The following is a 72089-nucleotide window of genomic DNA, read 5'->3' on the forward strand; positions in this document are numbered from 1 at the left end:
TCTAGATATATCCACCTTTGTATAATTATAACTGTCATGTTTCTAGATATATCCACCTTTGTATAATTATAACTGTCATGTTTCTAGATATATCCACCTTTGTATAATTATAACTGTCATGTTTCTAGATATATCCACCTTTGTATAATTATAACTGTCATGTTTCTAGATATATCCACCTTTGTATAATTATAACTGTCATGTTTCTAGATATATCCACCTTTGTATAATTATAACTGTCATGTTTCTAGATATATCCACCTTTGTATAATTATAACTGTCATGTTTCTAGATATATCCACCTTTGTATAATTATAACTGTCATGTTTCTAGTATATCCACCTTTGTATAATTATAACTGTCATGTTTCTAGATATATCCACCTTTGTATAATTATAACTGTCATGTTTCTAGATATATCCACCTTTGTATAATTATAACTGTCATGTTTCTAGATATATCCACCTTTGTATAATTATAACTGTCATGTTTCTAGACAATGTTTTTCAAATACATATATCCACCTTTGTATAATTATAACTGTCATGCTCCTAGACAATGTTTTTCAAATACATATATCCACCTTTGTATAATTATAACTGTCATGTTTCTAGATATATCCACCATTGTATAATTATAACTGTCATGTTTCTAGATATATCCACCTTTGTATAATTATAACTGTCATGTTTCTAGATATATCCACCTTTGTATATTTATAACTGTCATGTTTCTAGATATATCCACCTTTGTATAATTATAACTGTCATGTTTCTAGTATATCCACCTTTGTATAATTATAACTGTCATGTTTCTAGATATATCCACCTTTGTATAATTATAACTGTCATGTTTCTAGATATATCCACCTTTGTATAATTATAACTGTCATGTTTCTAGATATATCCACCTTTGTATAATTATAACTGTCATGTTTCTAGGCAATGTTTTTCAAATGCATATATCCACCTTTGTATAATTATAACTGTCATGTTTCTAGACAATGTTTTTCAAATACATATATCCACCTTTGTATAATTATAACTGTTATGTTTCTAGATATATCCACCATTGTATTATTATAACGGTCATGTTTCTAGATATATCCACCTTTGTATAATTATAACTATCATGTTTCTAGATATATCCACCTTTGTATAATTATAACTGTCATATTTCTAGATATATCCACCTTTGTATAATTATGACTGTCATGTTTCTAGATATATCCACCTTTGTATAATTATAACTGTCATGTTTCTAGATATATCCACCTTTGTATAATTATAACTGTCATGTTTCTAGATATATCCACCTTTGTATAATTATAACTGTCATGTTTCTAGATATATCCACCTTTGTATAGTTATAACTGTCATGTTTCTAGATATATCCACCTTTGTATAGTTATAACTGTCACGTTTCTAGATATATCCACCTTTGTATAGTTTTAACTGTCATCTTTCTAGATATATCCACCTTTGTATAGTTATAACTGTCATGTTTCTAGATATATCCACCTTTGTATAATTATAACTGTCATGTTTCTAGACATATCCACCTTTGTATAGTTATAACTGTCATGTTTCTAGATATATCCACCTTTGTATAATTATAACTGTCATGTTTCTAGATATATCCACCTTTGTATAATTATAACTGTCATGTTTCTAGATATATCCACCTTTGTATAATTATACCTGTCATGTTTCTAGATATATCCACCTTTGTATAATTATACCTGTCATGTTTCTAGATATATCCACCTTTGTATAATTATAACTGTCATGTTTCTAGATATATCCACCTTTGTATAATTATAACTGTCATGTTTCTAGATATATCCACCTTTGTATAATTATAACTGTCATGTTTCTAGATATATCCACCTTTGTATAATTATAACTGTCATGTTTCTAGATATATCCATCATTGTATAATTATAACTGTCATGTTTCTAGATATATCCACCTTTGTATAATTATAACTGTCATGTTTCTAGATATATCCACCTTTGTATAATTATAACTGTCATGTTTCTAGATATATCCACCTTTGTATAATTATAACTGTCATGTTTCTAGATATATCCATCTTTGTATAATTATAACTGTCATGTTTCTAGATATATCCACCTTTGTATAATTATAACTGTCATGTTTCTAGATATATCCACCTTTGTATAATTATAACTGTCATGTTTCTAGATATATCCACCTTTGTATAATTATAACTGTCATGTTTCTAGATATATCCACCTTTGCATAATTATAACTGTCATGTTTCTAGATATATCCACCTTTGTATAATTATAACTGTCATGTTTCTAGACAATGTTTTTCAAATACATATATCCACCTTTGTATAATTATAATTGTCATGTTTCTAGACAATTTTTTTCAAATACATATATCCACCTTTGTATAATTATAACTGCTATGTTTCTAGACAATGTTTTTCAAATACATATATCCACCTTTATATAATTATAACTGTCATGTTTCTAGACAATGTTTTTCAAATACATATATCCACCTTTGTATAATTATACCTGTCATGTTTCTAGATATATCCACCTTTGTATAATTATAACTGTCATGTTTCTAGATATATCCACCTTTGTATAATTGTAACTGTCATGTTTCTAGATATATCCAACTTTGTATAATTATAACTGTCATGTTTCTAGATATATCCACCTTTGTATAATTATAACTGTCATGTTTCTAGATATATCCACCTTTGTATAATTATAACTGTCATGTTTCTAGATATATCCACCTTTGTATAATTATAACTGTCATGTTTCTTGATGTTAAATAAAAACAATGATAACAACACAGGAGGCTCAGATGCAAAAGTTTACTAGTGTACACCAGGAGGCAAAAAACCATACAAGTACAGAGTTTTGTCTGACATGATGCAGGAGGTACACAATTTTATATAGGTTTAACACTCAAGCTGTGCCCACCTTCCTTGACGTGGTTAGTCACAGGGCACCTACATCGCTATGGTCTACAATATTCTATTCATAAGAAAAAGCTGATGTTATACATTTTAAAAGTTTTCCCATGGGAATAATACAGCCTTGCAAAGCACCTGGTCAGTTATAATGTCTTTCTGTAAATGTTACTCCTTCAAGGTTTCAGGCCTGTTCGAATACAATAGTTAGTTCAATCTTGTAATACACTTCTTTGTTCTTCTTGCAACATTACTTCAGCAGCTGTGTCTTATCTTGGTAACATTCACAAGGCCAATTATCCCAGAGGAAGGAAGAAGATTTTCAATGCTTTATACATTTGATTTCCTGACCCAGCAGATAATCATTAGTGAAAAACATAAGCTTGCTGAGCTGGCTACTGCCAGGGTCAGAGTTCAAATACACTGCAGCTCCAAAGCTTCAAGCAATTACATGTAAAATCATTCTTATTGCCATATTGTAAATAGAATAAAATGCATTATATACTATTTGCTTTTAAACTAGCACTTTATACATGTTCAAATACATATTTTTCTAACATTTTCCTCCCTTTTAATACTTTTTATTCTATTCAGAAATATAAACAATGTTTTATCGTCCCCTAGCCTTCTCCCTTAAGGACTTTCAACTAGGCAAGTCATTTAGTTTATATTTTGGAAAGAGTTTCATTTGGAATTAATAGTTCCAATTCAATGTCTTGGTACAAAGTTTCAGTTACAGATATATCAACAAAATCTTTGACTAATCTTTTCATGCAGGGGATCCCACAACAGACACATGCTCCCAATAGGAGCAGACCAACACAAATAGCAATCAAAATATTCATTAGGATAGAACCCCCACCCACCAAACAGACTCTGGAAAAAGTTCATCAGTGGGTTTGGGCCTGGTTCAGTCATGGCCGATACCTGCTGTATTACCTCTAGGTGGTCATTAATCTCATGTCGATTGTCTGGTATGAACACACAGCATTCTTCTTTGATAAGCGCGTACGTACCACCTCGCTGCTAGGGTGAAGTCAAGAGCCATTCGATTTTGTAGCACAACAGTTCTCATTGCATTCAGTTCATCAGTCACTAGTTCGAGAGCAGAAAAAGTTGCATTACTCATTACTTCGAGAAGTTTTGACAGCTTTCTCAACTCCCAGATCGATTTGACTGCTCCATATGCTGGAAGTAATCCAGCCCAGAATATAACACTGTCACTCAAGTCCATATGAGTCAATTTTTCTTTATCTTTTACGGAATGATGGTCCTTCCAACCAGCTTCAATTTTTCCCACTGGATTTACAGGTTTTCCGATTGGATCTTCAGGTTTTCGGGCTACATCTCTTACCTAGAGATAATTCTGCAGTATGCCTTATGGCCGGAACCAGATAACCCAAAAAACAACTGCCGGACCAATTCTCAGGTAGCCATTTGTATGCCTTTTTCCCCACAAACAAAATAACAGTTTTCTACTTTAGTACTGATGCGGGTTAATTCTGAATGAAACATTTTCTTATCTATAACAGACACTTGTTTATGTAAAACAGGATTTCTCTGCACATCTTTTAATGTTGTTTTCATTGAGCTCAAATATGAATCATACTTTGTATTACAAACAGTGCCTTTATCTTTAGCTTTAATATAGCATTTATAAGATATAGTTATGTTACAGTTACTCCAACCCACTTGGAGTGTATCATTCTTGTAGAAACATACAATTCCCTTCTGTGTAATAGGCAAATACAATGCAATTTTGTCCTGTGATCTTACAGAACCTGTATCAAAAAGTAAATTTTCCCAAGTCTCATTTATCCCCAAGGGGACAGCGGACATCAACAGTCCTCCATATGCTGTTGGTATAGCAGTACAAACCCAGCAATTTGAAATGTTCATAGTCTCTACATATACACGCTTCATAGCTAGGTATGTGTTAAAGTTTGGATGCCAGTCTATAGATAGTTCATCACGTCTCTCCACTTTCACTTGTGTGGTTATATGTAGGAAGAACCACAACAAAAGGAAGGTCATCACAATCATAGTCAATAAATGCATAGACAGCAAGATGATTAAACAACATCTTTGGGGTTGATCTGTGTTTTTACTCATTTTGCTCTTGGCCATCCTGCCTTTGTTGTGTGTCAGTCACAAAATGTTTATCAAGCTGAAAATTCTTTACCGGTTTACAGTGTGTCAGATGGACCCAGGACGACCTCTCAGCAACTTTGACTGCAGTAGGCGTCACCAACAGCACCTGGTACGGTCCTTCCCACTTTGGACTCGCCCGATTCTTCCTCTTCGTGACCTTCAACCACACCCAGAACCCCGGAGTCAGCACTGCTTCCAACGGTCTGGTCTGTCTTTTATCTGAAAAAGAGTTCAACTGCAAAACAGTTTTATTTGTTAACAGTTTCCTCATATAGCTAGCTAATGAGCTGTCAGCCTCTAGTTCTGCAGGCATGAGAGCTTTCCACTGTGGCACATAATATGCCCTTCCAAATATCACTTCAAAGGGGATCAAACCCTTTACATTTGGAACTGTTCTCATGCTCAGCAGTGCCAAAGGCAAACAGCAAATCCAATTCTTCTGTGTCTCGTTTACTAACTTCCTCAACTTGCTTTTTAAAATTCCATTGTACCTTTCCACCAGTCCTGCAGACTGTGGGTGGTAAGCACAATGATTCTTCAAGGAGATCCCAAAGAATCTCCCAAGTTGGTGAATCGTCTGATTAACAAAATGTGTCCCATTGTCACTATAGATTCTTTCCGGTATGCCAAATCTAGAAATTATTTCTTTTATTAGGGCCTTTGCCACTGTTGCTGCATCCGGATTTTTAGTTGGAAAAGCTTCTACCATTTGGAAAACATGTCTATAATTACTAAACAGTATTTTTTCCCTTCACATTTATTCAGTTCTATGAAATACATACAGATAGTATGGAACGGATATGGTGGTATAGGAAAACTCCCTTGCTTGGGTTTGAATGCCCCTTGTGCATGATGTTTGTTACAGATAAGACATGCTGCACAAAATTTTTGTGTAAAGTTTATGAATCCATATGTTTGGAATATTCGATTTACTAACTGTACCATCCCCCCTGTTGAGACATGGCACTGCCCATGGCTCAACAAAGCTGCATATCTAAATAAATTAGACGGCAATATTGTTTTTTTCTCTTTGGAGATATACAGTCCATTTTCGAGGATTGCACCTCGTTTCTCCCATTTCTGTTTCTCTGCTTTCGTAGTTAGTGTCTGCATTGTTTTTAACATTTCTAGATCTAAAATCTCAGAGGGTTGTAATTCCTCAGTTAAAAGTAAAGTTTCTGAGTCTGAGGCTGCTTGCTTTGCAGCTGCATCAGCTTTTGCATTTCCTTTTGAAATTGCATCCTGTTGTTTTGTATGAGCTAAACATTTACAAATGGCTACTTTAGTAGGTAACTGAATGGAATCTAACAAGTTCAAAATAAGTTGCGCATGATTAATCGGTTTACCATTAGATGTTATCATTCCCCTATTTTTCCATTGTTGTGCAAAAACATGCACTGTAGTGAAAGCATACTGACTGTCAGTATATATGTTCACACATTTATCTTTCGCTAGAGTGCAAGCCCGTGTTAAGGGTATCAGTTCTGCTGCTTGAGCAGACAGGTTATGCTGTAAGGGTTGGGCTTCTAAAATCTCTGTATCTGTGACTACTGCATATCCTACTAGATTTTTCCCTGTAGGACCCTTTCTGCATGAGTCATCCACATAAAATGTCACCTCGGCATCATCCAAGGGCATATCAGTGAGGTCTTGTCTGGGCAAAGTTATTTGCTCAATTTCCTGCAGGCAACTGTGCGGTGTGCCATCCACAGGAGTTGGAAGTAACGTTGATGGATTTAATGTTGTACAGCGTTCAATCACCATATGAGGTTGGCTCAGCAGTATGGTCATATATGAAAGATGTCTAGCAGGAGAAAGATATGCTATTTTTTCTTGCAGTAAAATTATCGCGACTGCATGAGGCACTCTCAATGTGAGAGGGTGGAACAACACCACTGAGGCCGAAGCCTGTACTGCCATTGCAGCTGCGACTACTGCTTGCACACAGTGAGGCAACGATCGTGCCACTGGGTCTAACTGTGATGAATAATAAGCTATGGGGCGTTGCTTATCCCCATGCTGTTGCGTCAGAACTGACGTCATGTATCCCTGTTTACAATCTACGGTCTGAAAAAATCTTTTGTGGTAATTCGGAAGTCCTAAAACTAATGATGAAACTATCAATTGTTTTAGTCTGCAGAAAGCTGTTTCCGCTTCAGGTGTCCATTGTAATATATCTTGTGCTGCCGTTGGTGTTTTATATATTAAATCAGCTAGTGGAGCAGATTCTAAAGCATAGTTTGATATCCAGCTTCAACAAAAATTAGTCGTTCCCAAGAAGGACATCATTTCCTTCTTGGTTACTGGTTTAGGTGCCTGTAAAATTGCTGTTTTTCTGTCTTCGTCTAATATTCTACCTTCATTGGATATTACATATCCTAGGTATCTAACTTGTTTTCTCCAAAGTTGTAACTTACTTTTGTTTACTTTGTGTCCTTGTGCTGCTAAAAATTTCAATAATGCTATCGTATCCTCTCTGCATTGATGCTGGGTAGGGGCTGCTAGCAAGATGTCATCTACATAAAGTAGAATCTGACTACCTCCTGGTGGGGTAAACCCTGCCAGGTTGCTTGCCATTTCTTGTGCAAATATCGTTGGACTTTCACAATATCCCTGCGGTAGCCGAGTATAGGTATATCTTTTACCCTGAAATGTAAATGCAAACCAATACTGGCTATCAGGATGTATAGGTATTGAAAAGAAAGCATTGTTTATATCTACCACAGTAAAATATTTTTGTTGTGGCTTCAAATCATTCAACAAAGTGTGTGGGTCTGGCACCGTAGGTGCTCTAGGTATTATTGCATTGTTTACAGCTTGTAAATCCTGTACCATCCGCCATTCCCCATTTGCTTTTTTAACAGGAAATAGAGGGGTGTTACATGGTGAATCAAGAGATTCTACCAGTACTCCTTCCTTGAGTAATGCTGCTATTATAGGCTTGATTCCTTGCTCTGCATCTTTCCTCAAGGGGTATTGTCTTTTCTGTGGTCTAAATGCTGATTTTGGTGTAATAGTTACTGGTCCTGCTGTTTGAATAAGTCCTACATCTGATTTACCTGTTGACCAAAGAATGTTTGGTATGTCACACAAGGCTTTTTCTTCTTCTAATAAGAATGCTAATCAGCTGTCTTCACTAGTTTGTAAGTGTACAGCCGGATGTGTCTGTGTTAACCAATTCATTTTCTGTTTTTGTATTCCCTGTTCTGATAATTCTAAATCAGTTTGTTTTTCCCATCTTGTTACTTTTTCTCCTAAGTCTGCCCATTTCACATCCTTATTCTTTGTCAAGCTGACATGTGGTAGTCTATTAGATTTGTACAGTGTCATGAATTCCTGAGGTAATGAACAGCTTACCACACTGTTTCCCTCAGTATCCCAATACAAGGTTCGTAATACTAATCTGTTAGCAGGATTTTTGAATAACTCTTGCTCATATTCTTTATCAGGTCCTGGCATGCTACAGTAGTATAGAGTACAGTGTAACAAATGCTGTTGGTCAGTGTCAAGGGAGGGGGCCTTACTGATGGCTACATTCATCAGTTCCTCGGTTACTCCCCCTGGACCAGTCGTAACTAGGTCCTGGCTGTACCAGTAAAAAGTTTCACCCTCCGGTCGCACCACAAAAGTATCCATTTGTCTTTGTGCCTCCATACCCTGCATAGTGGGAACCACCGCTATGCCAAATATCTGCATAAGATCTCTTCCCAGTAAGTTTACTGGACATTTTGCAGGAACTACAATTTTACTTTTCTGAGTCATACCTGAAACAGGGTCAGTTATTGCTATATCATGGGAGAGTGGCTGCCTATATAGCTGTCCATTTGCTGCTTTCACTAATATATAATCAGGTGATTCAGAATATTCTGGTAACTTTGAGGGGTGTATCAAAGTTCGTGATGCTCCTGAGTCACACAAGAATTTTGCTTCCCTTCCTTCCACCAGAAGTGTAACTTCCGGTTTTGTGTCTGCCAGATAGAGCTCCAAGCTCAGTAATGCCAAATCTAAAATTTCACTTTCTTCATCCTCTACATCTGCTTGCACTTAATCTGTTCCTTCCACTACATTTACATTTGTCCTTTGTTTGTCCTTTGTTTGTTTGATGATTTCTGACTTTCATCACTATCATATAGTCAGTCCTCATCACCTTTATTTTCTGTAGTCACCTTTTTATTTAGCCTGCAATCCCTTGCTAAATGTCCTTTCTTTCCGCACTTAAAGCACTCACCTTTCTTTTTTCTCTCTTCAAAATCTTCTGACCTTTTGTCAGATTGTCTATTTCCCTGGACATTTTTCTTACCCTTTTTACCTGACTGTACTACAAAGACCTCAGCTCCATCTTCAGCTGTGAAGACTTGTGTCTTCTTTTTCTTTTTACTATTAAAGTGTCTTTCAGCATGTCTAGCATATTCAAGTAAGGCTTGTAGCCTACTTGTTCGATGATCTATCATATGCTTTGTAATAAAGCTACTGATAGGTGCAATGCAACCTTTTAAAAACGCATTTTTCAGTTGCTGTTCATGCGAGGTATCATGTGTCTGATTTTCAGGAATAGCCATACCACTATGGTTATTGAAACATTCCAATAATCTACCATAGTACCCATCTACAGTTTCATTCTCCTGTTGTATGCATTGATTAATGCAAGTCCAATCTGCTCTAGGTTTCCATTTTTCAGAAATTCGGTCTGTAAGACCTTTCACTCTGTTGTCTAGTTCTGCGTCACTATGTGGGAGTGGTTTAAGCTCTGCATTACGAGGATTCCAGGTGTCACAAATCATGTGCCAGTCTGGACCCACAATCTGTCTAACTACCTTTTCTACTTCTTCCCCATTCAAGTGGTAACTTAGTCTCATACCTTGTAAATCTTGTAAAAACTTTGTGTAATTAACTTTTGGATGAGGGATTCCCTCTGTAGCTTTCCGAATATCTTCCGGTGTCCATGGTCTATATACTAGAAGAGTTGGGTCCTGCCCTTCCTGTCCTGCCTGAGGATTTGGTACCTTGATTAGTGGACAGATTTCTTCCTCACTCTCTTCTAGTGTGTTTCTCCCTATTTGATATAAGTCTGTGTCCCTAAGTGTTTTACGTGTCCAGAACCTAGTTTCAATAGGATCTCTAACAAATGGTTTTAGTGTTCTTGTGACTTCAGGATAACGTGGAGGTGGACCAGCTTGTCCTCCTGCTTCATATCCTGAAAAAGGCATCGGAGGAGGTGGAGGAGGAGGGGCCGTTGCTATTACTGTATTATTATCCTCTTTGTCTAAAAATAACGTTTTAGCATTTTTAGTTTTTTGTTCCCTTCGGTTTACTTCCTCAATCCACCTGTGTGCCTGAGGAATGCCTAATCGCTGTTGTTTTTTTGCCTGACCTTCTGCGTCAGATTTAAGCTGTTTTAAAAGTTTAACTAATGAAATCTTATTTAATTTACCGTCAAATCCGTATTTATTAACCCATTTTGTATAATACCTTACATTATCAGCCCGTTGTAATTGCATATATTTTGCGTCTTCAGTTAGGGGCAGATCTCGCGAGTTTTTAGTGCACTGATTTCCCATTCTAAAAGAAAATGTTACGTAACCCTTTTCACCACGTGGTATTTCAGTTCCTTACACAGTTTATCTAGAATAACTGCCTACCTTATTCTGTTTCCCTGATCTCTGACAAAATATACACTAATTTCCTTTTGTCCCTGATCTGTATAACAAATCTCTAACAATGACATTTACTGTAACCTAGTCCCTGATCTAAAACAGAAAAAAGGCAAATATCTTCCTACCTGAGCCTCCTGGGTCAACCAGTTCGAGACCGCTCTTCGGCCGCAGATCAGAAAGTGGCCAGCCTCTCAAAACGACAATTCAGTCGGAGGTCTTTGTGTTTCAAGAAGAACCGTTTCGGTAGCTTCTCCTGCGCAGTATTCGACCACCGGTACACTCTGATCTGTAGCTGTCTGAGGGCTTCCATTTACCGAAGGACCAAACTGTTAAATAAAAACAATGATAACAACACAGGAGGCTCAGATGCAAAAGTTTTACTAGTGTACACCAGGCGGCAAAAAACCATACAAGTACAGAGTTTTGTCTGACATGATGCAGGAAGTACACAATTTTATATAGGTTTAACACTCAAGCTGTGCCCACCTTACTTGACGTGGTTAGTCACAGGGCACCTACATCACTATGGTCTACAATATTCTATTCATAAGAAAAAGCTGATGTTATACATTTTAAAAGTTTTCCCATGGGAATAATACAGCCTTGCAAAGCACCTGGTCAGTTATAATGTCTTTCTGTAAATGTTACTCCTTCAAGGATTCAGGCCTGTTCGAATACAATAGTTAGTTCATTCTTGTAATAAACTTCTTTGTTCTTCTTGCAACATTACTTCAGCAGCTGTGTCTTATCTTGGTAACATTCACAAGGCCAATTATCCCAGAGGAAGGAAGAAGATTTTCAATGCTTTATACATTTGATTTCCTGACCCAGCAGATAATCATTAGTGAAAAACATAAGCTTGCTGAGCTGGCTACTGCCAGGGTCAGAGTTCAAATACACTGCAGCTCCAAAGCTTCAAGCAATTACATGTAAAATCATTCTTATTGCCATATTGTAAATAGAATAAAATGCATTATATACTATTTGCTTTTAAACTAGCACTTTATACATGTTCAAATACATATTTTTCTAACACTAGATATATCCACCTTTGTATAATTATAACTGTCATGTTTCTAGATATATCCACCATTGTATAATTATAACTGTCATGTTTCTAGATATATCCACCTTTGTATAATTATAACTGTCATGTTTCTAGATATATCCACCTTTGTATAATTATAACTGTCATGTTTCTAGATATATCCACCTTTGCATAATTATAACTGTCATGTTTCTAGATATATCCACCTTTGTATAATTATAACTGTCATGTTTCTAGACAATGTTTTTCAAATACATATATCCACCTTTGTATAATTATAACTGTCATGTTTCTAAACAATGTTTTTCAAATACATATATCCACCTTTGTATAATTATAACTGCTATGTTTCTAGACAATGTTTTTCAAATACATATATCCACCTTTGTATAATTATAACTGTCATGTTTCTAGATATATCCACCTTTGTATAATTATAACTGTCATATTTCTAGACAATGTTTTTCAAATACATATATCCACCTTTGCATAATTATAACTGTCATGTTTCTAGATATATCCACCTTTGTATAATTATAACTGTCATGTTTCTAGACAATGGGCCGGATTCACGAAGGCTTACACGGAGTCTAAGAGTAGTGTAAGACTCCATGTAGCCTTTGTGATCCAGGAACAGCCCAAAGTCCGTGTAAGAGTTAGTCTAACACGGCTCTTACACGGAGCGTGGCTAAGCTAATCAGCCCACTTGCATCCGAATAGCATGCAAATGAGGCTGATCAGCGATCCAGGAAGCCCAGAACAGCCCGTGTAAGAGCCGTGTTAGCTGCAGAAATGTACTCAGTTGACAACTGAGTACGTTTCTGCAAACACGGCAATGGAGCCATGTCAGCTCCAAATAAAGGGTGCATATGTCATAGGCAGCATGCCAATGGCCAAATATGTGGCCATTGGCAATGCAACCCCATGCAAAAAAAATAAAAATCAATTTAATTGCCGATGTGTAAACCCAGCGCAGCCCCACGCAAACGGGCTGCGCTGCATAAAACATGAAAACGAAGGTTTTAAACCTACAAATGTAGGTGTTATGAATTATATGGAATGTCAATGGAGGGACCAGCATAGGAAAACCAACATGGCCACCGTGTAGTGGTTGCCAAGGGGGGAAGCCAAGTGTAAGAGATGTAACTAAGCATTAGTAGGCAATCTGATGCAAATTAGGGTAAGGATACTGAATACCACTGTCACATAGCAAATGAGCACAGTCTGAGTAGTGTAAGAGTTACAGAAGGGGGAGGAACAGAGTAGGAGATAGGTGACATCACAGGGGGGAAGGGTAGAAAGGGATAGAACTCATTGGGAGGTAGAGTTACATGACAGATGTCAGAGAGACATCAAGGAGGAGGTGTGCCCCAAGTAAACATGAGAAAGCCAAGAAATGGAAGGTGTACACTGTTGCCTACACCAAAGTTTCTTGCTGGACGCGCACGCAGCGCCGTGAAGCACGAGTAAGGCGGTGTGCGGCGTGTAAGACAGTGTGCTGGCGCAAGACAGTGTGCGCGTGTAAGGCAGACTAAGCATGTGGGAGCGTGTTGGGAGTTGTTTAACACTGCTTGCGCTCCCGTGCACGCGTTTAAAACTGAATAAGCAGATTCTGAACTGTGTAAGTATGTGTGCGCGCGTGTAAGCCACTGTGAGCCTGTTTCTGCTGGTTTGCACACGGCCCCACCCTGAGGAAACAGCAAGGAAAAGGAAACAACAGATGTACTAGGAAGTTAGCAGGGAATACTGCTGGAGCTAGCAGGTGAAAACAATTAGATGCAGGCAATTACACAGGCAGAATACTAGGGCAGCCCAGCACTTAAAACTCTGCAAACAGCAGTGCAGAATGTTTCTCTCAAGAGACACTGCAAGACAGGAGTTCAGTTATCAGAAGTGAAAACTGAAAAGCTGAACTCAGAGCAGAAATGTTAGGGGCTGCCATAGCTGTCATAATGAGACATAGGCGACTTGCTGAGGGTGGTGACAATGCAGATGGTGCCAGACAACCCGCAGTGAGGAGACGGAGAAGAGTGTACAGGCCCAGGGTCACCTACCATGGGTTACATGAGCTGGAGATAGTAGAGCGCTATAGAGTGGACAGAGACCTCCTGCAGCAAATAGTGGAGCTGTGCAGGCCACGCCTCACACACAGAACCAACAGAGGGAACCCATCCCAGTGGAAACCAAGGTATGTGTTGGCCTAAGAATACTAGCAACAGGTACCTTCCAGAGACCAACTGGCGATATGATGGGGATATCACAGGCATCAGCTTCCAGGGTACTGCACCAGTTCCTGGATGCCATGTCAGCACATGTCGGTGATCATGTATACTTCCCCAATGCCCGTGAGGTATTGGCCAGCAACATGCGTCTCTTCCAGCAAATAGCGGAATACCCTGAGGTACTGGGTGCCATAGACTGCACGCACATACGCATCAAAGCACCAGCAGGAGAGCGGGTAGGGCCTACATAAACCGCAAGGGCTTCCCTCCATCAACTGCCAGGTCGCGGTGTGATGCCCAGGGCATAATAATGAATGTGTGTGCCGGCTGTCCTGGGAGCTACCACGATTCCCACATCTGGCATCTGACGCAGCTGTACCAGACATTTGCCAATGGGGACATCCCACACGGACACCTAGACGGCGATGCTGGATATGCACTGGAGCCGTGGCTGATGACACCCATCAGAAATGCACACACACCTGAACAGGAACGCCATAATGAGGCACACGCACAAACACGGAATGTAATAGAGCGTGTGTTTGGGCTGCTCAAGTCACGGTTCCGGTGTCTCGACACATCTGGTGGAGCCTTGCAGTACACACCAACTACATGTACCCAAATTGTCATGGTATGTGCTATGCTACATAATATGATCATGCGAAAACAGCTGCAGCAGGATCACCATAGGGCTGGGCCAAACAGCCCCCCACCATCGCCAAGGCCACCACAGGCACAGCGTGACTCGGAGGAGGAACAACCTGAGCCTGCCCCAGTAGGCAGAAGGAGGCGTGCCCAGTATGCCCTGGCTCTGGCAAAGAGGCAACGATAGCACATACATTGGCTCAGTAGGAACCTTGGGAATGATACCCCTCCGACTCACCATATAGTAACAGGGATGCCTAATGTGACACAACCTGTTCACAAACATGTACAGGTAAGTGTAATATGTGCATCCGACAGAGGCAGCCCTGCAGCACCACCTGAGGCATGAATGCTGTGTGTCAAGTAATGTAACACCAAGTACCATATGCACTCCTGAGGACCCCGTCTAACATCCTACCCTCAACAAGCAGCATGCTACAACAGGACAACGAGATGATGAAGTGCAACAATTACTGGAGTAATGCAGGTAGGCAAAGGGGACGAACTGTGTGCCAGTCTGGGATGACATGCTGAGCATGACATGATGCACCACCTGCCAGGACTGGCATGCACCTATCAGTGCAGGCTGTATGGATACTGGCAAAGGCCGTTGTCATGCACAGTGTGCCCTGAATAGGAAGGTGCAAAACACAAACCTATCTCCATAGGTACCAGAAGGGATAAGAATCAGATAAGGGATAAGGTCAAACAGCAAGATGCATGCAGACTAAGCCCACCCAGTATGGAGAATGTTGATAACTGTGCTGTAACAGAATACCGAGGCAAGGCTCACAACAGCACCCTAACACCACCAGGTCACACCTCAGACTGTGCTGTACATCCTCAACACTTGGAACAAGCTACAAAGGAGGGTGACCATCAACAATGACAAGGATAACAACACCCCATGTTGGTACCACCAGAAAAGCAGCATGGACTAGCCATGCACAAGTAACAGTGGCTAAAACCGCCCACCAGTGTATAGCCTGCCACAGAGTACTGGCCCAACACCAGAAACTGCATTGCCCATGCTGGAATACATGAATATCTCAAGTGCTCAAAACCACATTATAATTGCTGACTGCAAATACCCAGACACATAGACTGGGAGAAGTATACCAGCTGCAACAGTGTAGGACAAAAGGGCATTAAACCACAAACCAAAAGGCCCAGGAACAACGTAGCACACCCACAAGAGGGCAAGCATACTGGATGTGATAATCAGCAACATGGGTGCGGGATGTTAAGATGAGAAGTGTATTGCACATTGGTAACACCAGACCATATAGTAATCACACTGGATATACAAACCCTGACCAGAGTCCCTGTCCGGAAACACAGTGGAAAACATGTGCTAAGCATTATGCACACCTCCAAAATGATGTAGAAGCCATGAAAGTTCACGCGCAGGTGCAAAATATGGGCCACGCCTCAGAACCTGCAAGACAGCCACGCCATGAACACGCCAGGAATGCTTGGATTATGCAGTCCCAAATTAAAACAAGACACAGTGCCTAAATCTGGCATGGTGGACTCCAGCCATAACCAAAACATGCAAGAGAAAGAGGAAGCTACTACATGATAGAGCAAGCATGAACAATGGCGTAATTACTGATCAGTAGTATGGCAATATAATCTGTCCACACATGCAATCCAGTAAGGCCAGGCTCAACAAGTGGAATCTGTGAACCCTGTGCCAATGTTACACCTGCCCCAAGTACACAGACAACCACCAACTCCACCCAAGAAATACAAATATATGTGAGAGATGCAACCATCCATCCAAACCGGAGGCAGAGCTCCCCCAACTCAGTACACCCACAACAAGTCAGTAGGAGAAGGTAACCACACACACCACAAATACATACCCACATAGACCTACCACAACTGCAAACCAAACACATAAACACAGAAAGACATTCCCAGAGGCAGAAATCACACACACAGCACACCAACAGAGGCCAATAAAGCAGACACCCAATGAAACATCCACCAAACATAGCACATGCACAACATAGCACACAAAGCTGGTGTGCCAAACAGTCACAGGCCAGAAGGAGAAACAACATGCCTGATACAGTTGTAATAGGTGACTCCATAGTCAGACACACTGCTGTCCCGCACAGCAGACTGAACAAAGGAAAGGGTACAGTAAGCTGCCTGTAGGCCGCCACAACATGCCACATAACACAAATATGAAGGTCACTCCAAAGCAAACAGAAATATGATGCAGTTATAGTCCATGCTGGTGTGAATGACCCGAGGTGTACTGCCCTAGCCTACATGTAAAGAGACACAGATGAGCTATCTGAATATGTAGTCCAGGCTGGTATGACACTCACCGTTTGCAGCAACTTACCCTTACCAAGAATAATGCCACAGTAGAAACATGGAATGATCAGTCATAGCAAGTAGCACATCTACTGGTGTCAGTCCAAGGGGATCCAATGTCTGTCAGGTTGGGATGTCATGCTTGACAATCCATGCAGCTGCCCTTGGTATGGCCTGCACCCGTTACCCCTGGGCGTCTGAATAGTGGATAAGGCCTTGGCCACCTCCACACAGCCTTTTGTAGGCAAGGCTGAACAGACTGACCCGCCACCCGAGAAAACATAAGTGGGAAGAAACATAAGGGAAATGATGACCGATGCCAGATGTGTACACCCCAATATGCATGCCCCCTAGGCCATCGCCAGAATACAGAACATCGATGTCTGTGCAGTGACAGAAACCTGCTGCAAGGCTCCTGACAGCACACCAGCACTACCAGGTTATACCATGTACCATGTGTCATGGCCCCAAAACCTGGAACACTACATAAAAGGAGGTGAGTAACCATAGGCAGCACAGACACCCAGACGTCCAGGTAACTGACAATGTACAAGGCAGTGGAGTTCACCCACGTGCAACTAACTGTAGGCAAGACTGCTGTGCAGTCTGCAGTATGCTACAGACCGCACTCTCACACACAATAACCCCCCCCCCCCAACCGTCTGGAACACACTGGACAGTATGAATGTCCCACCAAATACCAGACAAGGTACCACGAAATACCACAAAGGTGGTAAACCATAATGTATGGAAGGTGTAACCAGGGACCAAGGGACACAAGTGAACAGTAACCTGTTATGTGACACCCACATTGCCAATGTGGCTAGGAAGACTGTGTACATGTGACACTGTATTAGGAAAGGAGTCACATCTATGGCAACAGAGGCCACTGTGCCCCTATCGTTATCCCAATCACACCGATAATCCAGTACAATGACTCATGTGGGATCTACCTTACCTGACACCTGCAGCAGTTAGGAAGACTGCAAAGCTACCTTACCAAGAGGAGAAAGTGTCATACATATATGTCATATGCTGCTAGGCTGTAGACACCCCAGCTGACTACAGTTGCAGACTGCCCACACAGAGGCATTGCATGCCTGTTGTAGGAGGCCATGCCTAACACAGGAGTGATGGACCTGCCCCACCCCAGACAACACAGATCCATTGGAGCTGCGAGAGTGAGAGATGTCAACCCCAACACATAATGAAATAGGATGTGCTGGTGGGACAGATACATAATCCACAGGTACCTCACACCCTGGACCAGACTCCCACCCCATGTTAGGCAGAGCCCCTCACTGACATTGTTCAACAGGAATCTTGGCAAGTGGATGGATGATTGTAGAGTTACAGTGGGGGTCTTCACTGTGTGATGTCCAGACAGAGGCACAGCTAAGCAAACAATACATGGCCATACTATCCAGATAGCAAGGGGTCTCAAAAGCCACACACACTCTGGCTAGCCTAACAAATGCCCAGGGTGGATAGCCTAGTATGAACCTATGAACCTATGTAGATACAAATTGCACAGGACATGAAGGATAATCCAAGGCTTACACAACTGATGGTAGGAGCCATCTTGTGTATTCACAGATATGGACTGAATCACACAAACACCACAAACACACACACATATTGCCAACATACATCCTGACAGGTGCAGTGCAAACCCACACCCCCATGTATGCAGAATATGTATCCCAGCAGACAGCTGGCTCCCTGACATAGCAGATGCTGAGGTAACAGACAACATCTCCAAAGCAAAACACACAGCAGCAATGGTATGAGATGGTGACCTGGGCGATGTGCAACATGGAGTCTAAGATGAATGGAATGCCACACCACACTACTGCTCAATGCCAGCCGTACCACAGAATATGTACCCAAAGAGCAGTGTACAGCAACAGTGGTCCTTCTCAACAAAGGTGTTGCCTGAGTGGATACTGAACAGTACTACCCCAGAATCCTGAGAAGCCCAGATTGCTCAGCTATGGAAAGGAGCAGTATGTACCACAGAAATATGGATGTCGGGACCTACTGACACGGACCCAACACAGTATGGCCCTCAAGTGCAGATCCTGCCCCTAACCATGTTGGACCCAATTGAAACAGTCATTCAGGTCATTGATGAGGGCAATGTGATCCACACAGTGGATGTGGACCTTGCAAAGGCGTCTATACAATACCCTACATGTTCAGTATAGATAGGCTCACCAGTGTAAATATAAACCCACATGTCAGTAGAGGGGTTGCAAACCAGACCAAGGACAGAACAGACATGGTCAGACCTGCTTCAGCCATGTCAGACTACAAACCAGATATAACTGGCATCCCACAAGGCTTGGACCTGGTATCCCCCTCGTCTGGTATACATGTCCCATAGGTACAGGCAAACATGGAAGGACTGTGTCCTGACATGTTTGCAGAGGACTACAAACCGCTCACCACATATGATCCACCAGCTGACACATGCATCCTACAAAAGGGCCACATACAAACAGACAACTGGTGCCATAGCTATGTCAGCAAGCTAAGTGCAGAAATGTGTATAGTCAACCCCCGTGGATATACAGTAAGTGTCCACCAATTACCACATAGGTGTTAACCCATTATGTAGTTAACATGTAATGAGAGACCTGGGGACACAGGGTGATGGATATCCTGCACTGGACAAACATGTGCTGTAGTGTTTACAGAAACATACCATATACCCACCTAATCATGAAGGATGTCAGATCTACACAAGGTGAGGTCATTGTGGCTCTGCAGTCCTCCTGCATCAGTGGGTCAATCGACTACAATAGCCCCTGTGGGATGTACCTCAGCAGACACCTCCATCAACTGTAAAGTCCCCAACAGTACCACATCAGGAGTATCAATCAGCCTACACACATGCCATGTTCTGCATGTGTTGCTGGCATCAATACAAATGCTGCACATAGTACAATCTGAATGGCAGTGAGCTATGCACATGACAGACCTGAACCCCAGCACTGAGTTACATGGGACAGGCTGTACTGTGTGATCCATAACACAGAAGCCACCCCACCCATGAGTGAACCCTCAGCACAGGCTACCCATAGAGTCACTCATTAATCTTCCACAATAGGAATCCTGATGGGTGGACGGAGATGGTAGGTTCATCCAGGATATCACTGTCATGTCACAGGTAGACAGAGGCACAGTATACCAACCATTACATTGGTCATGGCAAACTCCACTTACAATGTGTGTGGAAGGACAAACACACTCTTCAACTTGCATTAGCCATGGACTAGGGCACAACGGTAGTGTATGCAATTGTACACCTATGTTGTGGGATACACTAACAATGTTGGGCAAGTCTGGTGTAAGTGGTGCATATCAGAACAGAATGCAACATGGTCAGATGTACCCAACTGGCCCCGACCAGGCTGTTGTGCCCATGATCAGAATGTAAAGCAGTGATAGCAGTAAAGCCCAGGTTACTGTCCACCACAGTCAAAGTACTGACAGTACACTATACAGTACTACAGTGTTAGGTCAGTGTTAAAGGATGTTGACGACTGCATGCAAAGTATCCCATGCAAACACTGCAGGCACAGTATAATCCTGTTGTGTTGACACACAAAGCAGTTGTACAGTAACTACACAACATGACACACAACCCACAACCATGAATGGGTGATAGTTTGTGAAGTTCACACACATCCACAAATGTGGTGGGCTGCAGAGTCCAACATATGGAATAATCACACTGGGCATGCTCACACACTTTGACAACATGCCATGGGAAGGCTGAACTGGGCATGCTCACACACTTAGTCCAAATCTTGTTTTAGCAGTGGGACACACGTATCTGGTATTGTCATGTGTTATGCCAGGGTCCAACCACAGCACAGCAGTCTGCCCAGTGCACACAGTGACATGACTACAGAGACATACGTGATATAGTGGATCCCTCCCATATTCAAACAGTTTCCATAGATGCAGAGGTTGTCCATACCAACAGGGAATGCTATGGCAATAAATATATGCAAACAGTCTGTTAGCAACAAATAATGTGCATTTGACAATTAAACATAATGGTGTAGAGGTCAACAATAGGCTGTTTGCCCTAGGGAATGACAGCTTAGCCATAGTGTGCTTGGTGTCCGCTTCCCCACAGGATGCACATTCCCCTTTCCAAACACAGATGATGTCAGCACCCTAGAAGTACAGCAGGAGAAATGTAACTCCCCAGTAATCCGAATAGCGCGCTCCGCTAATGCGTCCGTCTCAAGTGTTATGACATAGTTAGATAGGGGTTCAAATCCTGTATGTGCCCAGTGTGTGTGTGCGTGTGTGCGTCTGTCTGTGTGTGAGGTTGGTCTGTGTGAGGGAAAAGTCCCTTTTGGAAACTGGGTGAACAGACTACAGGATGCCCCTCCCCTTTGCTACACACTGCTGATGTCAGCACCCTATAAGTAGAGCATGAGAAAGGAAAACTCCCAGTAATGCGAATAGCGCGCTCCGCTAATCGTCCGTCTCAAGTGTCATAACATAACTAGGTAGGGGTTTGATTCCTGTGAATGGCAAGTGTGTGTGTTTGTGTGGGGGGGTTAGTGTGTGAGGGAAATGTCCCTTTGGAAACTGGGTGAACAGACTCCAGGATGCCCCACCCCTTTGCTACACACTGCTGATGTCAGCACCCTATAAGTAGAGCATGAGAAAAGAAAACTCCCAGTAATGCGAATAGCGCTCTGCTAATCGTCCGTCTCAAGTGTCATAGCATAACTAGGTAGGGGTTTGATTCCTGTGAATGGCAAGTTTGTGTGTTTGTGTGGGGGTTAGTGTGTGAGGAAAAGTCCCTTTGGAAACTGGGTGAACAGACTACAGAATGCCCCCCTTTGCTACACACTGCTGATGTCAGCACCCTATAAGTAGAGCATGAGAAAGGAAAACTCCCAGTAATGCGAATAGCGCTCTGCTAATGCGTCCGTCTCAAGTGTCATAACATAACTAGGTAGGGGTTTGATTCCTGTGAATGGCAAGTGTGTGTGTTTGTGTGGGGGTTAGTGTGTGAGGAAAAGTCCCTTTTGGAAACTGGGTGAACAGACTACAGGATGCCCCTCCCTTTGCTACACACTGCTGATGTCAGCACCCTATAAGTAGAGCATGAGAAAGGAAAACTCCCAGTAATGCGAATAGCAGCTCTGCTAATCGTCCGTCTCAAGCGTCATAACATAACTAGGTAGGGGTTTGATTCCTGTGAATGGCAAGTGTGTGTGTTTGTGTGGGGGTTAGTGTGTGAGGAAATGTCCCTTTGGAAACTGGGTGAACAGACTACAGGATGCCCCTCCCTTGCTACACACTGCTGATGTCAGCCCTATAAGTAGAGCATGAGAAAAAAACTCCCTGTAATGCAAATAGCCCGCTCTGCTAATGCGTCCGTCTCAAGTGTCATAACATAACTAGGTAGGGTTTGATTCCTGTGAATGGCAAGTGTGTGTGTTTGTGTGCTGGGGTTAGTGTGTCAGGGAAAAGTCCCTTTTGGAAACTGGGTGAACAGACTACAGGATGCCCCTCCCCTTTGCTACACACTGCTGATGTCAGCACCCTATAAGTAGAGCATGAGAAAAGAAAACTCCCAGTAATGCGAATAGCGCGCTCTGCTAATGCGTCCGTCTCAAGTGTCATAACATAACTAGGTAGGGGTTTGATTCCTGTGAATGGCAAGTGTGTGTGTTTGTGTAAGGGGGGTTAGTGTGCAAGGGACGTGTCCCTTTTGGCGAATAGGATAGGACACTACAGGATGCCCATACCCTTTTCTAAATACTGATGATCTCAGCACTCCATAAGTATAGCAGGGGAAGAGAAAACTCCCAGTAATGCAAATAGTGTGCTCAGCTAATGCGCCTGTCTCACGTGTCAGATAGGGGTTTGAATCCTGCAATTGGCAAGTGTGTGTTTCTGGCTGAGGAGGTTAGTGTGTGTGGGGACAATGTCCCTTTTGGTAACTAGGTGAACAGACTACAGTATGCACAGTCCCCTTCTACACACTGTTCAGCAGACGGCCATGGGCCTGGCACAAGTTGTCTGTTGCTCTGATGCCCCTTTGGAAGATGCCTGTGTCAGCTGGGTAGTCGATTATGTTGTCCAGTTTGCAGTCATCTGCATATCTGGACAGCCACAGTTCATCCGTGTTGGCCTGTACCTCCAATAAATATGTACCTAACAAGAGGGTCCCAGGACTGAGCCTTCTGGGACACATCCTGGAACTGTTATGGGTGTTGCATGGCTCCAGCAATGCTAAACATGTGTGTTCTGTTCATGAGCCACTGTGCAATCCATCTAGTGACATACGGGCTCATATTCAGGATGGTGAGCTTGCCTAGAATGCCCAAGTGTGGTATTGTTGCCAAGGCGTTTGCAAGGCCCAGGTAGGCTGTGTGAACCACCTTCCCTCGGCAATGGCCTTGGTGACTGTAGCAAAGGAATCAACCCGGTTACACCGGTAGTGCTGGTGTGCCCCAGTAGCCCTAAACCAGGCATCTGTTACTGCACACATATCGATGTTTCCCCTGCAAAGGAGTGTTTTGGGTGCATGCATGTGGAGGATTAGACATCTGGCGTTGTGCAGCATTGCTCTTAGTGTCTTAACCCTTGTGATACCTATGAAGGTGGGTTTGTCATGTGAGCCCTGCCTAACATAGCCACTATGGGGTAGCAAGAGGCTTTGCCAATATCCGATAGGCCAGGGGTGACAGGTGCAGGCTGTCCCTAGCAAAGCAGGTAGTTCAACAGGAGATGGATGTGCGAAGGTGTAGTGCCTGTGACTACCTAGCAGTAGCATACATGACTGCTCACGTGGACACATGTCAGGCAGGTCATATGCACTGTGTCACAGTCAATGTACATGTAAACAGGTCAAACAGTAGCAACCTCTCAAGTGGGACACGCCATACATACAGTAGGCTACACAGATGGCACTAGGAGTCCACAGAAGCCCTATAACTATGCATTGCAGGTGTGATCGGTATTCCAGGGTAATTGCAAGCAAACATGCATGCAAACAAAGGTACAGTGAACAGTGCTCCATGTACTCCATTGTACAACAAACAAGCTGTACCAGTTCCATAAGGTAACACTGCACATATGCAGGCTATGCACATGTAAATGGAAACACACTGGTCAGATGGCCAGGGTCCAGTCTCAGTGCACACAAGTGTACGGAACATGCATGTACTGTCAGGATGTACAATAACTGGATATAAAGCCATGTGCCCGTACCTGCAGTAATACACATGTCAAATAACAGACACCGATCCTTCTCACAGTGGTGCCATACTTAGTAGGATTTATGCTCCCTGGCTTGCCACCACACTATCCCTGACATGTATGGGGACTCTCCCTCCCGTGACAGTTTGTTATGTGTGTTGGGGCTGTCTAGTATGGTAGGAGGTGTGTGCATGCAGTGCTAGTGTGCACCTATGTGTCCCGTACCACTTGTGTAGTTATGCACACATATCAACGTCCTCACACATCTGCATTGCAGAGTCTAGTGTGGCCAACATGCCACCTGCAATTTACATGTCCATCATTGTGTGCTACTACAGTCATTACCCATCCCCTGTGCTACCTATGTATGTAGGCTGCTGTTGACATCATTACCACTAGTATGCCAACATGTGCAGATGATACACTATGTTACTTACCATGGGTGTAGACAACAGGACATGACAATCACACAAATACTGCATCAGGCATGCTGTGATATACCCACAATGGAATCAGCACACAGTACTGTACAACACATGATACTATTACTACACATCTATGTGGTCACCCTGTGCATCAGTAACATGTTAACCTGTACCTGCACAGTTGTTACAGACTGCAGGAGGTGGCACAGTTTCATCATATGCACAGGGTGTGAACCTGGTATACCTGGGTCAGCCACCCATACCACCAATTGACATGTATGTGTATGTGTGTTGGTGAGGGACAGCAGTAGAAGGTGGGGCAGTGTTGCTGCAGTGTGTGCGTGTATCGTTAGCCCTAGGTGTTGTTATATTGCATGTGTGTATGGATGCACACAGTTCCACCTCATGGCTGCCATTTACTGGTGTTTGTGGACAGCCACAGACTGTACCTGCCAGGCCATACAGATCAGTGTCTCTGGGCACGGACACGGTACCTGTGCCTTGCAGGGGTGCTACGGACCGTATCCGGGACCAACCCAGACTGGGTACTGTCATCGGAAGCAGGTGTTCGCTGACTGGACACAGAGCCCTGTCGCCCTGGCCAGAGCCACGGCGTGGTCTCCTGGGGCGGTCTGATGACAGCACAGAACCAGCATTGCTGGGGCTGCTGCTGGCACTACGGGCGGCACGGCCCTGTTGTCGCCCACGCCGACTGCCAGCTGCTGCTGTTGCTGGCACGCCACGCGTCGACGACGCAACCGCCCACCATCACCCTGGCTCATGGGCATGTAGTTGTTGAGACGGTCTAAGATGTCCCCACAACGTCTGTCTCGGCGTTGGTGAAATCACGGATGGCGGCCGCAATGTCACGCATACCGTCGGTCATGGCTGTCGCGACATGCTGTCAGCTCCCTCAGACCCTGTCTGGTGTACCGTTCCATGCGTGACTGTGCCTGCATGACAGTCCGGAACATAGCTGAGGTTGTAAGTCCTCTGTGGGCATCGTCTGCCAGGGGCAGTACCCATGGATGCTCCCACGAGAACCCTGGACAACTGTCTGTGTGGTACCATGTGTGGGCCATGCCCATGGCTGCTGTGTGGGGAAGCATGTGCCGCAGGTACACTACCCTGGTCGATGCCCACTGTATGCTGTCCATCACCTAGGGACAGTGGTGACAAGGGGTGTAATGGCAGGATAACTGTCGCATGGATGGTGTTGACAGCTGTGTACTGTCAATTGGCTGACCAATGGCGGACCCTGGCATACCGTCCTGTGCCACTACACCAATGTCATCAGTAGCAGTACCCACGGCACCTGACTCAGTTTCCTGCTAGATAACACCAGAGCAGCAACAGAACCTGTGGGTAGGAAACAGGAAACACAGTTTACAATGTCTTCACACTGCCAGCGATGCACACATGCACATGCACAGGTGCACACATGCACACATGCACACATGCACACATGCACAGGAGCACACATGCACACACATGCACACATGCACACATGCACAGGTGCACACATGCACACATGCACATGCACACATGCACACATGCACAGGTGCACATGCACACACATGCACACATGCACAGGTGCACATGCATGCACATGCACACATGCACACATGCACAGGTGCACACATGCACATGCACATGCACACATGCACACATGCACATGTGCACATGCACATGCAGGTGCACACATGCACACATGCACATGCACACATGCACACATGCACAGGTGCACACATGCACACATGCACACATGCACACATGCACACACGCACACACGCACACATGCACACATGCACACACGCACACATGCACACATGCACATGCACACATGCACACATGCACACATGCACAGGTGCACACATGCACACATGCACACATGCACACATGCACAGGTGCACACATGCACACATGCACACATGCACACATGCACACATGCACAGGTGCACACATGCACATGCACACATGCACACATGCACACATGCACACATGCACACATGCACACATGCACATGTGCACACATGCACACATGCACACATAAGCACATGCACACATAAGCACATGCACACATGCACACATGCACACATGCACAGGTGCACACATGCACACATGCACACATGCACACATGCACACATGCACACATGCACAGGTGCACACATGCACACATGCACAGGTGCACACATGCACACATGCACACATGCACACATGCACAGGTGCACACATGCACACATGCACACATGCACACATGCACACATGCACACATGCACAGGTGCACAGGTGCACACATGCACACATGCACATGCACACATGCACACATGCACACATGCACACATGCACAGGTGCACACATGCACACATGCACACATGCACACATGCACACATGCACACTTGCACACTTGCACATGCACACGTGCACACAGTTTCACACAATTGAACAGTACTCAGTATGCGTGATATTGACACACAGACACAGACACACCTACATGCATACAAGGGGCACCACTAAGTGTGCCAAAAGGTACTATTACTAACAACATCTTAACAGGTAAAGTAAATAGACACTCACCAGCATGGATAGGCTGCACTGCAGTGATACCAGAGGGTCCTGCAGACAGGAGGAAACTAATGTTAGTGGGCACAACTGTGCCAATATTACGGAGTATGATACAGGTCAGGTGAACCACAGTCGCCTTTAAACGGTTTGCAGCTAATATTGCGGATATCACACTTGCACATTTAATACTATGGTTGCAGCTACAAACAAAGGACACACCACACACATGCATTAACTACCAGTGTACACAACAGTCAACTACACATGTGACATATTACCTGCACGTTCAGTGTCCTGCTGCTGTGCGTCTCCAGCCTCCATCATGACACATGTCTGCTGCTGTTGGTGTTGCAGGTGGACTGGAGCCACTACACTCAGGAGCAGTCCCTCCAGTCTGGTGAGTGGGGGATGTGTAGCCACCCCACCACCTGTGGCGACCTGTTGCCTGTGGATATCTGATGCACGCTGATGGACATGTCTAATCAAATCACTGCAGTGATGTCATTACCTGCTCATATGTCCTATTATGCATGCCTATATCATTTACCCGCTGGACAAGGTCCTGCCACAGTGCAGCCCTCACCTGTTGATTCTGGCTGGTGCGGGAAAAGAGTGTTGCATAGTCCCGCACCAGGCTCTGGTGTATCTCCTCATCCTCAGCCACGGAGTAGGTTGCATGTCTCGGGTGGGCCATGTACCTGGGAATAAAGATAACATGGTATTAGCAATCTATGTTGGCAGACCTTGGCACACATAATACACATGCTACTTGACTGTCATAATAACACATATCACACATATGTGGCAGCTGTCTGTCTATTGGTGGATACACATGTAGATGGCCAGGTAGCAGTGCTCGCCATCAACTGTTGTACAGTACCTGCCAGGCTACGACGACATACTACTGGACAGCAGCAGTCAGAACACCAATTTCGTGAGGCACCTCCTCACTCTGTGTGTTTGTGTCTAGGTACTGTATGGTACATCGGCGACTACTGTGAGCTGACAACACCCTGCTTGCCCTGGATATACATATCCCACCTCCACCACCAGCACAGATGGCTACAGTGCACAACATTACAGATACAGACGTTACACTTTCTAACACTGATATGGTGTCCTTACAGACCACTGGGCCAGTGTCAGAGACATCAGACAATGCTGACCCCTACACAATTGCTTTCTACAGACATCTCCAAGACCACATGGCTCATGCATTCCCATATATGTCCAGGACACTGTCCACAAAGGGACAGCATCCTGTCCGTCGAACCACAGCCATATACTGATTGTATCACACTTGATGTAAGCTACTACGAGACAGAGCATCAGTCTCTGAAGGGAGGGTATGTCTGAGCAGCACTGGTAAGGATCTATTTCCCATCACACTGACCACATGGGCAATGTTGAGTGGGACATCAAGCGTGATACTGCAGATGACCAGGAGGCCTACCTGACCTATTTAGCGACCTGGTCAGGAACCATCCTCTATGCCCATGGTTAGTACACTACACATATTTCACCTACACCACAGCTAGACCACATTGTGGCGGACAGGGTCAGTGCAGGTGTCACCCCACCCTCCCCCTGTATTAAGGCTTGGGTATCCCTGCTGACCCTAACCTCAAGGCCATCACAGTTATCCAGGTGAGAGACACCCACAGGTGAGCAGACTACACGACATGGACGGACCTGCTGGTATCCCCAGTTGCATGCTACATACCCTCTGACAGGCGCTTAAACACACATATACAGGTGCTATGTTACACTACCTGGACTACAGGGTATGTACCTGTACACTGGAGCACAGCACCAGTGGTTCCACTCCATGCAAGAGGCACCTCACCATACCAATACAATACAACACAATACATGACATTGTAATCCGATACTGTGCAATATGCTAATGCCCCCGTGTCTACAGCAGCGTACTGTTCTGCTAACCTGACAATTGTGACACATGTGGTGTGATGGTACCTGCTGCCGACACACAGTTACACAGGGTGACACATATGGCATATTACCTATCTCAGTGACATGCAGCAGGGGTATGTGTGACATGTACACATGGGGAGTCTCGCATCGTAACACTGTGTGGTGTGTTGCAGGGTGTGTCCTGTCAGTGAGTCTGAACCCGTACCTACACATGTGCACTAAATTGCAGTGGCACAGACGACACACAGCAGACAGGTGGGTCGTGTATGGTGGCCGGTGGTACACTGCCTGTTGGACATCTGTCATGGGTGTGAGCTCCATATGTGCATCTGGGGTGGTAACCTGTAATGTGGTCGGCATACGTGTACTCTATGGTGGTGACAGTCACTGTGCAATGGTACTGTGTTTGGGTGCATTGTCACCGTGTTGTACATGTCACTGTGTCCTTCTACATATCTGTTGCTGTTGTGTGAGGTCCATACCATGGCATACCTTACGTGCTGTGGGGAGTACACTGACCTACATGTCCATGCCTGACTGACCATGTGGGTGGACACATACCATGTGCAGCTGTTCCAGGGATAGTGTGCCACTGTTACTTTCATTGGGGCCACTATTGTACACATGTCTGACCCTGACCACCCCTGACACATGCAGTGGTGGGCGGACACTCATTTATATGGTGGTTACCTGTGTAGGTGGTCTGGACTGTGGTATGATACTCCGGATGTGACACTGCTGTTCACTCCGTGCCTTAGTCCCCAGGCACCAGTTGCAATACATCTGTACACATGTGCCTCACTCCAGCTCTGTATACATCTCTCTCACTCTCTCTATACATATATCTATGTATTAAGATATGTCTATATGTCTATGTCTGTATACATGTACATATGTGTGTATGCATTTGCACAGATATATATATTGCTGTACATATTCTGCTGTAGATGTGGGGGGGGCACAGAGGGGGTGTGTGCGACAGGGGGGGGGGCAGGCTGTGTTGCAGGTCAGCATATACAATCATACCTGTAGGTGGTCAGATCAGTCTGTCTATGTATATGTATCTACATATTTCTACCTCTGCATGTGTGCATTACATAGTTATGTCGCTACAACATTCTATCAGCATCTGTCTATGTGGTCCTACATCTCTCTCTCTATGTATGTATACATATGTGGATATCATATGTACACATGTACATATAGGATATCTACACATACATATGTTGACATGACTACATAGCCATATGTTGGACAGGTATGTCAGCATATATGTCTACCTTACTGTATACACACACTAACATACTGCTAAGCATACATAGCTCTGTAATGTAATTAGTACATGGCAGTACAACCTACAATCAGACGACATATATATGTGCACATAGCTGCTGACACATACAACTGTATGTACAGCCTTCACTGATAGGTGCTGTATATCCCCTGCCCATTACACATCTTCATATACATATGGATACAGCCCAATAACACATATGGAGGGTTCACAGTATGTACACCTTGATAGTATTACTTTACAGTACCTGTGTTAGTCACAGCTGTGTCTGCGTGTCTGTCTCACTGTCCTGCTGCTCCGTTCACTGTTGCAGCTTCCAGGTAGCTGTTGCTGTGATTGCTGTCTGTCTGCTTATTCGCAGTATAGTTCTGGGTGTGGTTGTCCCTTTCACCCTCTCTCTCTCTCTCTCTCTCTCTCTCTCTCTCTCACTCTGTCTCTCTGTCTCTCCAGGTGCAATGTAATTATTGCATGCGTGGACATGGACTGCAGCATACTTTTGTAGGTATCTGCATATGCCCATGTGATGGCCTCTGCACCAATTGTTAGCCAGCATTTGCTAATTGCATGCAGCCTGTTGTGTACTGGTTGCAGTTCTCACTGTGATTGCAGAACTGTGCTATAAAAGGGTGTGTGGAAGGGGCGTAGCCCTTTCAGATGTTAATGGCAGGGACCATGCTGTTATGCTGTGGACAACATTCTGTGAGTGTAAAGGTTGGTATCTCTAATTTTACTCTGTGGGTTGTGGGTTAACATTCCTCCATTCATTTCTCCAGTTTCCTGTACTGACTGTGTATGTACACTAACAACTACTACTATTGTTGATGTGTGTGTGTGTGTGTGTTTTCCTTTCACCTTTGCTTGCATTCTGTTGCTACGTCTTCAATAGTTGCCCTTCACTGTCAGTACTGGTGTGCCTGCTAGGTGTCTTGACTGTTGTGTGCTGCTGTAGCTTTCCTATTTCCCATGTACATTCACACCCTGGAATGCTTGCTATATCTGCTAGGGTGTTACAGCATGCAGTGTGGTCTGGCCATGGTGTGGGCCTTGACATCTATTAGCATATGTGGGTATGCTGCTGAGCAGGCCCCAGAGGCTTTCAGGTTCACCGGTTATGTGCCTCATGGAATGGTACATATCAGTGGTGTGCACCCATTAATATGTCTGGTATGCTGCAGGTGTGACTGTGGGTTAGCATGAGCATAGGTATTACTACACCTTTTCTGCCATGCGAGTGGTGAATACTTTCGGAACCCATAGTTGCCATTGCATGTGTTACACCTTTCTGCCTACTGTTTGTACATTTCACATGTGGTCTGTGGAGCATCCCTGTACGACATTCACTGTTGCTATGTCTAGGGTCTTAGCTATTCAAATATGGTGGTGTTGTACCCGTCATGTGTACAGATATTTGCAGGCTGTCCACATGTCTGCCTCATAATTTGGTCATCATCTCATGCACACCTTTATCTGGCAGGTCATTCTGGCCTCAAGTCGGGATATGGTGACAAACATTCAGGTTCCAGACTGCATACCCTTGCAAACATCCCACAAGGTGTAGACCCTGTTACTTTCTGAACTGTCTGCATTTGTTGTAACTTCATTTGTAATGTGTCCCTGGTTTTGGCCCTTTGCTCCACATATGTTATTACTTGGTCCCAATGTGTTCCTGTAAGGGGTTGTGGGGTATGGGCAGTGCTTATCCTGCTGTGAGTATGTGTGTGTCTTGCAAGGTGCTATGGTGACATTATTACCTACTAGCTTCCAGCTAGCATGGCTGTTTCTGTTCACACACTACTATTATGGAAATCCACCAGTTTTGTTTGTGAGTCTAAATGTCATGCTTTGTGTACTACACAGCTATATTCCCTTTACATTCATTCCTACTGTTAAATGATATATTTACTCTAGCACAGTGTTTCTATGTAAGAGTCATGGCTTAGTGGTAAGTCATGCAGACTATAGTTGCCAAGGTCCAGGGTTCGGGACTCACAGTGGGATTTTATTTTTCTTTTGAACTGAGTACAGGACCTGTCAATCAAAGTGACTAAGGCACTCTTAAGCAGTTGTAACCGGGTTAGCTGGTTTGCTGAGCTCACGATGCGCACTGGCGGTTAGCTCACAACCAAGCGCACACCGCTATTTTCTTTGAAAGAAAAGAAAACGGGGAGACAGGAAAGTGGTGAAAAAGGGTTCACAAAGAGGGTAAGACAGTAGGGAAACAAGCTTGGGATGTGCAGGAGGGATGTAGGTAAGGCCCATAGCTGCCCATTTCTTCAGCAGCAACAGCTGTGCATATGTATGTAATTTGGTGTGACATTTGAAACCTTCCACCACTGAGAGAGGTGTCAGGACAACAATAATACCTGTTGTACAGCCAATTGGAATTGATGGGTTCCATGTCCCGTGGACATGTGTGCGGAATGGGCAGCTATGTATGGGGCGAAATTTTTTTATGGGTACAGAGTGCCCTTTTTTTTTTTTTTTTTTCAGGTGAGAGTGGTATGTCAGGTGAAGGTAGTCGGTACAGCTGGGGAGGTAGGTTGGGTAGGTTAACAGACAAGACAAACAAGACGCATACAGGGCGGTGTATGACACGTGTGGGGGTTACACAAATGACGGGGACGGAGGTTGGGATGTCCAGAGCCCATGAGCCCACAGATGGCAACAGTGGAACTGATATCCCCACCCATAGGCAGTTGCCACTGTTCCTTCACTGCCCAGGACGGGGCTGTGCTGGGGCTGTGTAGGCGGGCAACGGGCAAGCCCGTTAGTTGCGCCACCGTGCCTCGAGCTGGCGTAGGGGCTCGAGGACAGAGTCCCGAATCTCCCTACGCACCACAGTCCGGACGCTACGGAGGGTGAGTGGTGGATCTCCTCCGGCCACACTTGCAGAGGGGGGGCGAGCCCCGTCCCCTGCAGCGCTTCCACCCGCAGGTGGCACAGGGCCACCGGAGGAGGGTCCGGACTCGGCACTAGTGCCAGGTGCACTCGCCAGCTGAGGTGGGAGAGGTGGGTCCGCCGGAACCCGCCTTGCCTGTCGTTCTATGTTTTGCATTATGTCATTACAGTTTGGGTTAGTGACATATAAAAACCATTCACAGTTAGTTTTAACAGCATGCATTAGTATTCCCATTAACCACACACCCAGTTATTCACACCATTGAACAGCATGCAAAGCACATGCATAATTTCAACAGTAATACACAGTCCAACAACATGCAGGGTTGGTTGATGGCAACAGGCCATCAGGTGTGGATGTATGAACGGGCGGATGCATCAACAGACATGCAAATATATATGACCCAACAGGACAGATGTCCAGGCTGGTAATTGTGATTGCACATACCATTTTCCCGTGGAATGGGTTATAGATGGTTAGAGGGTGGGGTAAATCAGACATATTATTAACACCTTCAGATACACCCACATATGCTGTACATTTCTAATAGCTACAGTTATATACACACTACTGTTCTGACTACAGTGTCCTATATATTAACTACCTAACCTTGCAGATGGGACTGTTACTGCAACATAAGTCTACATTTTATTGCTGTTCATACACAAGTCATATCGAAATTTGTGCAGATACATCTCCTGTTGACTGTTAGTTCTATAACTGTGGACAGGTGTGGATGTTTAGAATATCAGACAGTCATCCTATCTGCATATTTCAGACTGGGAGCAGCATATCCAGATTTTGGTGTACACATTCCACATGCAGCAACACTTTGAACAGATGTTTCTGTTTGGTTTTGGGTCTCACATGCATTTAATTATGTCCTGACTGCAGTATACTTTATTCAGAGGTTATTACTACTGTAGTGCTGTATTCCTGACACTTTCTCACACTCTCTCACTTGCTTTCATTTTACTATTCAAACTGGTACTTCTAGGCTTTATTGACATGTTTTAACAGAATTATTGCAGTTTTTTCCAGCACTCTCACTTCTGTCATGTTTCAGGGTTTCCACATGTATTCTCTCACACAGGTGGATTCCTCCTCTTCTGCAGCTATACTCTACCTGCTGCTGCTGTTTGTGTACTAATGTCTTACAGGCAGTGCAGTTTTATTTACAAATATGTGTTGGACAGTCTCATGATTAGTTTCATCTTACAGGCTGGGAACTGTTGTAATCAGGCAATACTTGCATAAACATTCACACTCTGTGAGTTGCAAATTTAATTCCTTCCTGGATACACTGCACTCTTATGCTAACTGTCATACATTTCTACATATTTACAGTTACTAGTTGTGGATTACTGACCTGCCTGGTGGCGCAACCGCACCAGCCTATCAGCATAGGCTCTGCGGTTCGCAGAACGGACACCTGCAGCTGTAATATAAATGAAGTAATATTGGAATACACATCTCCATGATTTCAGGTAGTTTAACTTTCTACAGACATAATTAATTTATACTTACTCAGTGGTGGGGCGTTGGGTGATTGTCGGGCCTCCTGGATCCAACGGTTCAGTTGGTCCTGCTTACGTCTCTTCAGGTCCGCATGGTGGTGACGGACCTGCTCACCTGTCCTAGGAATTCCTGTGGCACTGGTGAGTTCATGAGCCAACTGGTCCCACGCCTCAGCCTTGTACGCTCCCCAAAGGACCTGGCCCTGCATGAGTTGGGCCTCATGGTTATGGACTAGGAGCCAGGCCATGTACCTGGACTCCTCAACACCCCACCTCTGCGCTCGGAAGTGACTACCCTCACCTACACCTGACATTCTAACTGCAGGTCTGTTCTACAATCGTTTATGCTGTGTATTCCCGCCTATGGGGCTTATATAGTCCGCTTTTCCCGCACATATCTGTGATTGGCCAGTTTGGAATTGTATCAACTTCAGTAAACCTGCATTGTCATGCTGTTGTTTGTATTCATTCCTATATATGAGCTGATATTGCATTTCTATGACCTGCTGTCATGGCTTAGTGGTTCTGTACCTTGACTTTGGTGTATAGTATCCTGGGTTCGAACCTGGCCACTGCGTTTTATTTTTCAGGACTGTCTAGACATGTTGAGGGGTGTGTCTGTGTAAAGGCATTTTGGATACGGCTTGCTCAACGCGTTGACCGTCGGTTAGCTCGTTTTGCGGTGCGCACCTCCGCATAACGGGGTACGCCAGTTTAACACTGATTTGGCTATTGGCACGCATATGCCGCTTAGCTCAATTAGGGGCACATATATTTAGCGTGGTAAACCACTGCTCGGCTACAGGCACTCATTTTGCACCAGTTAAACCTATGCTTATCTACGGCCACATAATCTCACTCTGTTGAACTGTAGCTCAGCTATGGGCATATCTGGCAGTTTATATTGATTTTTTGGCTCACATTTATTCAATATAAATAGGCTATTACATTGCATTTTACATATATTCTGGTTTTATGTGTACATATATGTGTCAGAGACTTGTTTCCTGGTTATTTTGAGAAAAAAATAAAATTTGTGTTGTGGGGGCTCGAACCATGAATGCCTGCTCTGCAGCCGGCATCTCTACCGCTTCGCTATTGCTTCCTGGATTATTTTGCATATGTAGTTCTTATATGCTTTCCCACTGACTGCTAACTGTAGCTGCTCTACGGGCACGCCAGCATAAACGAGCGACTCACGGTTAAACATCTTTACAATTTAAAAAAATGACATGTACATTTATATTTCTTTTATGTTTAATAGTCTGTAGGGGCATGTGTTGTGTTGTGTTTATTCACATTTGCGTGGACTCTGTTGTGGGTGTGTACTTTGGACACTTGTTGACTTCTGGGGGCGTGTCCGCTTGCAGGGCTCAGCCTACGGACACGCCCCCTACTGTCTTACACGGCCGTGTTCGACTTGGGTGTGATTCAGCATGCTCTCATGAATATGCAGAGCATGCTGACATCACTCAGTTTAACTGCAGCCTCCGTGTAAGAGTTATAACTCTTACACGGAGGCTTCGTGAATCCTGGGGAATGTTTTTCAAATACATATATCCACCTTTGTATAATTATAACTGTCATGTTTCTAGACAATGTTTTTCAAATACATATATCCACCTTTGTATAATTATAACTGCTATGTTTCTAGACAATGTTTTTCAAATACATATATCCACCTTTGTATAATTATAACTGCTATGTTTCTAGACAATGTTTTTCAAATACATATATCCACCTTTGTATAATTATAACTGTCATGTTTCTAGATATATCCACCTTTGTATAATTATAACTGTCATATTTCTAGACAATGTTTTTCAACATGCAGCTTGCAGATACAGAGACAGAACTTCTGAAAAAAAGTTAGTCCTAGTTTATCTAGAAGATAAGCTCACTTGTCTTAGCTATGAAAGGAAGCATCATGCTTCTTAATATGAATCTATTTAAACACTAGGATATTTTTAGTATGTAGTAGTTTTAGACTGTGTCTAGTACTTAGTTCATCCGTTCAGTAGCTCTACTAGTTCTTGTTTTAATTTGTATGTGTATATGACAATATCACCATTTGTATGACCAAGAAAGCATGAAGTGTATATATGTGTATTGCATTACTCTCTGCATTAGATAATGCTAACAGAAGTCAGATCTGTTGTGGTATAAGAAGAGCAAACACAGCCATTTATAGAAAAGCCATCTGACACCGACGAGGGCCGAGCTTTTTTTTCTTATGAATTGCACAAATGTGTTAAGCAAATTAGTCCTGAGATCAGGTAAACTTTAATTGAAAACGTTCCAACTAGACAGTTGAAATATGAAAGCATTTACTACACAGCTGTGCCTGAGAATGTATAAAGGCCTACTTTGGCAGAAGGATCTCGGAAGCTAAAATATTCCAAAGCATAAATCAGCAAACATAGAGGGCACAGAAAATGTCAGAAGCTTCAACAATGATATCATAACATTTGTAACACATAGAATGAGTTTGACACAAGTTAGAGAATATTGTTTCTAAGACTTAAAAACAGTGATTTAAGTTGAAGCAAACAGAAATGTGAGTTCAGCAAACAAAAACTAGACTACGATGGCTTCATTTTGTTAGGAAAAGATATGGCCCAAATAAAACTGAAGAAATCCAGAATGAATCACCACATAAGGATCCAAGAATCATGGTGGGAGAATGGTTGAACTTACTTCCAAACAAAAGTAAATTTGCCAAAAAAAACCTAAAACAACTTTTGCAAATTTCAGAGCTAAGATTTTTTGGCAGGTTGTAAGCTGATATAGGCCTATATCCACAAGCATATATACACCTATTCCAAGGTTATACAACAGAAGAGAAAAGAGAAGACTCTACTGCTGCTGAAAGTTGTTTCAACACTTTTACTTCGGTCTATTGATATTCATAAAAATAGTTAAGAGTGTCAGCCTCCCAGGATCCAGCAGCCATAAAATGCCCTTTAGGCATGGCAGTTCAAACTTCATTAGCAAATTCCTACAATCACAGAGCAAAGAAAGATACTCATGATAGAATCATAATAAACCACTACATACATTAAGACTGTCTATGTTCTAATCAAGTTAAATAATACTATTCTGGCTGCCTGGTGTAAAGAAATAAAGCACTGACTAAGATCCGGATGACCTGAATTTGACAAAGACAGGTGTGGAAGATGGAAATGATGATCAAATTCTGGTTCTCCTGTATTGAGGATGGGGGTGCAGCTTGTCCTGCTGCTTCTACGGACAACCAGTGGAGGCTGGGAGTTTGCAGCACACAAGGTAGATGCAGCAGCTATCCAGACTCGGTGGGGTAGGTGCACCAAGCTACGTAAACTGTAGTTATGGCTAGTCATGTACAGTACTGCACAAGTATGTAGCCCTTTATTGTGTGTTGCTCTGCTCGGTGTGATAGGAATCACAGAGGTAGACATTCATAAATTACTCGAATGGGTTTCTGGATGGCGACATCCCATGACTGGCTTTCATCTCTTGAAGGGATGATCAGGCTACTGGGTTACAAAAGTCTGATAGTTAGAAAAAAGCAGGGAACTCTAAAAATATAAAATAAATTGTGTAATATTATGATCCAGCTTAATTATAAACTGTTTGAATAAAAAGTGGAAAGACCACGATAGACCCACAGCACATGTCATTGGGTCACTCAGTAATGTAAAAGAACATTACTGACATAGAAAAAAAGACTAGCAATAGTTTGGAGTGCAAGAAGTTTCATCTTGATCTTTATAGACGTCTTTATAGTTATAAATGGGCTGCCACTTTTTGAAGTGTCTGTATTAGAACAGAATGAGTGAGGCAAAATAATGATATTGCTGCAGTTACTAGTCATACTATCACAACAATTCAGAAATCTGTTTTGCTAGACATTGGTGATGCTCTTTATTGGTTTAAGATGTTTGAGCAGACTATGCAAATTGTTAAAAGACACAAAGTCTATAATACTTTTCAGAAACAGATTTAGAGACAGGAATTGCTATCAAAATGGAGTATGAGCAAGAATGATACAGTCAGGGGAGACTACTGAAAGATATGCTACATGGCCAAGCTTTACATGCTCAAAAGTCCTCTGGGTAGATACAAGTTTCTGAGATTATGTTTGAACTATTGTTATTTCCAAAAGTGTTAAAAAAGAGCATTAACTGAAATGATTAAAGCGGTAAAGTACACAGTTAACCTAACTGTTGACTTTCTAGTATAGACAGCCATCAAGTTGCTGCAAGGACTAAAACAAAATTGAATAGAAACAATTGCCAAATGCGTACAGCTTCTCTTAAGTTCATTGGTAGTGTTTTGGTGTCTGCAGATCTCAAGGCAAACTCAGATAAAATCAGTGCTACAGTGAATAAAACATTGCAAGTCATTTCTTATTTGATTCCTTAATATTGTGTAACATCTTTACAAGTTCATTCCACACTTTCACATATAATAGTGCCACTAAGGAAGCAGTTGAAGCACCGTTGTATGTGGTTTTAATTATTAGGACAGGACAGAAGTTTGCAGATGTTACAGTGGACCCTGCTTTGGAGTTCTATGGTGTTACGCAACCAGTAAAACTTCAAGTAGATGCTAGCCAGTAATACTTCAACTAGGCAAACTAGTTATATTGGATGTGTCATTCTCAGATAGAAAAATAAATGTTAGCAATAGTCTTGGCCTATTAAACATTCATTGATTATATCTATAGTAAATAAATTGCATTTAACTGAGACAGCCAGCCACTACAAGCATTTTATATGGCACCAGCAACTCTACAAAGAATGTTGTTCAGCCTTCAGAAGAGTGACTTACAAACTCAGCATAAACTTGGTAAATAGATGAATATAGTCAATAAGCTGCTTAAAGAAGATTTGCTAGACAAAAAAATGGAAGTTTTGAGGATTATTTCATAACTTGAAAGATTTGCATATTCAATTGATTATCTCACAAATGCCCATATTAAAGGGCTGAGAATCTGCACAAGACAGGACTGAGAAATGTAACTTTTAAGCAGCATTGTCATGAGTGGGTGGCCAGATTGTGTCAAGTCAGTACACCAAGATATTTCTGTGCATTTCACAAACTATTATGAACTTTCATGTGTGTGAGATGTATTATTTAATGTGACAAATTATTCATTCTATCCTATCCTGAGAAGGAATGTTACATATGGCTCATGTACCATGTCTAGTTATAACAAAGTGAAAATAAAAAGATGATGTTCTTTATTTGCACAAGATGTTTAAGCAGACTAAGCAAATTGTTCAAAGATATAAAGCTTGTAATAAATTTCAGGGTCAGATTCATGTAACACAATTGCTGTTATATTATAACCTTTCCTGAATGAGCATTAGAGAAGATTTATTCTAATACGAGGATACTCATATCTCCTCTGTGTTGACATTTATTCACAATATTGAAAGTGCTTGAAACTCTTAGTCATACTATCACTACAATTTAAAAGTATATTTTACCAGACATTGATGATGCTCTTTATTTGTATAAGATATCTGAGCAGATTATGCAATTGTTTAAAGACATGAATACTATAATAATTTTCAGAAACAGATTTAGAGATAGGAATTGTTATCACATGAAAAACTTATCTGTTGTACAATGAGTATTATTCAAAATATTCAGAAATAGCTAAATTGTTTTAAACTACTATATAGCTATGTACTATTCCTTGGATTACATTTATTTTTCTTATCCATTGTATCCATAAGTTTGTTTTGCTCTTTATATTGTTAACTTGTCTCTGTTTGTATGTATTTGTATGCTTTGTTCAGGGCTTTTTCCCTTGGGTCTCCACTGAAAATGGGTAATTTCTTATCCAGTTGGTCTAAATCGGTTAATAAATGTGAAATAAATAAAATAAATCCCATCTTCAAAATGTAGAGGTCTATTTTGGTAGACATGGAATGCCAGATGAAGTGATATCTCGTAATGACTCCAGTCCAAAAGTCAGGAATTTCACAATTTTGCTAAGCAAGAAAAGCTAAAAATTTTTACTTTGACTCCAAGACACATGCAGATAGACCATATGATCTACACTGTTAAAAATTTCATGACTCCTCAAAAATCTCATTTCTATTGCTATAAACAATCACCAACAGGCTTCTTGTATTCTAAGAAAAGCTCTAACAAATGTAATAATCCAGGTCTAGCTACTACAACATGAATCCCATTTTTGAAGCGTTCTTCTCTGTGACTAGGCATATTAACATTTCTCTGTCTAATAAGAATACAGCAAGAAAAATAAAATATTCATTTTAACAAAAACTATGAATTGTTCTGGGTATCCATACAACTAAAATCATTCTAGTAAACCAACATATTTCACCAGGAAAAGATAACTAAAAAGATAAAGTAAATACAAAAGTTTTTTATTGCTAGCTCATGTCTAAGCCACTTCAGACTAAAAACATAAGTAATAATCCATTTGAATTGCAAACATTTTACCATAGCAGCAAGTATCATCATCACTGCAAGTAGTCAACTTATTTCATTGTTTCTATTCTGTTACTTTGTTACTGGCCTCATAACACATATGCAGAACAACATGACTGTAAGTCAATAACTCAGTCCAAGAAAAGTTCAAAAGTAAAATGAATAATAAGCAAGGCAGTTAGCAGTAATCTACAGTTTTTGGGCTGCTAGTTTTAATCTGTCAGTCTAGTAGAATTCAGTGTCACTGATAATTTACAGCATAGTGAAAGATTCTTTGCATGGTGAAAAAATAAAGAGAATGATAGCTCACAGTTTTACTGTCAGTGTTTATTGTTACATGTAAGGAATTAATTAATCAGTTGTTCCTTTCATACCTTGTGAATTAGGAAAGGTACCTAAAGTAAAGAAGAGAAAGGGACCTGATTCAGAAACATCTGTAAATATTGACAATTTCCACACTAGGTGACAGTCTTCCTCAGAAGAATCACACATTTTACCTGGTCCATAAAACCTATAAGTGCATGTGTTATTATTTATGAATATAATATCTGATAAATCAGACAATCTGCCAATTTCCAGTCTGAGAGGTACAAAACCATGTCATCCACAAATCATTAGCCAAAACTGACCATTTTTAATTGCACTGATTTTTAATGGCAGCAATTGTGTTTACCACTGACCCTGCACCATTCCTGGGCTGTAGAAATTTCCTTCCATTTAAAGTCAAATTACAAATGCAAAAATCTGCTCAAAGACTTAGGGCCAAATACCAAAAGACTTGTTCTTAATGTAAGTGGCCACTTACACTGAGAGCAGGTCTTTTGGAATCTGGCCTGCCATGTAAGGCTTACTGAAGTCATTTACACTGAAAGCAAGTCTTTCAGAATCAAGGCAGACTTACACTAAAGCAACTTTTTTTTTTAAATCTGCTCTTTAATACCTTTTATGTATTTGTCTATTTGCTTATTTGTTTTTACTTTTAAAATTGTCATTAGTTTTTTTATAGTTGTTTAGTCTTAAACATTAAATAATCAGAATTTCAAACTGGTATAAAACTAAAGCAAAAACATCAGAGGGTACATTGTGAAAGCAATTTTAGTGTGGTTAAACACTTCCCTTCAGTAATAACACTAACTTCATTGAAAGAATCTAATAATACACTAACATCTTTTTAAAAGAAATCTCAATTCAAGTAAATGCAAAATCAACTTAGAAAATCATTATCTAATAAGTAGACACAAACCCATCTTCTTTCTTCTTAAAATGACAGACACACACATATTTCATCAACAAATCCTAGTTTATACCTTTAATGATACATAACTTAAATAAAATCCATCAGTTTTACCAGATTTTAACAACAAACTACTATTAATACTTAGTTTGTCATTAATACCAGGGTAATAGGTTGAATTCAAGAAAATTTGCTAATGCAACTTCTTAGTCTGTAATATTGCTTTCAAATTCCCACTCTCTCATCATAAGGTATATTTTTTAAAATGTAAAATAATTTAAAAAAATCTTGCATTCAACAGAATGCTTAAAAAACTATTTTTAACATCCTTTTTTTTAACAGAATAAAAATACTCATATATTCTTGATTTAATGGCCTGCACAATTTTACCTATATAAAATAAATTGCAGGTCATACACAAAACAATATATACCATCCTACTGGTGTTACACCTTAACTTCTCTTTATCATGTAAAACCTTGGGATAGGAGGCCTCTGTAACAATCTGTGCATTGCAAATATAGCAACACTGTGCACATGCCCCATATTTTGCATTCCATAATTATTTACATGTGCTTATTTGTTATTACCTTTTTCTAAAACTGATTTTAAATTTCTTCCTTAGCTAAGTACAAACTTGGGCCTTGTATCCAGTTTATCCATCTGAATAAATGCACCATACCAGTTTTTCTTTTAATTTAATATTTATCCTTTGTTAACTGTGTTAGTCCCACTAGTCTAATAGCCTTTTCATGGGAGACCCAAGGTGGTCAGAGCATCAGGAACTTCCCCTACTCATCATCATTATTGCAAGTGGGACCCATTTTACATGAACACTTCCTGTTTCCATTCCAGGCACAGAGGCAGCCTGGAAAAATATGGAGGGAGATGGAGAGAGAAGCAGATAATGGAGATAATGGAGTAGTGAGAAAAATGGATTAGAAAGCCAATATCAAGACTGGAGAATACATGCAGGATTGTGAGTAGATGTTTCAAAGAAATCTGTTTGATGGAAATGGCTCAGTAAATGATGGATACATAATTACAACTCTTCAGTTGGGAGGGTTGCAGGAAGATTTACTTTAAAAATGGTGATATGTTTCCTGGGGAACATTATGTAGAAAATGCAAAAGAAGGATGCAGAGACAATCCTGAAGAATAGTGGTGAGATGAAAAAGAAAACATATGCAGAGAAAGTAAAAGAAGGCAAAAATGGAGTAAAATAAAAAGGCAGACAAAAATGAAAAGCAGAAGTATGTGGTAAGGATTCAAAATAAAGAAGACAAAGAAATGGACAGGTATGAAGGGTGGGACAATTTAATAGCTCCTTTGGGTGGAAAAGCATGTGAGCTAAGAGCATTTATTTTTATTAACAAAGAGACATTTTGTGACATTGCATTTGAGATAGTTTTTCAATGGAAAGTTTTCTTAAAGAAAATGAAAAAAGAAAGACTATAACCAGTGGAATATTTATGTGATAAAAACATTTAACAGGGAAACAAAAAAAAAATAATGTGCAATTTTGAGCAGAGGTGGAAAGGTAAACTTTGAAAGGACATTTGAAAAATTTATGTAAAGAAATACTGGACATGGCAAGTGTTTATGATAAAAGAGCTTTATGGAATGGCAGATGAGATTGTAATATCATGTTAAAACAGAAAGAGAAAAAGTTATACATATACCAAGCATGATAAATGTGGAGGGGAATAGGGGTGTCATAAAATACTGGGAGGACCCAGAATTTTTATTTTTATTTTGTGGAAAAGAAAGACATTTGATAAGTAACTCTGATAAAAGAAAATGTTATATTTATGGGAAAATGGGGCATGATACAAAAAATATAAATTGAAATGTTATAAATCTAACAAAATTGAACATTTATGGACTGATTGTAAAAATTAAAATAAGAGTAGGGAAAAGAAGAAAGAGAAGAAAATGAACAAAAAGGAGAAATTGTAGAAATAGAAGAAAAAATAAATAAAAAAATAATAAAGAGGACATAGAAGAAGACTCTGAAATAAGTGATGAAAAAGACATAAATTGGGAGGTAGTAAAAGAAAAAATACTTCTACTGGCAAAAGGGTAAAAGACAGAAAAAGAAAATTTAAAGGGTAAAAAAGAGAAAGGAAATGGATGAAAAAGAATATATTCAGTTAATGATTAGGGTTGGTGTGTGCTTAATTCTCATCACTGGGAGAGAAATTGACTAGGTTTAGAATGGCCTATTAAGAAAGCTAGCTTGGTAGTTAGCTATGAACTTACAAAACTATGAATCTAAGGAAAGGGGAAAATAAAAATTTTATAGAGTGTTTTCTGTAAAAGTGAATAGTATTAAGAATATAATAAGAAGAATCAGGATTTTGGAATGGTGTAATACATGTGATGTGGATGTAATTAGAAGACAGAACATTTTTAACAAATGAAGAAATATTATAAACAGATAAACTATTGAGATGAAAGATAATCTGGATTTTGGGAAATTAGAAATGTTCTGGAATAGCCATATTATGTATAAATACAGTAAAGATGTTAGATGTATCTTTAGCAAAATGGGAACATTAAGAATTGTAGATGTAAAATGGAATTATAACATTAGTTGCTTATACTAATTGTAAAGAAAGAGATATTTATTTTATCAGATTTTAGACCTTGTAGTGATAACATGAATATTATAATAACAGCAGACTTTAACTGTGATTTATGAGATAAGCATAAAAAGAAAGGAAATGATATAAGAAAAATGTTAGAAGTTATAAAACGTGGTAAGTTAAAACTTTGTGACAAAATTTCATAGATTATGTATAGAAGTAAAATAGAGCATTTTATAGTATCAGGAGGTTTAGTTATCGGAAAAGGGGTTAGTTGAAATAGGATTTTTTGATCATCTTGCAATATGACTAGAGATAAAGGAATATATAAAATAGGCAAAGGAATAAAAGAGATAAATGAGAAAGCATGGAATAAAGAAGAAAACAGACTATTAAAAATATAAAAGAATATATACTGATATGTTGGAAGATTTTAGAACATAATGATAGAAAGTATATCACCAATCAGGGCAATACATAACATTCATTTATTTAAGCTGCAATTTAAAGAATGCCTCTCTGACTCCTGGCTTTCCTGGTTAAAATTGTATCTCCATCTCCTCTAATACCTATATACATCCTATCTCACCTTTTCCTTGGTTTCATTTCTCTTGCTCATAATTTTGCTTTTACTCATTATTTCTCCTTATCCCATATGTACCCCAATTATTACTTCTAACAAATATTTTTTCTCACTCTTCCCTGTCTTCCTTTCGTCATCCTTACCCATCATTTGAACTTTTCCACTATGACATTTGCTTTATGAGTGAGTGAACTGTTACACTTATAACATGTCACCACGTTTCAGTGCTACATGATATTATATTTATCTTGTTTTAATGATAGTATATGTGTATTGTTGTACATATATCCAAATACAATATACACACACTAATAAGATATAAAAAAAAAAACTATAATCCCTCCTAAAGACTTAAGTCATCCATACATATTAACAATATTCATTAAGTCCTGGTTTAAACATTGCCCCTAAGCAAATAATTGACATCCTTTCTTTGTGGGGTAAAATAATAATTTTATGCTTACTAGACTGGATTATTGTTTTTGGATGTTTGATATGTATTATGAATTGTATGAAATTATGATTTGCTTAATGTTAGACTGTTTCTTTAAATGCAAACTTTAAATGCTGGATTGTTGCCATTTCCTGTTTACACACTGATAACGCCATGGGACAAAACCAGTTTGAGGTTTACTATCTGCTATAAATTCATTAAGTTATTTTGCAATTTTCATATACGTTTCTTGTTTTTGATATCTATTTGGATGTTACCATTATACAGTGAATGTAAAAAGTGTACACACCCCTGTTAAAATGCCAGGTTTTTGTAATATAAAAATTGAGACCACAATAAATCATTTCAAAACATTTTCCACCTTTAATGTGACCTATAACCTGCACAATTCAATTAAAAAATGAACAAATCTGTTAGGGGAAAAAATATAAAAAATAAAAAATGTACAATACGATGGTTGCATAAATGTGAACACCCTTAAACTAATACTTTGTTTTGTGTGCACACCCTTAAACTAATACTTTGTTGAAGCACCTTTTGATTTAATTACAGCATTCAGTCTTCTTGGGTAGGAGTCTATCAGCATGGCACCTCTTGACTTGGCAATATTTGTCCACTCTTCCTTGCAAAAGCACTCCAAATCTGTCAGATTGCGAGGGCATCTCTTGTGCACAATCCTCTTCAGGTCACACCACAGATTTTCTATTGGATTTAGGTCTGGGCTCTGGCTGGGCCATTCCAAAACTTTAATTTTCTTCTGGTGAAGCCATTCTTTTGTTGGTTTTGATGTATGCTTGGGGTCATTGTCATGTTGAAAGGTGAAATTCCTCTTCATCTTCAGCTTTCTAGCAGACACCTGAATGTTTTGGGCCAAAAGTGACTGGTATTTGGAACTGTTCATAATTCTGACTAAAGCCCCAGTTCCAGCTGAAGAAAAGCAACCTCAAAGCATGATACTGTCACCATCATGCTTCACTGTGGGGATGGTGTTCTTTTGGTGATGCAAAGTGTTGTTTTTTGCGCAAAACGTATCTTTTGGAATTGGGGCCAAAAAGTTCAACCTTGGTCTCATGAGACCATAACACATTTTCACACATACTTTTGGGAAACTTGATGTATTGTTTTGCAAATTTAGCTGGGCCTGGATGTTTTTCTGTGTAAGAAAAGGGTTCTGTCTTGCAACCTTACCTCATAGTACAGACATATGGAGAATATGGGAGATTGTTGTCACATGTAGTACACAACCAGCACTTGCCAGAAATTCCTGCAGCTCCTTCAGTGCTGCTGTAGGTCTGTTGACATCCTCCCTGACCAGTTTTCATTGTGTCTTTTCATCAATTTTGGATGGACATCCAGTTCTTTTCAACATCACTGTTGCCCCATATTTTCTCTAGTTTTTGATGACTGTCTTCACTGTGTTCCATGGTATATCCAATACTGTAGAAATGTTTTTGTACCCTTCTCCTGATTGATGCCTTTCAACAATGAGATCCCTTTGATGCTTTGTAAGCTTTCTGTGAACCATGGCTTTTACTGTAGCAGGCAACTAAATAAATGTCAGGAAAATCCTACTAGGACATCTGAACTTTATTTGAGGTTAATCAGAGTCTCTTTAATTGATGGCAGGTGTGTACCCAAGAAGACTGAATGCTGTAATTAAATCAAAAGGTGCTTCAACAAAGTATTAGTTTAAAGGTGTGCACACACACCAAAGTATTAGTTTAAGAGTATGCACACTTATGCAACCAGCGTGTTTTACATTTTTTATTTTTTATATTTTTCCCCTAACAGATTTGATTGTTTTTCAATTGAATTGCATAGCTTATAGGTCACATTAAAGGTGGTTAAAAGTTTTGAAATGATTTATTGTAGTCTCATTTTTTTATATCACAAAAACCTGGCATTTTACAGGGGTGTGTACACTTTTGTATATCCTATATATATATATATATATATATATATATATATATGTGTGTGTGTTTGTGTGTGTATATATATATATATATATATATATATATATATATATATATATATATATATATATATATGGGTTCACTTTATAATTTCAAAAAACTGAAATCCCGAAATTCAGTTTTTCGAACCTATATAGTCGAACGTTGAAAACTGCGAAAGTGCATAATCGCGAATCCGAATATCTCAAATTCACAGTTCTGGCTATACAGTGCATTGTGTGTGGTGCTGTGACTGGATGGTGTTTTATGTTATGTATGGATTTAGGTGTGACTTAAGGTAAGTAAGTGTTTTGTTAGGGTTTTGTGTGGGAGTTTGCATGTATGTGAATGTGTTTGTTAGTTGTACGTGTGGGTTAGGGTAGGCAGGTGAAAGTATGGGTGTATAAGTGTTGGATGTGTTGGGGTTTGTATATGTGTGATGTTTGTGTGTGTGCAAGGAGCTGTAGAATGTGTGGTTGTGAGTTCCCTTATTGTGTGTATTTGTGCGATCTCGGAGTTGGTATATATAAGTGGGGGGGGCGTAGCTCCCCACATGAGGGTTGCAGTGGGTCTTGCCCCCCTTCTTATATGTAGTGTCGGTTTATTTGTTTGTGTTTTTGTGTTTGTGTGTGTTTTGTTTGTTGTGGTTTGGGTTGGATGATGTATGTGTTGTGTGGTGTAGTATCACGTGTGTCTGTTCGTGATTTTGTGTTTCGTGATTGTGTAGTTTCGGGATTTAGGTTGTTCGACTTTATGTTTTCAAAAACTGAAATTTGGGATTTCAGTTTTTTGAAATTATAAAGTAAAGCCATATATATATATATATATATATATATATATATATATATATATTTTTTTTTTTTTTTTTTTGCAAGAATAAGAACCAAAGGTGATTCTTGTTAAGGAAGAAACACGCGGACGCCAGATGGAGATTTGAGCGCTTTCGTTCGCTTTTTTTATTACAGTACTTCGAACTTCTTCAGAAATCTGTATAAGTGCATTCCAACAAGGTATATAAACTTTAATGTGATGTCATTATGACAAAGTGGAATGGGAGGTACCTGGTTAGGGCTACCTGATCCACTTTAGTACACATTTAATGTTCAGACTGCCGTTCAGGCCAGGAAAATTATCTGCCTCTAACATGATTTGCCATTTCAGCTCCCTAAGTTCTAGTGGAGTGCTGGAGTTATTTGTAAATGAGGAGACTTTTTCTAGGATGAGAAAGTAAAATTTAGGGGGGGTTTACACTGCGTAGCATGTCTTGCTAAGACATTATTGCTATCAGCCCTTCTTATGGCTTGATAGTGTTCTTTTATTCTGTCACTCAGTCTGCAAGTGGTCATGCCTACATGGAAGGCATCGCAGTGTTCACATCTACTTAGGTATATCACATTGCTTGAGTTGCAGTTATGGTTGCCATGTAGGTGAATGGGTTTTGTGTGATTTCTTACTTTGACATTTTCTCCTGTTGCAATATATTGGCAGCATATGCAATTCCCACATGGAAGAGTTTCCGTGTTTCTCTCAGGGAGGGGGCTTTTCTTTTCAAGTAGGGTTTTTAGAGGGTTGCTTCTTTTGTAGGTGAATGCTGGGGTGTGTCCAAGGGTTTTGTGCAGTTCTGGACTGCTTTTAAGTATGTCCCAGTTGTGGGACAAAGTCTTCTTTATGCTTACTGCATCTGTGGAGATTGGGATGAGAAATCTAGGTTGGAGAGTGTTGTTGTTTTGGCTTGTTCAGGTAGGCCATAAATGAGGATGGGCCAGTGCCTGGAATGTCGGCACTCTAAGACCTGTTGTGCAATCTTGTCCACAAGGGCTGTGGGGTACTGCTTTTCTATGAAAAAGTTTCTGAGGTTTTGGCTTTCGCATTTAAATTGATCATCATTGCTGATGATTCTACTGAGCCTCACAAATTGCCGTTTAATGATATTCCTTTTCATATGGCCAGGGTGCTGGCTTCTGTAGTCAAGTAAATTGTTGTGGTGGGTCGGTTTTCTGAATAGGTTTGAAGAGAATTATTTTGTCTCTTCATTTAAGCTTAGGGTGATGTCAAGAAAATTGACTTGAGCTCCTGTACCGGCCACTGTAAATACTAGGAATTGAATGCTGTTTTGGATCTCGAGTAGGAACTGATTGAGTTCCTGAGGGGTGCCTTCCCACAGCAGGAACAGGTCTTCTGTGTACCTCCTGTACAGTGCAACATGTTGAAATCCTTGGAGAGTAGTCAGGGTGTCTTCTTCCCAGGTGCTAAGCACTAGATTGGCATATGATGGGGCCATTTTGGCTCCCATAGCAACTCCTTTGAGTTGTTTGTAAATGATTCCTTCGAATGAGAAGAAGTTATTCTCCAGGACTAAGAGGAGTAACATGCAGAGGGTTTCTGCTTATTCTTGTGACACATTTCTATGTTTGACTAGGTATTCTTTTACAAGCTGTATCCCTTGCTTGTGAGGGATACTTGGGTATAGTGTTACAACATCCAGAATGACTAGCATGAGTTTCTTGTTGTTGTGGCTGCTTTGGATTTCAATATAAATACACACACACACACACACACACACACACACACACACACACACACACACACACACACACGTGCACACACACACACACACATACACACACACACACACACACACACACACACACACACACACACACACACATGGTTCTCCTTTATAATCTCAAAAATGGAAATTTCGAATTTCAGTATCTCGAAACCACAAAGGCGAACGTTCAAAATCCCGAAACCCCAAAACCGAGAAATACAAAATCTCGAACATATACACACCACACAATACATACACTATCCTACCCACACTACATACACTAACATGACAACACAAATCAACACATCTACACTACATATAAACAGGGGTCAAGCCCCCCCCCTGCACACACCCCCCCCATGTGGGGGGTTTCACCACCCACATCCCCCATACTTATATATATATTAACTCCAAGATCGCACAAACAGGAAAAGACTGCAAACTCACACCCAGACATTCAACAGTCCCTCACACACAAACTCACCCATCACACATATACAAACACCAACACATCCAACACTTACACACCACACTCATACTTTCACCTGCCTACCCTAACCCACACGTACAACTTACTAACACACTCACATACAATCAAATGTCCACCCAAAACCCTTACAAAACACTCACTTACCTTAAATCACACCTAAATCCATACACAACACCGAACACCATCCACAGACAACACCGGACATAACGAAGCATAAAGCCATAACCGCAAATTTGAGATATTCGAATTCACGATTATGCACTTTCGCTATTTTAAAAATTTGCCTTTATGATCTCGGGATACTGAAATTCGAGATTTCAGTATTTCAAGACTATAAAGGGGAACCATGCACACACACACACACACACACACACACACACACACACACACACACACACACACACACACACACACACACACACACACACACACACACACACACACACACATACACACACATATATAACATTTATCAAAATGCACAGCCATCTAATGCTAGCATTTCGAAAATCTGTATATACTAAGAAAAATCCAAAACTCAAGAAAAGAACAAAGTAAGGAAGGAAAACATTTTCTTGATGCAGTCTTCAAAACCTCACTCACATATTCAGACATAATTAGACTGAATAATGGTAGTATTACTGAAAAGGTTTTTCTAAGGTATGGTACATATGCTGTCATTGCTTGCAGAGCAATGTAGGAGGTACCCTTTTATAAAGAATGTCTATGGTATGGCTCATGTTTTCAGAATCACATAATAGCCTGGGCCACACACTTAGCTCACTGTGCCTGGTAATGTGTGGTGCTGCACAGAATGCTTAAGACTGTCACAGAGATTCCCATTGTAGAGACACCATGGTGTAATGGTTAAGATCTGTGCCTCAGACAAAAAGGATTATAAGGCCTGCTTCAGATCTCTAGCCCCTGTTTGTGTAAAGTCTGCATTTTCTCCTGGTGGCTCATGGGTTTCCTCCCCAGAACTTGCTTAGTGTCTCTGCATCCACTCTGATTCTAGTTTTGGTCTCTTCAGTCAGACTTCCCTTCTCCTCATCCACCCCTCTGAGATACTTGAAGCTGTTAGCCTGCTCCACTATTTTCCCTTCTATCTTAATTATCAGCTTCCTCTGATTTATTCCATTTGTTTCCATTACAATTGCCTTATCTGTGCTCAGTTTCATCCCATGTGCCTTTGGTTTTGCATTACATTACCCTATCCTTTGCTGAAGTTCTTTCTCATAGTCTGCCTGTAATGTCACATTATCGGCATACAACATACTTTGTTTATTGATTTATTTATTTATTTTCATTTTGTTTACCGGGAAAATCCATTGGGTAAAAAATTAGCCCATTTTCAATGGAGGCCCAGGGGAAAAGCCCCTAGTACTGTTTTACAATAAAAATCAACAGTTTGTCAATTATACACAGATCTCAAATAAAAGTCAACAGTTTGTAACTTATACATAGTTTAAGAATGAAAAAACAAGTCAAACACAAAGTGAATAAGAAAACCTTTCGAGATGTGTCATAACAGAGTATTATTAGGACATAAAAATAACAACAGTATGTGAAATAGTAAAACGTATTTAAGGAGTGTAGTTTAATAAGACAAAATTAGGTAATAATTAAGGGGAAGGCCTTGCAAGTTCCTTAGTAAGTGAGATGAAATAGGGGGGATGTAAAAAAAGAAAAAGGTGGATAGAAATAGTGGAGATGAGCGTTGGATAACAAGTAGGATGAAGGAGAGTAGGGGTGCACGGGAGGGAGTCAGGTAGCATGAGAACAGTGGCATTCCCAGTGAGAAGAGAGGTGTGAGTGGAGCAGGTTCTTAAAAGTGGAATGGTTGTAGGTAATTTGAATGTGAAGAGGATGGGAATTCCATAGTCGTGCTAAAGAGAAAAATAATAGAAGTGTCCCTGGAGTATGTATAGGCTTGTACACTTCCAGGAGGTTCTGATTGTTGGACCTAAGTAGTCCATTGGGCTGATGCATTTTGAGGGAGGAGAGTGTGGGATAATTTGAGGGTTTGAAGATGAGTTTATGGGAACTAGAGAGTTGAATGTAGGAAAGATAGTTAGGAAGTTCCAACCAATTCAAGGAGTGGAGAGCTTCGCAATGGTGAGAGGATGATTTGGATCTGGTAGCAAACTTAGAGATCTTATTGTAGCAGGAAGTGAGATTAGACTTTAGAGAGGACTGAAGATTGGTAAGGAGAGGGGCACTATACAAAACAGAGGGAATGACATAGGTAGTAGAGAAGACGTGTTTGATTGAGGAAGTAAGATAACGACTGTGGCGATATAACATACCCAGATTTTGATGTGTTTTCTTAATGTTAGTTTGTATGTGGATGTCAAAATTTAATTTATCATCAATAAGGACTCCTAGAAGCTTTGTGTGGGGAAATATTTCAATTGGGGTCAAGTTTTGGCTAGTTGTGCAGAAAACGTTCTTATCTAATTTGGTGGATTTAGAAGGGGTAAATATCATGATCTTGGATTTTAAGGGGTTGAGAGCAAGGTGATTGCTGAGCATCCAAGACATCAAGAGAAAGCATCTTGAGTTAGTTTCATGAGTTTAGGGAGGAATTTGGTGGAGCAGATAATGGCAGAATTGTTGGCATACTGGACCAGTTTAGCATTTGGATTGCAGTGATAAAAGTCATTGATTAAGGTGTTGAACAATAAGGAACCTAGTATAGCCTAGTATAGAGCCTTGTGTGACACCTGTGACAGTATGAAGAAAGGAAGAGATGCAATTTTTCCATTTGACAGCTTGCTGTCTATTAGAAAGGTAACTGCAAAACCAGTTGATGGAGGAGGAGGAAAGACTGAGATGAGAGAGCTTGGACAGGAGAAGGTTATGTGAAACAGTATCGAGGGGTTTGGATAAATCTAGAAGAAGGGTATATACAATGTTGCCAGAGTCACAAGCGTGGTTAATGGTTTGAAGAAAGGAGAGGAGGACTGTGTCCAGGTCTAAAACCATGTTGTGTAGGGGTCAGCAGCTGATTGTCTAATAGATAGGGTAGGAGCTCTAGGTGGATACATTTGTCAAGAATTTTGGAAATGGGAGATAGGATGGCTATTGGATGGAAATTAGAGATGTCAGTATTGTCTCCCTTGTGGAGGGGAATAATGAAGGCTTTTTTCCAGAGGAGGGGTATGTAAGATTCTTGGATGGAATAGTTTATTAGGATGGAGATGAGAAAAGCTATGCCATCGGCAGCTAGCTTGAGGAAGTTAGATGGAAACTCATCTGGGGCATTTGAGCATGGTTTTAATTTTTGTAGAAGTTTTTTTATGGTAGTAATAGGAATAGGTTTGATAGAGAAAGGGGGGTGCTGAGTAGAGTTAGAGCTAGAGAGGGTTGAGTTATTGGAGGGAGATGAGGCCTGGCCTCACACATTATTAGGAAAATATGTGGTGAGCTTAGCTATTGAGTCTGTAAAGAAGCAATTAAATTGTGTAGCTAAGGAGAGATCAGAAGAGTTAGGATCTGGGCAGGGGTTGTCTTTTTTACCAGGATGAAGTAGAGCAGAGATATTGTTCCAGAACTTTTTGTGGTTTGATTTATGATTGTTTTGTAATATTGAGTAATAGTATTTTTGATCAGTGGCAATTTATTTTTTTACTCTATTACAGAGTTATTTGTACTCGGCCAAGGAGTTGGGTATTTTATATTTTTGGTACAGTTTTCATGATTTATCACGGAGATGCATGAAGGAGATAGTCTCTTTAGTTAGTCATGGGGCAGTTTTGGATTTGACCCTTTTAGATCTAAGGGGAGCAAAGCTGTTGAGTAGGTTAATAAATGTAGTATTGAAGTAAGTAACAGCATTGTCCAGAGGAAGGGTTTTTAAAGGGTTCCAGTTCATGTGTGTTAAGGAGTCGGAGAAGGTTTGAGCATTGAGTTTTTCAGGGAACGGACTGAGATATAATTGTGGTGTAAATGAAGGGAAGAAGGTGTACAACATGCAAAGGCAGGCAGACGGTCACTAAACGAGTCAGGGAAGGTACCACTGTCAGAGATAATATGGGATGGGAAACTAGTATCCAGTCTAGAATGCTACCAGAAGTACTATCTTTAGCAGGTTTAGTCGGAGAATTGTTTAGTTGAGTCAATTTATATAGGTTTGCATTCTGAGAGGTTGTGGGAGTATAGTCTCATTTTGTTTATTAGATGAGATCGAAGAGAGGATATCCACTACAATGGGAATATTGTTACCTGGGGGGATGTATAGGGCAACTATGCATATGCTTTTGTTGTTTATCTTTAGAAGGGCCAGGGTTAGTTCAGCTGTAGCAAACTGGGGTATGGGCTTTGTATAGGGAGTTACTGTCAGGGAAGATGAGTAAAATGGGGCTACTCCACCACCTTTCTTTTGGGTTCTGTTGTTTCTTATAATTCTATAGTTGGGAGGAGTAATTTCAGAATCTTTTATATGAGGTTTTAGCCATGTTTTTGAGATAGAAAGAATGTCTGGTTGGTTGTGCGACAGGCAGGCATGAAAGTTAGCTAACGTATTGCATAAACTTTAGGGATTTATTGCAGCAAATAGGAGAGATTTGTGGGAAGAAGAAGAAGATGGTGAGGGTAAGTTATTGCTCTGGCTGGTTGAGGGACCGGGGTTGGGACGGATGCCACCAGAGAGGAAGATTGAGATCAGTCGAGGTAGGAGGGAGGAATGGTGTTTAGAGTCTTTGAAGTTAGGGTGGAGGGTGGGGAAGCAATTATGGTCTGGGGTGTAAGGGATGGGGACTGTTTTAGAGATGGTTGGGATAAGTTTTCTGATAAATAAGTGAGAGTCATTGTAATCATTAAGGTGTGGAGAAATATAGGGAGTGAGGATTAATTCAAATTTGAGGAAAGCAGAGGTTGTATGAGGGGGTGAGGTAAAATGGAGAAGAAGAAGAAGAGAGGGAGACATATCATGGTTAAAGATAGTGTAGGTTTGGTTAACATAATGGGTGTAGATATTATGTGAAAAGTATGGGGATGAGCTGGACAATCAGGAGGAGTTAGTACAAGTAACTATGATTTGTAATGAGACATGGAATGACGATAGTGTAAAGGGGAGGTTACTAGAATAGGGAAGGTAGATAAAAGAAGGGCATGTAACAGAGGGTGGATTTGCTTGTGATATGTTGATTATGGAGTGGGAGTGATTACTTGGCTATAACTGTAGAGATATTGGGGGCAGGTGGGGAATGGGGGCAGGGTAGGGGAGTGGAGTGAGCCCAAAGGGCGAACTGAGTAGGCAAAACCAAGAAGGAGTAATGAGGAGAAGTCAAAAAGCAATCAGTGACACAGTCACTTTCATGCACCTGGGGCTACTGGTGAATCCAGAGGTATGTGTATTTTAAAACTTTAAAATGTGGCTTCAGCCTGGAACTCTACTTGGGAACTAACAAATCTATAAAAACATATTAGGAACAATACCAAACCTCTAGAGCTGTTAACTAATTGTAGAGCAGTGGTATCAAGTGTGTGTATATACTACCACCTAGTACTGTTGCTATATGGTATACAATATACACATTCACAAAGGGGAGAGGAGGTTAAGGAGTATGGCCGTGAACGACTGCTGGTGTGCTCATGATGGGTATTTTAGGAACAAGCAACTTAATATAAAGGAGACTATAGAAGAACCTTTAGAACTATACAGCGTTACAGAAAATGAAACCTATACATGCTAATTGCTCATAAAGAACACGCTGGTGGAGAAGAAATGTTTGTCTGTCCCCGGATTTCTTCCTTGGGGAGTTTGGTTTGCCTGGTGGTTCTAACAAGGTTGGGGGAGGCACCCAAATAGAAAATACCCAAGCAAGATGCTAATTGCTCATAAAGAACATGCTGCTAGAGTACAAATGTTTGCCTGTCCCGGAATTTTTTCCTTGGGGAAGTTTGGTTTGCCTGGTCATTCTAACAATGTTGGGGGAGGTACCCAAATAGAAAATACCCAAGCAAGATGCTAATTGCTCATAAAGAACATGCTGATGGAGCACAAATGTTTGTCTGTCCCAGGATTTCTTCCTTGGGGGAGTTTGGTTTGCTTGGTGGTTCTAGCAAGGTTTGTGGAGGCACCCAAATAGACAACAGCCGAGCAGGTGGTGAGCACACAAGCAGGCTTACTGAATACTGACTGCAGGGCAGGGAGTGTAAATTAAAAATCAGTTGTTGATCAGTTCTGTCTGACCTGTTTGCTAATTTAGTCCCTCACCAGTATGGACAATGGTGGTCTCACAGATGATCCCTAATGCACACTCAGCCCCACTGGGAACCCCTCTGTAACGCAGAACACTGTTCATTCTTGAGTCACTGGATCCTTGTACATAACTAGCATTAATTCTACCAATGTTTCTGGGACTTTGAACCACCACAAGAATGTCCAAATAAGCTTTCTTGCTTTTTCCTAGTCTAGGAATGCCCAGTTGGACTTTTTCCTCATCTGTAGCTTCACTGCCAACATCGAGTCAGTTGTGCTGCATCCTGATCTGAATCTGAACTGCTCATCACCCATCTTACTTGCTACAATTCCACATATTCATTGATCAGTCACCCTCTCTAAGACTTTCATGCAGTGTGACAGGCATTTAATAGCTCTGTACAACCCACAGTTGTGAATGACCCCTTTGTTCTTGTACACTGGCACTAGTATGCTTATTCTCCAGTCATCTTGGAATGAAAATGCCGGAGGTGATAGAAAAGTGGAATGATGCACATTGTGGGACAGACTAAGAAATGAGAACATCAAAGCAGAAGCCAAAGCACCTCCAATTACTTAAAAAGTCAAAGAACAGTTCACAGTGGTTCAGGCACATGTGTGGAAAAGTAGAAGACAATATGGTGAAGAAAGCAGGAGGAAATGAGAGCCTTAAGCAAAGAGATGGATGGATTGTGTGAAAGAAGACCTGCAACAATTAGACATGCCTGTCAAAGAAGGTAGAAAAGTGGCATTGAATAGAGAGATGGTGATAGCTGGCATGACACCATGACCCCATTTAGAAAATAAGAAAAGGAGAGTTGATGATGATGTCTCTGCCTTAAGAATGGAAGGTAATAAGTTCAAAATCAGCAGTCACAGTTGGACTTACACATCCTATATATATATATATATATATATATATATATATATATATATATATATATATATATAATCTTAAGTATTACACTGATCCTGGCCCAGTAAAATGATTCTAATTTACCATCAAATTAACTCAGAAAAGGAATATCAGTAGTGTTGTACCATATGTACAAGAAATGCTCAAAAAAAGAAGGCAGTGAAAAAATGTAAAGCAAAAAGGTTAACAGAAAAAGAGAATAAAGAGTTGGAAAAGAGATTTCTTTGAATGAGTTAGATAAAATATTATAGGTTAATAGGTTCATAGGTAGGTACTAGGCTATCTACCCAAAGGCATTTATAATCCTAGCAGGAATGTGTTGGCTTTCGCCACCCCCTTAGATTAGTTCCCTGTGCCTCTGTCCAGCAGAGCCACTGAAGTGATCCTCGGGTAAACTTCCTGTTTCCCATCCACTCGCCAAGGTCTCTCTTGAAGAGTGTTAGTGAGGAACTCTGCCTAATGTAGATTGGAATTTTGTTCCAGAGCAAGGGAAGTCTCTGGGACAGGAATCTATCCCTCCAGCATGCCCTATTTATTGTTGTGGTGAGGTTTAGATCCCTAGAGCATGTGGCTCGAGGGGATATGGTTTTCTTTAGGTGGAGCATGTCTATCAATTCTGGGTTGGACATGGCCTTGTATGTCAGGCAGAGATCACCTCTGAGTTGGTGGTATGCAACCGAGTACAGCTGGAGTTTCTTCAGTTGAGCTGCATAGGACATCTGTTTGAGGCCAGTGATCCTCTTGGTGAGGTACTTCTGTGGTCTTTCCAGCTATTGCAGGTGTCTTGTAAGGTACACCACAAATTGGGCATTGTACTCTATGATGGGTCTGATGAGTGATGCGTAGAGGGGCACAATGACCTCTTTTGATCTGGATGCAAACCCTTTTGTGATTAGATGGGCCACGTAGAAGGATTTTCTAAACACTTTGGCAATGTGATTATCAAAGGAGGGATTACTATCTATTTGGGTCTCCAGATCCCTTATTTTATCTTCTGTATTTAGGGGGTTACCACCTCTGTGGTAATTTGTGGGTAGTTTGTTTTTTCCAAAGGGGATGACTATGCACTTTTTGGCATTTAGCTTGAGGCCATGGTTTTGACACCAGGTATCTGTCTCAGTGAGACCCTTTTGGAGGATGTCTGTGTCAGCTGGAGAGTCAATTATAGCCCTTAGTTTTCAGTCATCTATGAACTTGGTCAGTCATAGTCCTCCTGTGCTTGCCTGTACCTCTGAGAAGTATATGTCAAACAGGAGGGGTCCTAGGACTGAGCCCTGGGGAACGTCACTTGTAACCAGTTTAGAGTCAGACCTATCTCTCGCAACTCTTACCATGTGGGTTCTGTCCGTGAGCCAGTTGGCAACCCATCTCGTGATGTAGGGGTTTATGTTCAGGCTGGTGAGCTTGTCTATAATACCAAAATGGATAATGGTGTTGAAGGCCTTTGCAAGGTCTAAGTAGGCTGTGTGGAGCACCTTTCCCTTGTCTACAGCCTTGGTAACTGTCTCAAAGAAGTCCACCAGGTTTAGGAGGCATGATCTGCCCTAAACAAAGCCGAACTGGGTAGGGTCCAGTGTTTGGAGGTTCCCAATGTCTCTGTTAATGAGATCCATGATGATGCACTCCATAGCCTTGCAGACCAATCTAGTTAGGCTTATAGGGCAATAGTTCCCGTGTTCTGTTGTGGCTCCACCTTTGTGGAGTGGAATAACCATTGCTGTGCGCCACTCTATGGGCATGTAGCCTGTGGAAAGGCTGAGTTTGAACAGGGTGTTTAGGTGAGGGGTTAGTTCATCTTTTAGCTCATGTAGGATGGAGCCTGGGACACCATCCAGTCCCATTGATGCTGTGTTTTTGGCTTTGGAGAAGGCTGTTTTAACCTGAGTGTCTGTGATTTCAGGGGCACTATATTCTTCTGGTATGGTTATGGGCCCTTTTGGGGGTGAGAGGGGGGTAAAGTTTGCACTGAACCTGTCTGTCAGGATGTTGGCGATATTGGTCAGTTCAATGTATTTTCTGCCATTCTGCACTAACTCAGAGCAGATCTGAGAATTGCCACTTAAATTCTAGACATAGTTAAAAAATGCCTTGTGGTTATCTTTAGAGTCCTTGGCAATTTTTCTTTCGAAGCTAGCCTTGGGTGATTTTATGAGGGATTGTAGTTTCTTGCTGATACTGATTAGGGATGTCTTCCCTTCTTGGGATTTTACTCTTTTCTGTACTAGTTTCCTCCTTCTATTGTATAGATTGTTTATGGCAGGGGTCATCCAAACTGGTTTCCTTTTCTTGAAGGAGTGAGTCTTTCTTTTGCTTGGGATAGCATGATCCATGCATTCTTGTAGGTGTGCGTAGAGTGTATTCGTAAAGGATTTTGCAGTTTGGGCAGCATTATCCTTTAGCATGGAGGATTTAAAACTTTCCACCTCCGTCTTAAGTAACTTGAAGTTTGCTTTTGGTTTCCTTGTCCAGGGGTTGGGGAAGAATGTGGATATCCAGAGTGATTAGTTTATGGTCAGATATAACCAATGAGGGGATGACCTCCATGTGGAGCACCAGTCACCTGTGTTGGTGATGACCAGGTCCAATATGTTGTCACCTCTGGTGGGGGTGTTGATCCAGGGTGTTTGAGTTTATAAATTCTAGCAAATGTTGGGCAAGGGAGTTAGTACTTGAGTAGTTCTCCCAGTTAATGTTTGGGTAATTGAAATCACCCAATAACAGGGTGTTTGATAGGACCTGTATGTTTCCCAGTGTTTCCAGAAATGCGGAATGGGGGTCCTGGGACATAGTGGGTGATCTGTAGCAAGCTACAGTTTGAATTGCAGTTCTGCCCATTGTTAGTTGCACGTGGATGATCTCTAAAGCATCGTGCTGTGTCACTAACCTGGAGGTGTGGGTATCCTTGATGAATATGGATACACCCCCACCTTTTGTATTTCGGTCTGGGTTTTGTGGCCGAAATGTATGGTATGAGTTGTAGCCTGGTAGTGCTGGGGTGCTCTCTGCAGCCTTAAACCAGGTTTCTGTTACTGCACATATATTGATTTTCTCCATACTGAGGAGTGCCTCGAGTGCATGCATTTTGAGGTTTAGACTTCTGCCATTGAGTAGCATTACCCTCAGTTACTTGTGCTATTTATGGTGGTGGGTTTGTCTTTTGAGCCTTGCCTAAAAAAGGCACTATGGGGGTGGCAAGAGCCTTGGTCAGTATTCGAAAGCCTAAGGGTGACAGGTGCAAGCTGTCTCTAGAGAAGCAGCGTGACTTGTCGAGCATGTCATCCCAAGCTGACAGCCACTGGATCCTCTTTGAATGACACCAGAAGCCAATTGTTGAAATTGATAATTTTTTTCTTTATACCATGGTATCATTCTTGGTGAGGGCAGTAAAATAAGTACAATATGTAGCTGAAACAAGCTTTTTTTTTTTTTCCATAATAAAAAAAGCATAACAATAAATGCAAGTAATAGACAGTTGATTACTAAAGTATAATATTAAAAGTTCCCAAAAGTTCTGCCATGAAGTTTTATTGAAGTTGGATCTTAAGGGAATTAAGTTTGAAAATACATTTACAACTCCAGAACAGACAAGTTGGTGAATTTTAAATCATCAACTGGGTATATATTAATTTTTGAAGAGAAGAAGATGAAACAAGCTTTTTAAAATCACAGAAACTCTAAAAAAATCAGTGTTTTAGGCAGAATTAGCTAAAGGCAGCAAGAAAATGCAGAAAAATTATACTTAATCACTCCAAAGTCTCTCTTTTCTCTCTCTGTTGCTGTAGAACTCTCTGCAGAGGACCAGGCAGGAGCTTGCTGAGCTGTATATATGCACAAAAACCTTACAAATGTGGGTTTTATAACAGGGAAATGAAAGAGATAGAAATTAGCCCAAAATGGCCAATAAACTACTAATTTCTGGGCTGAAACCAATCCTCCAGGGACAGATAGGCTGCTCAAAGCTCCACTCTCTCACAGGTGAACAGAGAAATATTTCTTCTATCCAAGTAAGGCATGGGCAAACACAGAAACTTGTAACACAGCCCTGAATTCAGCATTAACCTGGAAACTGGACTATACTAGCCTAGAAAGGTGGGAAAACAAGTATTTTTTTTTTGTTTTATTTTACATTAGGACATATAAAGCTATAATCAGCTGCAGGATCAAATAGAATAGGGTATGAAATGTATAAAGAATAAAGATTGGCAAAAAATATTTTTTAAAGATTTTGAATGCATGGTTAAATGAAGTTTTTATGTGTAAAGCATTGTGTAGTGGAATACTTAAAATCATATGGAAGATGGAAGATAGAAAACAATTAAAAATTGAAGAGTAATAGTATTTAATAATAATGATTACAATAAATTTATGAAAATAATACAAAAGGGATTTGAAACTAAAATGTAAAATATTATGGAAGACTATATATATATATAGAGAGAGAGAGAGAGAGAGAGAGAGAGAATATAGAAGGGGAGGGTTGTCAAGAATTATTAATGATAGAAAAATTAGGGATGATATTATGAATAGAAAAGAAGAAGCAAAAATCATAATAGGAGACCTTAATAAGGCATTTGATATACTTGAAGATGAAATCTTATGGGTAATTATGAAAAAAATAATATAAGTAAGAAAGTTTGGAAATTATGTGTGCCAGCATATAGAAATAATATAAGTAAGAAAGCTAAGAAATTATGTATGTCAGCATATTGTAATAGTAAAGTGAAAATTCTTGTAAATGGCTCATTAAGCCAAGAGATGCATATGAAGAGTAGTGTAAGACAGGGATGTCCAAAGAGTTGTATACTCTTTGTATTAGTTATAAATGTGATAGTATGTGAAATAAATGACAAAATGAAAGTGGTGGTGTATATAACACCTGAAATGTAAGAATTCTAGTTATTTTAACATATGCAGATGGCATTTTAATAATTGCAAAACACAAAATCTGGATAAAACAAATAATAATTTGCACACATGAGTGTCTAGATGTGATAGGGATGGCTTTAAATAAAGAGAAAAGTAAAGGTTTGGGTGATATAGTAAAGATAGGGTTATATAGTTTAAAATGAATGCAATTTCTGTGCTAGGTATAAAATTCAGGAATAAAGATGAAAGTAGAATTCAATGGGAGCAAAATAAAAACAATAGAAAAAATAAAACAAATCTGTCTTTTCTGTAGAACATATAAATTATCATTCATGCAAAAAAGCTTATTTGATAAAATCAGTACTGATGGGAAAATAGCATTCATAGCAAATACATTTATGTTGCCAACAGTATTTAAAAAATAATTATATGCAATAATTCTTTTTTTCATTTTATGGGGTTCTAGATTAAACCCAGTACAAAACTCTTGTATGCAAATAAAGAGGAAGGAGGTTTAGGGCTAATTAGGCCAGTGGTATATGCTGCTACATTAAATTTGTACAAAGTGTTAATGTGGATAAATGAAAAAGATGAGAGATTAGTAGTAAAATCATATAAATATAAGCATGATAAATTTTGGAGTATGGTAAAAAGAGTAAAAGTGAAAAAAGAGTGTATAAATGAAGAAATAAAATGTTACCAAGAAAAATATTTTTGTGGAAAATAAAAATTGATGATAAAAAGACAGAGAAGTATGGAATAAGAATGCAATGATAAAACATTATTATGTAAAACCATGATAAAATCTAACAGATGAAAAAAGAAGCAAATGATGAAATCAGAAAGTAGAATGTCAAGATTTTTTTGTGGAGAATGGTAATAAATTGCCAGTAAAAGGAAATATGCCATATAAAAATTAAAGTCAAGAAAAAGAAGAAGAAGCTGCAGAATATGCATTTTTGAAATGTAAAAGAGTAAAGAAGTTATGGGGAAAACTATGTAAAGAAGATTTTTTCAAAGATATAAAAGAAGTGGATAAAATAAACATGGATATGATTTTATATGGATACTATAAGAATAGAAGTAAAGAATATGTTAAAAGAATAGATAAAAAGCTATTTTATTTTATATGGGTTATATAAAATAAATGAATAAATGAAATTATGTTTAATGGCAAATGTATTTTTGCAACAATATTAACTTAAAATCAGATGGTAGTTATTGAAAAAGGTGTGGGTGTCTAATAGGGATGAAACTTTAGTATGATTGTAAAGGAAATTATGAATATGTGTAAACAGATTTGTATATCTATGTATTTGTACATTTGTAGATATTCGTAATTATACATATATGTTGTAAAAAAAATAGTTCTTTTTGAGTATAAATAAAAATCTCTATCTTTGTAAGGTCAACACTAAGTAGTGCCAGAGGGCTGCAACTAATAATCACTGAATCTAAAATGGAGGCTGTGAGTGGAAATGAGTTGAGGAAGGAAAAAAAAGAAACTGTAATTCAGAAGGAAAACAATGTTTTAGCAGTGAATATTAGGTTCCCAATTGAAATGTCAGCACTTGAAATGCCAAGTGCCAAAAAGCTGTAAAAAAAAAAAAAAAAAAAGACAGAAGAGCATATCTTGAAAATCACTCGTCTCCTTAAAACTTCTTTTTGCAAAGTGGGTTGCCCATGCAGCCCCCCCATGTGACAAGCCTTGCCACACACCCCAGAACTTATATATACCAACACTAAGATTGCCATACCTTAGAGAAAAAGGAATAGTTCAAGAAATGGCATCTTAGATTTAGTATATGTAAGTCCATTCTTTTGTTCATTCAGTTTCTGTATTTTGAAACTCGATATAGCAGGTCCCAACATTTCAAATCCTTACTGAATAGTATGACATTAGGGTTCTTGATGGCTCTGTGTTACAAAAATGATGGGAGAAGTAAAACCAGAAGAATTGAAGGCCATGCAATGAACTGTGTAATGGACATGTTTGGCAATTGAGGATACAACAGAAAGACTGAAGGATGCTGTAAATGATGGTGTGGATACAGATGGTATATATAGATGGTAGTTATTGAAAAAGGAGTGGGGGTCTAATAGGGATGGAAATTTAGTATGATTGTAAAGGAAATTAAGAATATGTGCAAAGAGATTTGTATATCTCTATGTTTGTACATGTGTAGATATTTGTAATTATATCAATATGTTGTAAATAAGAATTCTTTTTGTATATAAATAAAGTTCCTTATTTTTGTAAGGTCAACACTAGGTGGTACCAGAGGGCTGTTAGTGGTGATCTCTGAATCTAAAATGGAGGCTGTGAGTGGAAATAAGTTGATGAAGGAGAAAAAAGAAACTGTAATTGAAAAGGCAAACAATGTTTTAGAGGTGAATATCAGGTTCCCTATTGAAATTCGGCACTTGAAGTGCCAAGTGCTAAAAAGCTGTAACAAAAAAAAAAAAAAAAAGACAGGAGAAGAACAAATCTTAAAAATCACTCTTCTCCTTAAAACTTCTTTCTACAGGGGAGGTTGCCCCTGCAGCCCCATGTGGCAAGCCCCCCCCCCCCAGAACTTATGTAAACCAAGGCTGAGATTGCCATACCTTGGAGAAAAAGGAGTATTTCGAGAAATGACATCTCAGATTTAGTATATGTAAGTCTAGTCTTTTGGTCATTCAGTCCCTGTATTTTGAAACTCGATATAACAGGTGCCATCATTTCAGATGGTTACCAAATAGCATGACATTGGGATTCTTGATGACTCTGTTTTGCAAAAAAGAGAGGCAAAACCAGAAGAACTGAAGGCCTTGCAGTGGACTGTGGTTGTTGTGTCTTTTGGCTTTTCCCGGTTAGGGATTGCCACAGCAGAACTCTGGTCCACTAATGATTGGCAGTTGATTTTTACGTGCCGAGTTGCCAGCCCTGATTCACAACCTTCAACAAAGGTACACCCATTCATGCATGTCTCCACGCAGAAGACGCTCTAGCTGAGAATCGAACCAGACAGCATCTTACTGTTAGTTGACAACGCTACCGCAGCACCACCACCGCTTGGTAATGGACAAAATTTTTGGCAGTGAGGATATAACAGAAAGACTGAAGGATGCTGTAAATGATGATGTGGATACAGAGGGATCATTCCTGGTAGGCAGATTAACTGAATTTTAGGACTTTCCCTTTGATGGGCTTCAGGAAGATGGAACACTGTGCAGTAAGCTGAAAGAAACTGACAAGCAGTGTTTCCAGACTAAAGACTTATGCAGCAGCATAGCAGGTTCCAGTGAAAGACTTCAGAAAGAAAAGCATGTGCAGATGCAGGGGTGATAGACTGGAGCTGTTGAGAGCTGAAGAAAAAGGCCTGTTGTGTGGGTGAAAACAAAGTATGAACAGCAAATAAACAAGTACTATGTTATAAACAATGTTGTTATGCTGTAGCATTCAGCTGATCTGACATTAGGGAAGTAATACATATAGGAACTGAACCTTCCTGTGTAATAACTGTTGAGGCATTTGTATTAGCAGAAAAGTTTGTTAATAAATATGAAAAAGAAGTAACATATCTCCTTGGATGGAGTAAATGTATCAATTGTATCAGATTTTAAATGTACAATTAAGCTTATGTCAGGATGTGCATGATTTTAAAAAAGCTGTAGACAGGAGTTTATGTAATTTTAAAAACAGAAAACAATAAGTTACAGCATGTGCCTAATATGATATTTATAAATGGGGACAAAGGGAGTGTTTACTGAAAAGAACTGGAGGCAAACAAAAGCATATTTTTTTTCTGTGAGGATGAATCATATTTAATCCAGGCTTGTACAAAAAGGTGTGAGGAGTTTGGACATTCTAGAAAAAAAATGCAAACCATATTGTTGATGTGAAAGTGAGGATCTTTTTTGGTTTGATTGTCCATAAAGTAATGAAGACAGCCAAGGTGAGGAAATTGGGGGGGGGATATTTATGCAAGAAAGGGTGGAAGGGAATGATGAAATGGAAGAGGTGGAGGGTAGAGGTGAGGAAGCATATGATAAAAATATGTAAAAAGATGCACTAGATGAAGTCTTTAAATTGATACATGAAAAAGTAACACATAGGAATGGAAAACAGGTTTGGGGTATAAGAAACAGAGGAGGAAGAAAAGTGAGATACGAACTCTGGGCAAGAAAAAAAGACAGACTGGTCTACTAGGAGAAGGGTGAGAAGGAGGAAAGGGTGGCCAAATGATAAACTAAAAACACAAAAAAGGGAAAAGGTTAACATAACTATAGCATCACTGAATGTGAATAGTGTGACATGTAATGTTAAAAGAATGATGATGTTTGAATTTTATAAAAAAAATAATTTTTTACTTGACATAAAATGTGAAGATAAAAGGAAAAAGGGTGGAATTTGAAATGATATGGAAATAAAGGTAGTGTGGACTACAGGGAGTGATACATGTTCAGGTATATTTACTAAAAAACAAAGAAAGTAAAACATTGGATATATTGGTGGTGGTAGCAGGGAAAGTTTTAGTGTGTGCTATAAGAAAGGGGCAGAATGTGTTTAGAATGGTAGTAAAGTATACATAAACAAATGTTACTAAAAGAAAAAAAATGTTTGAGTAATTTCAAAATTATGTAATAGCAAATATGTCTATTATGCTGGTGGTGTGAGCCTTAAGAAAGGAGAAAGGGAAAACAGCACAAGATATAAAAATGCTGAGAGAGGATGTAAATAATGATGGGTTAAAATACATAAATGGAGAGAATATACGTATAAGAGAGATGACTTTAAACAGAGATTCTTTATATTTTGTTTACAGATGACAGAAATAAAAGATGGAATTACAGAAGCAAAGGTTTCAGATTATAGGCCTGTATGGGCAATAATAAGAGTGAATGAAATTATAATAAAAGAAGGAAAATCATTAAAAAGATGACAGGAAAAATTGCAGGAATGGAATGTCTTAGGGTTCTTGATGGCTCTGTCAACTGTGGGAAGCTCATATGACACTGAAACCATTTTATGACAGTTTGGCAAAAATGGTAGATGGTGCATAAAAAAAAGTTTAAAAATATATCCTTAAAATTAGAGAGAGTATATATCCATAAAATTAGGAGGGAGGGTGGCCTAATGGTAGGAGGGAGAGTGGCCTAATGGTTAAAGTGTTTGCCTTACAAACACAAGGTGGGTTTGAGTCTCACATGGGATAATTGGCTAGGCTTAAAATGGCTTGCAAGGGCAGTTAGCTTAGTACTAACCTATGAACCTATGAGAGTAATGGAAGAAGAAATAAATGATATATAATAAGCAAAAAATTGTGAAAGGATAGTAGAGAAAGGGTGTTGTTCTTTTATTATTTAAACCTTTCATTGTGGCTGATCTTTGCAGCGATATTTAAATTCTGAGAGTATCTGCATACTTATTTGGTGACACTGTGTGGGCTACTCAAACTCGCCTTGTTCTTGGTCAAACTACCATTTCTATTAATATTAATTTTACTCAGTATATTGGGTATCCTTGGAAGAGCCTTAAGGTAGCTGGCAGGAGTGTCTGATGGCAGTCATAACCACCTTATAGTCTGGGCAGAAGGGGGCATAGCTAGTAAACCTGTGATAGCCTTTCCCAGGTGTGTGCACTTGTGTGTGTGTGTGTGTGTGTGTGTGTGTGTGTGTGTGTGTGTGTGTGTGTGTGTGTGTGTGTGTGTGTGTGTGTGTGTGTGTGTGTGTGTAAAAACCAAATCTCAAAGAGTGTGTGTCAGCTACTTGGGCAGGGAGACAAAGTACTGGTTTTTCAGAGGAGGTGCTGGAGGCCTTAGTTTGGCCACTCAGCTGAGATCTCAAATTTATAGCTGTGCCAGTGGGGAGTCTTTTTGGGGATCTGAAGAAAGAGGGAGAAACCAACCTCGGACTCACTGTGGTCTCTGTGTGCTCTTAACTATTACATCTGAGTGACACCTCTGGGTGCATCTGCAGTTAATGACACCTCTAGGCATCAAATACTGCTTGTTCATATTTGCATCAATAATTCCAAAACCATGTTATGTAAAAGGTTTTAAAATATGTTATCTCAAAGCTTACACAATGGCATCTCAACTGCATTAATATCTGACCTCTGTCTAGTACAGGTTGTTGTGTCTTTTGGCTTTTCCCAGTTAGGGGTCGCCACAGCAGAACTCTGGTCTGCTAATGATTGGTAGTTGATTTTTACGTGCCGAGTTACCAGCCATGATGCACAACCTTCAATGAAGGTACGCCCATTCACGCATGTCTCCACGCAGAAGATGCTCTAATTGAGAATCGAACCAGACAGTGTCTTACTGTGAGGTGACAACGCTACCGCAGCACCACCACTGCAGGTCTCTCTGTCTAGTACAGGTAAATAGATATTAACTGCTGTTTTTATGATATTAATTTATATAGATATAATTTTCACATTTTTCTGAATATCTCAACAACCAAATAACACAGACAGAACTCCTTAACCTCATATGAAAGCTCTCAACTAGATGAGTAAAAGGCTGCTGACAGTATGTGTGTAACTTGAGCAGTTGCTGACATATTGTAAGTTATTTACAAAATATTACAAATGTAATAATTACTATGCTTACTGTGACTTATAAAATTCAGTTTAAGACCTAGAACCTAAAGAATACTACCATTATGAAATAGTCTGTACTGTACAGTTTGCTATTTATACTTCTTTCATAACCACTATGGTTCCAGAGATATGAACATTTGTTTGAAATGAGGACATCATTTGATTATGTCAAAAGGCTTAGTCTCTGCCCATTGGAAGTTACAGTGCAAACATCCTAAGCTCCAGTGGTGTGAATGAGTTAAGGGAAATTGCACTAGCTGCATACAGCTGCATCTGGAAATACTGTATGGGTACCTATCATCCTCTCAGTGAACATCCCCCACTGTTGCCAGTGGTGAGGATTGAGGCTTCTTGATTACTGGTCCGACCACACCACACATACATACAAGTGTTAACATGGGTCAAAAAAAGGACTGAGGTTTTGCGGTTCAGAATATCAGCTTTCAAGATTTTGTAAAGACGCAGTTCAGAGTTCGCAGAAGTGGGTTCGCTGTTGTGGCTGTCAACATTATGGAGGGAAACCATATATATAATAAAATAGCAAATGATAAAAGACTGCAGAATAAAAGACTGATAAGGAGAGGCTGAATATAGAAAACTCCTTCTGTACCGACAAAAAAAAACTGCCTTTTGTGCTTGGCATTGAAGAAAATCAGGCAGTAAACAAAGCAGCACTTAATGACACAGTTTGTCACAACAAACTTCTTCTTCAAATGTCCTCATTAGGTGTCTCTCAGACCACCCTTCTATGGTTCAAAAGCTACCTATACAATAGGTATCAATCAGTAAGATGTCACTCCACCCTCTCTACATATGCACGGACACATATTCCTTGTCTCTGGTTCTATCTCCATACCTTCCGATCACCACCAGTCTACCACAAGACTCTATCTTTAGTCCCCTCTTTATCATTCTCATCAACACCTTCCACAAATCTACACAACAGGCCCATCTAATGGAGTATGCAGATAAGTCCACTTTCATTTGCACATCTGACAGCATGGCATACCTGCAAAAAATTCCTCAGGAAGCTTTAGCAGCAACTGAAACAGGGCTAAGTAACTCACAACTCATGCTCAACCCTAAACAAACAAACTACTAGTTTTTTTTCTTCTTCAAATCCCTCTCCCACGAAAAAACTAAATTTAAAGCCCTCTCTCTTGATAATACAACTACTAAAGTCACTTCTCATACAAATTATTAGGGATGATAGTGGATTATAATCTTAAATTCAACCTTCATATACAATATTGCATAAGAAAGACTCATCAAAAACTAAGGATGCATTTTAGAGCCAATAATTTTCTCGCTGACATAGCTAAAGCTACTCTTGCCACTACTTATCTCCTTCCCACACTTCTTTATGGCACTCCCATCCTTACCAAACTCCAAGCTTCACAAAAACAAAACTTGAACAACTTTATAACAGAGTTGCTATATTTGCAACAAATATCCCTTTCAGAACCCACCACTATATTGCATTAAAAAGCCTAAACTGATTAGAACTACCCCATCAACTAACATGTACACATATTCTTAACACCTATAAAGTTATCCAGAATCTATCTGCTTGTCCAGAACTAAATAATATTCTATACAGCTATATTCACAGTCAGTCATTATGACCCAATGACCAAAAACTCCTTTCTATCCACAAACCTATCAAGTCTGCTGGGCATTGTCTGTACTCGTACCATGTTGCTAAGGCCTAGAACTCCTTAACTGTATCCATCAGGTCAATACCCTCACTTCCATCTTTCAAAACCATTCTGAAAGACTTCCTAGCCAAAATCTGTCTCTGTTCTTGCTCAACACCAGGATAAACTATATCCCTAAACGTGAGCAATTACCTATTCATATCTTACACCTCCTTATTGTCCCTTCATCACTCACTTCCTTACTTCTATCAATTACTCAGCCCTGGCATTTTCTCTAAATATACCATAGGCATGCATTTTTTTTTTTTGCACTTTGGTCAGGGGTTGACATAATGGTTAAGTTGATTACCTCAGCCACAAGAGCTACAGGGGTTGATTCTCACCAAGGAAAACTGACTAGGCTTAAAATGGCCCACAAGGGCAGTTAGCCTGGTACTTGCCTATGAACCTATATTGCAGTTCCTGTTTGTATTCTACTAGCTTACCTTTAGTTTCTCCATAAACTGGCTAAAATCTCTCTAGCTATTAAATTGTTGTCATGTAATTTTATTTATTCTTAGTCAATGTTTTCATATTATGTCTAATTTGGTATACTTATTTAAACTGTAGTTTTTTTTTTTTTGTATCATTTTTTAAAACAGCTGCATTATTGTTCTTAAAATATTTT

The sequence above is a fragment of the Protopterus annectens genome, chromosome 11.part0, assembly GCF_019279795.1.
Source record: "Protopterus annectens isolate FY-2018-M chromosome 11.part0, PAN1.0, whole genome shotgun sequence".
Lineage (NCBI taxonomy): Eukaryota > Metazoa > Chordata > Ceratodontiformes > Protopteridae > Protopterus > Protopterus annectens.